Here is a 71,507-nt window from a genome sequence, read left to right on the forward strand (position 1 = left end):
CATAGGTGTCAAACGCATAAAGAAGCTCCATGCAGATGGACTTTTGGAGTCTCTTGATTACAAATCATTTGACACGTGCGAACCATGCCTCATGGGTAAAATGACCAAGACTCCGTTCTCAGGAACAATGGAGCGAGCAACCAACTTATTAGAAATCATACATACTGATGTGTGCGGTCTAATGAATGTTGAGGCTCGCGGTGGCTATCTTTATGTTCTCACCCTCACTGATGACTTGAGTAGATATGGGTATGTCTAATTAATGAAACACAAGTCTGAGACCTTTGAAAAGTTCAAGGAATTTCAGAGTGAGGTTGAGAATCAACGTGACAGGAAAATCAAGTTCTTGCGATCAGATCGTGGGGGAGAATACTTGAGTCACGAATTTGGCACGCACTTAAGGAAATGTGGAATAGTTTCACAACTCACGCCGCCCGGAACACCTCAGCGTAATAGTGTGTCTGAACGTTGTAATCGCACTCTATTGGATATGGTGCGATCTATGGTGTCTCTTACCGATCTACCGCTGTCATTTTGGGGCTATGCTTTAGAGACTGCCGCATTCACTTTAAATAGGGCTTCATCGAAATCCGTTGAGACGACACCGTATGAATTTTGGTTTGGGAAGAAACCTAAGCTGTCGTTTCTAAAAGTTTGGGGATGCGATGCTTATGTGAAGAAACTTCAACCTGAAAAGCTCGAACCCAAATCGGAAAAATGCGTCTTCATAGGATACACTAAAGAAACTATTGGGTATACCTTCTACCTCAGATCCGAAGGCAAGAACTTTGTTGCCAAGAATGGATCCTTTCTAGAGAAAGAGTTTCTCTCGAAAGAAGTAAGTGGGAGGAAAGTAGAACTTGATGAAGTATTGCCTCTTGAACCGGAGAGTGGCACAGCTCAAGAAAATGTTCCTGAGGTGCCTGCACCGACTAGAGAGGAAGTTAATGATGATGATCATGAAACTTCAGATCAAGTTGCTACTGAACTTCGTAGGTCCACAAGGACACGTTCCGCACCAGAGTGGTACGGCAACCCTGTCTTGGAAATCATGTTGTTAGACAACGGTGAACCTTCGAACTATGAGGAAGCGATGGCGGGCCCATATTCCGACAAATGGCTCAAAGCCATGATATCCGAGATAGGATCCATGTATGAAAACGAAGTATGGACTTTGACTGACTTGCCCGATGATCGGCGAGCCATAGAAAATAAATGGATCTTTAAAAAGAAGACAGACGCAGATGGTAATGTGACCATCTACAAGGCTCGACTCGTCGCTAAGGGTTATCGACAAGTTCAAGGGGTTGACTACGATGAGACTTTCTCACCCATAGCGAAGCTGAAGTCCGTCCGAATCATGTTAGCAATTCCCGCATTCTATGATTATGAGATATGGCAAATGGACGTCAAAACGACATTCCTTAACGGCTTTCTTAAGGAAGAATTGTATATGATGCAGCCGGAAGGTTTTGTCGATCCTAAGAATGCTAACAAGGTGTGCAAGCTCCAACGCTCAATCTATGGGCTGGTGCAAGCATCTCGGAGTTGGAACATTCGATTTGATGAGATGATCAAAGCGTTTGGGTTTACACAGACTTATGGAGAAGCCTGTGTTTACAAGAAAGTGAGTGAGAGCTCCGTAGCATTTCTCATATTATATGTGGATGACATACTGTTGATGGGAAATGATATAGAATTCTTGGAAGCATAAAGGCCTACTTGAACAAGTGTTTTTCAATGAAGGACCTTGGAGAAGCTGCTTATATAATAGGCATCAAAATCTATAGAGATAGATCGAGACGCCTCATTGGTCTTTCACAAAGTACGTACCTTGACAAGATATTGAAGAAGTTCAATATGGCTCAGTCCAAGAACGGGTTCTTGCCTGTATTGCAAGGTATGCAATTGAGCACGGCTCAATGCCCGACCACGGTAGAAGATAGAGGAAAGATGAGTGTCGTCCCCTATGCCTCGGCCATAGGGTCTATTATGTATGCCATGCTGTGTACCAGACCTGATGTAAACCTTGCTGTAAGTTTGGTAGGAAGGTACCAGAGTAATCCCGGCATGGAACACTGGACAGCGGTCAAGAATATCCTGAAGTACCTGAAGAGGACTAAGGATATGTTTCTCGTTTATGGAGGTGACGAAGAGCTCATCGTAAAGGGTTACGTCGATGCTAGCTTCGACACAGATCTGGATGACTCTAAGTCACAAACCGGATACGTGTATATTTTGAATGGTGGGGCAATAAGCTGGTGCAGTTGCGAGCAAAGCGTTGTGGCGGGATCTACATGTGAAGCGGAGTACATGGCAGCCTCGGAGGCAGCACAAGAAGCAATCTGGCTGAAGGAGTTCATTACCGACCTAGGAATCATTCCCAATGCGTCGGGCCCGATGACTCTCTTCTGTGACAACACTGGAGCTATTGCCCTTGCCAAGGAGCCCATGTTTCACAGGAAGACCAGGCATATCAAGCGTCGCTTCAACTCCATTCATGAAAGTGTTCAAAATGGAGACATAGATATTTGTAAAGTACATACGGACCTGAATGTGGCAGGTCCGTTGACTAAACCTCTCCCTAGAGCAAAACATGATCAACACCAGAACTCAATGGGTGTTCGATTCATCACAATGTAAATAGATTATTGACTCTAGTGCAAGTGGGAGACTATTGGAAATATGCCCTAGAGGCAATAATAAAATGGTTATTATTATATTTCCTTGTTCATGATAATTGTCTATTGTTCATGCTATAATTGTGTTATCCGGAAATCGTAATACATGTGTGAATACATAGACCACAACACGTCCCTAGTGAGCCTCTAGTTGACTAGCTCGTTGATGAAAAGATGGTCATGGTTTCCTGACTATTGACATTAGATGCCATTGATAACGGGATCACATCATTAGGAGAATGATGTGATGGACAAGACCCAATCCTAAGCATAGCTCAAAGATCGTGTAGTTCGTTTGCTAGAGCTTTTCCGAATGTCAAGTATCATTTCCTTAGACCATGAGGTTGTGCAACTCCCGGATACCGTAGGAGTGCTTTGGGTGTGCCAAACGTCACAACGTAACTGGGTGACTATAAAGGTGCACTACGGGTATCTCCAAAAGTGTCTGTTGGGTTGGCACGAATCGAGACTGGGATTTGTCACTCCGTATGACGGAGAGGTATCTCTGGGCCCACTCGGTAATGCATCATCATAATGAGCTCAATGTGGCCAGGTGGTTGATCACGGGATCATGCATTACGGTACGAGTAAAGTAACTTGCCGGTAACGAGATTGAACGAGGTATTGGGATACCGACGATCGAGTCTCGGGCGAGTAACGTACCGATTGACAAATGGAATTGTATACGGGATTGATTGAATCCTTGACATCGTGGTTCATCTGATGAGATCATCGTGGAACATGTGGGAGCCAACATGGGTATCCAGATCCCGCTGTTGGTTATTGACCGGAGAGTCGTCTCGGTCATGTCTACGTGTCTTCCGAACCCGTAGGGTCTACACACTTAAGGTTCGGTGACGCTAGGGTTGAAGAGATATTAGTATGCGGTAACCCGAAAGTTGTTTGGAGTCCCGAATGAGATCTTGGACGTCACGAGGAGTTCCGGAATGGTCCGCAGGTGAAGAATTATATATAGGAAGTCTAGTTTCGGCCATTGGGAAAGTTTCGGGGGTCACCGGTATTGTACCGGGACCACCGGAAGGTCCCGGGGGTCCACCGGGTGGGTCCACCTATCCCGGATGGCCCCATGGGCTGAAGTGGGGAAGGGAACCAGCCCCTGGTGGGCTGGTGCGCCCCCCTTGGGCCTCCCACTGCGCCTAGGGTTGGAAACCCTAGGGGTGGGGGGCGCCCCACTTGGCTTGGGGGGCAAGCCACCCCCTTGGCCGCCGCCCCCCTTGAGATCCAATCTCTAGGGCCGGCGCCCCCTAGGGGCCCTATATATAGTGGGGGGGAGGGAGGGCAGCCGCACCAAGTCCCTGGCCCCTCCCTCTCCCCTCGTAACACCTCTCTCTCTCTCTCGTTGGAGCTTGGCGAAGCCCTGCCGAGATCACCGCTGCTTCCACCACTACGCCGCCGTGCTGCTGGATCTCCATCAACCTCTCCTTCCCCTTGCTGGATCAATAAGGAGGATACGTCTTCCCAACCGTATGTGTGTTGAACGCGGAGGTGCCGTCCGTTCGGCGCTAAGTCATCAGTGATTTGGATCACGACGAGTACGGCTCCATCAACCCCGTTCTCTTGAACGCTTCCGCTCGCGATCTACAAGGGTATGTAGATGCACTCCTTTCCTCTCATTGCTAGAAGACTCCATAGATTGATCTTGGTGATGCGTAGAAAATTTTAAAATTCTGCTACCTTCACCAACATAAACATCAAGCTGTAGAGAGATGAGAATGGTGGGATCACACTGCTTCAGTCTCACTATGTGGAAAAGGTCTTGAATCGTTTTGGGTATAGCGACTGCACGCCTTATCCAACTCCATATGATGCTAGTGTGTTGCTTGATACGTCTCCAACGTATCTATAATTTTTGATTGTTCCATGCTATATTATATTCTGTTTTGGAAGTTAATGGGATTTATTATAGACTTTTATATTATTTTTTGGGACTAATCTATTGACTGGAGGCCCAGCACAAATTGCTGTTTTTTGCCTATTTTAGTGTTTCACAGAAAAGAATATCAAACGGAGTCCAAACGGAATGAAACCTTCGGGAACGTGATTTTCGGAACAAACGTGATCCATAGGACTTGGAGTCCACGTCAAAAAATCAACTAGGAGAGCACGAGGCAGGGGGCGCGCCCTCCACCCTCGTGGGGCTCATGTTGCTCCACCGACGTACTTCTTCCTCCTATATATACCTACGTACCCCCAAAATATCAGATATAGACCCAAAAACCTAATTCCACCACCGCAACCTTCTGTATCTGTGAGATCCCATCTTGGGGCCTTTTCCGGTGCTCCGCCGGAGGGGGCATTGATCACGGAGGGCTTCTACATCAACACCATAGCCTCTCCGATGATGTGTGAGTATTTTACCTCAGACCTTCGGGTCTATAGTTATTAGCTAGATGGCTTCTTCTCCCTCTTTGGATCTCAATACAAAGTTCTCCATGATTCTCGTGGAGATCTATTCGATGTAGTCTTCTATTGCGGTGTGTTTGTTGAGACCGATGAATTGTGGGTTTATGATCAGGTTTATCTATGAACAATATTTGAATCTCCTCTGATTTATTTTATGTATGATTGGTTATCTTTGCAAGTCTCTTTGAATTATCAGTTTGGTTTGGCCTACTAGATTGATCTTTCTTGCAATGGGAGAAGTGCTTAGCTTTGGGTTCAATCTTGCGGTGTCCTTTCCCAGTGACAGCAGGGGCAGCAAGGCACGTATTGTATTGTTGCCATCGAGGATAACAAGATGGGGTTTATATCATATTGCATGAGTTTATCCCTCTACATCATGTCATCTTGCTTAAAGCGTTACTCTGTTCTTATGAACTTAATACTCTAGATGCATGCTAGATAGCGGTCGATGTGTGGAGTAATAGTAGTAGATGCAGGAAGGAGTCTGTCTACTTGTCACGGCCGTGATGCCTATATACATGATCATACCTAGATATTCTCATAACTATGCTCAATTCTATCAATTGCTCAAAAGTAATTTGTTCACCCACCATAATACTTATGCTCTCGAGAGAAGCCACTAGTGAAACCTATGGCCCCCGGCTCTATTTTCCATCATATCAATCTTCCAACACTTTGTTATTTCTTTTGCCTTTTATTTTACGTTGCGTCTTTATTTCTATTTATCATAAAAATACCAAAAATATTATCTTACCATATCTATCAGATCTCACTCTCGTAAGTGACCGTTGAGGGATTTACAACCCCTTATCATGTTGGTTGCGAGGTTCTTATTTGTCTGTGTAGGTGCAAGGGACTCGTGCGTGATCTCCTACTGGATTGATACCTTGGTTCTCAAAAACTGAGGGAAATACTTACGCTACTTTACTGCATCACCGTTTCCTCTTCTAGGGAAAACCAACGCAGTGCTCAAGAGGTAGCATTGCTTCGAAGGAATCGACGGATTGCTAGAGATCAACTGAGGTATTCTCAGATTATTGGCTCGCTTATGTATTTGGCGAGTGCCACGTGGCCTGACATCTCGTTTGCTATGAGCAAGCTGAGTCGGTTTGTGTCAAAACCGGGAGATGATAATTGGCATGCGCTTGAGAGAGTTATGCGCTATTTGAAAGGCACTGCGAGCTATGGGATTCACTACACCAGGTATCCAAGGGTACTGGAGGGTTATAGTGACTCAAACTGGATATCTGATGCTGATGAGATTAAGGCCACAAGTGGTTATGTTTTTAGACTTGGTGGTGGCGCTGTTTCTTGGAAGTCTTGTAAGCAACCATCTAACGAGGTCAACTATGGAAGCAGAACTCACGACATTAGGCACTGCCACTATTGAAGCAGAGTGGCTTCGTGAGCTCTTGATGGACTTACCTATGGTTGAAAAACCAATACCCCCTATCCTGATGAACTGTGATAATCAAATTGTGATCGTCAAGATAAACAGTTCTAAGGACAATATGAAGTCCTCAAGGCATGTGAAGAGGAGACTAAAATCTGTCAGAAAATTGAGGAACTCAGGAGTTATTACGTTGGATTATATCCAAACGTAGAAAAATTTGTCAGATCCCTTCACAAAGGGTCTATCACGTAACGTGATAGATAATGCATCGACGGAGATGCCGCTTGAGTTGTCCATAGTGGTAACCCACTCTATGTGATCGGAGATCCCGTGAAGTAGAAGTGGGAGACAAGCTATTGGTCAGCTGGGAGGAGAATATCCCTATATTAACTATCCCACTCCGTGAAGATGCAATACTCTCCTGATCTGCATGGCAGGTTGATACTTATCTTAATATGTTCCAAGTGGCTTATTCGGGTAAGTAGAGATGTTGTCATGCAGAACGTCTTCTGAGGAACACACCTATATGAATTTAACTATTAACGTCGCAGTCTGTGAGAATTGGGTGTTCTCTAATAAATTCATGAAAAGGCCCTGGAGTACAACGTATACGCTCCACCCGCGGGGAAGCCTCGCGGCAGCCCAGTATCGGTCAAGAATTTGTGTGAAACTAGTCTTGCAGAAAACTTGTAGTTCAAGGCATAGTCCACTATTCAAGTTGTGATCTAGTGTAGCATAAATCTCTAAGTGGAAGTTCAACTTCACAGTCTCCACTAAGCACCGGTATATAAACAATGTTTTGGAACCAAATGGTGAGATGTGCCAATGAGACTTTGTGGGGGATTGTTGGAATTTGCTAGTGGGCTTTTGGCCCAAAGCCCAACTAAAATTCTGAAATTCTCTTATGCACACATGTGAGTGGAGTGAGTGAGGGTAAAGTTTAGTCCCACCTCATAAGTTGAGAGAGAGAGAGTTGCACCTCTTTATAAGGTGAGCTCTTCTACCACTTGTATGAGCATGAGAAGAGGAGACTGATACATCTCCAACGTATCTATAACTTTTGATTGTTCCATGCTATATTATATCCTGTTTTAAACATTATTGGGCTTTATTATACACTTTTATATCATTTTGGGACTAACCTATTAACCGGAGGCCCAGCCCAGAATTGTTGTTTTTGCCTATTTTAGGGTTTTGCAAGAAAATAATATCAAACGGAGTCCAAACGGAATGAAACCTTCGGGAACATGATTTTCGGAGCGAACATGATCCAGGAGACTTGGACCCTATGTCAAGCAACGAACAGGGAGGCCACGAGGTAGGGGGGGCGCGCCTACACCCCAGGCGCGCCCTCCACCCTTGTGGGCCCCCTGTTGCTCCACCGACGTACTCCTTCCTCCTATATATACCTACGTACCCCCAAACTACCAGATACGGAGCCAAAACCCTAATTCCACCACCGTAACTTTCTGTATCCACGAGATCCCATCTTGGGGCTTGTTCCGGAGCTCCACCGGAGGGGGCATCGATCATGGAGGGCTTCTACATCAACACCATAGCCCCTCCGATGAAGTGTGAGTAGTTTACTTCAGACCTACGGGTCCATAGTTATTATCTAGATGGCTTCTTCTCTCTTTTTAGATCTCAATACAATGTTCTCCCCCTCTCTTGTGGAGATCTATTCGATGTAATCTTCTTTTGCAGTGTGTTTGTTGAGACCGATGAACTGTGGGTTTATGATCAAGTTTATCTATGAACAATATTTGAATCTTCTCTGAATTCTTTTATGTATGACTGGTTATCTTTGCAAGTCTCTTCGAATTATCAGTTTGGTTTGGCCTACTAGATTGATCTTTCTTGCAATGGGAGAAGTGCTTAGCTTTGGGTTCAATCTTGCGGTGTCCTTTCCCAGTGACAGTAGGGGCAGCAAGGCACGTATTGTATTGTTGCCATCGAGGATAACAAGATGGGGTTTATATCATATTGCATGAGTTTATCCCTCTACATCATGTCATCTTGCTTAAAGTGTTACTCTGTTCTTATGAACTTAATACTCTAGATGCATGTTGGATAGTGGTCGATGTGTGGAGTAATAGTAGTAGATGCAGGCAGGAGTCGGTCTACTTGTCTCGGACGTGATGCCTATATACATGATCATACCTAGATATTCTCATAACTATGCTCAATTCTGTCAATTGCTCAAAAGTAATTTGTTCACCCACCGTAAATACTTATGCTCACGAGAGAAGCCACTAGTGAAACCTATGGCCCCCGGGTCTATTCTCCATTATATCAATCTTCCAATACTTAGTTATTTTTATTGATTTCTATTTTACTTTGCATCTTTATCATAAAAATACCAAAAATATTATCTTATCATATCTATCAGATCTCACTCTCGTAAGTGACCGTGTAGGGATTGACAACCCCTTATCGCGTTGGTTGCGAGGATTTATTTGTTTGTGTAGGTGCGAGGGACTCGCACGTGGCCTCCTACTGGATTGATACCTTGGTTCTCAAAAACTGAGGGAAATACTTACGCTGCTTTACTGCATCACCCTTTCCTCTTCAAGGGAAAACCAACGCAGTGCTCAAGAGGTAGCAAGAAGGATTTCTGTCACCCTTGCCGTTTTATTCGCCCTCTTTTCCATTTGCTTTAATGTCTTACTTGGCTCGTTTGCTCGTTTGGTTGGAAAAGTTGTTTATTTATTACTAAACAGAGAACCTAAGATCTATGGATCCTCATCCACTTGCTAATCTTTTTAAGCGATCCAATTATGATGAATCAATTGTTAGTGAGTTTTGTGCACTAGATTATCTTTATGAAGTTTTGCTTGACATTCGTGAATCTGAAAATTGCGATGAAGTACTTTATGAAGTGATTCACAATAGCTCTTTGAATGAAAAGCATGATTGCAATGATTTTACTATAAATTCTCTTGATGTCAATTGTGCTAATAATATGCAAAACCCTAAGCTTGGGGATGCTAGTTTTGCTATGTCTACTACTTGTTGCAATGATCATGATTGAGGTGATTCTTCTTTTGATCTTGAAAATTTATTTAAGCCCCATGATGAATATGATATTGATAATAGTGTTTGCAATATTATTGAAAGTGGGTTTGGAAGAGTGTCAACTTTAGATCCCACATATCTGGAGAAATTTCAATCTTATGAAATTTTTGATAAAAGTGGGTTTGGAGAGGTCATGACTTTAGTTAATGTTAATCCCACTATTTTGGAAGAGTGTCAACTTTGCATGCATGTGGATCGTGTTGAAAATATTCTTTGTGATAGCTATTTTGTTGAATTTTCTTATGATCCCACATGTAATTATTATGAGAGAGGAAAATATGATTGTAGAAATTTTCATGTTACTAAATTACCTCTCGTTATGTTGATATTGCTATTGTTTCTTTTCGATTCCTTGCATATGCTAGTTTTTCCTTGATATGATAATTTGTTTGCCTATAAGATGCCTATTCATAGGAAGTATGTTGGACTTAGATGTGTTTGTCAAGTGTTTCATGATGCTCTAGTTGTGCTTCAATTCTTGTCTTTCATGTGAGCATCATTAAAATTATCAATGCCTAGCTAGAGGCTTTAAAGAAAAGCGCTTGTTGGGAGACAACCCAATATTTTTACTTGCTGTTATTCAATAAATAATTTATCTAGCCTCTGTTTTGGTTGTGTTTTTTTGTGTTTAATTAGTGTTCGTACCAAGTAGAACCGTTGGGAAGACTTGGGGAAAGTCTTTTTAATCTTGCTGTAAAAAACAGAAACTTTAGCGCTCACGAGAACTGCTGTCATTTTTATTTGGAAAGTGCTATTTAGTTAATTATTTTTGAAGATGATTAATAGATAAATTCCTCACGTCCATAAGTTTATTTTAGAATTTTTGGGGTTCCATATCTTGCGCTAGCTACAGATTACTACAGACTGTTCTGTTTTTGACAGATTCTGTTTTTCTTGTGTTGTTTGCTTATTTTGATGAATCTATGGCTAGTAGAATAGTTTATAAACCATAGAGAAGTTGGAATACAGTAGGTTTAACACCAATATAAATAAAGAATGAGTTCATTACAGTACCTAGAAGTGGTGTTTTGTTTTCTTTCGCTAACGGAGCTCACGAGATTTTCTGCTTTAAGTTTTGTGTTGTGAAGTTTTCAAGTTTTGGGTAAAGATTTGATGGATTATGGAATAAGGAGTGGCAAGAGCCTAAGCTTGGGGATGACCATAGCACCCCCAAGATGATCTAAGGACACCTCAAAGCCAAATCTTGGGGATGCCCCGGAAGGCATCCCCTCTTTCGTCTACTTCTATCGGTAACTTTACTTGGAGCTATATTTTTATTTACCACATGATATGTGTTTTGCTTGGAGCGTCTTGTATTATTTGAGTCTTTATTTGTTAGTTTTCCACAATCGTCCTTGCTGCACACACCTTTTTGAGAGAGACACTCATGATTCAGAGATTGTTAGAATACTCTATGCGCTTCACTTATATCTTTTGAGTTATATAGTTTTTTCTCTAGTGCTTCCCTTATATCTTTTAGAGCACGTTGGTAGATTTGTTTTATAGAAACCATTGTTCTATCATGCTTCACTTAGATTATTTTGAGAGTCCTACAAAACTGCATGGTAATTTTCTTTAATTATTTGAGGCATTCAGGATTAATAAATAAATTTTTCTTATGAGTGTGTTGAATACTATGAGAAGTTTGAAACTTGACAATTGTTTTGAGATATGGAGATGGTGATATTAGAGTCGTGCTAGTTGATTAGTTATGAATTTGAGAAATACTTGTGTTAAAATTTGTGATTGCCGTAGCATGCACGTATGGTGAACCGTTATGTTAAGAAGTCGGAGCATGATGTATTTATTGACTGTCTTCCTTATGAGTGGCGGTCGAGGACGAGCGATGGTCTTTTCCTACCAATCTATCCCCCTAGGAGCATGCGCGTAATACTTTGCTTTGATAACTTGTAGATTTTGCAATAAGTATATGAGTTCTTTATGGCTAATGTTGAGTCCATGGATCATACGCACTCTCACCCTTCCACCGTTGCTAGCCTCTCTAATACCGCGCACCTTTCGCCGGTATCATACACCCACCATATACCTTCCTCAAAACAGCCACCATACCTACCTATCATGGCATTTCCATAGCCATTCCGAGATATATTGCCATGCAACTTTCCACCATTCCGTTTACTATGACACGCTCCATCACTGTCATATTGCTTTGCATGATCATCTAGTTGACATTGTATTTGTGGCAAAGCCATCGTTCATAATTCTTTCATACATGTCACTCTTGATTCATTGCATATCCCGGTACACCGCCGGAGGCATTCACATAGAGTCATATGTTGTTCTAAGTATTGAGTTGTAATTGTTGAGTTGTAAGTAAATAAAAGTGTGATGATCATCATTTTTTAGAGCATTGTCCCAAGTGAGGAAAGGATGTGTCACAGCCCTATAATACCTGAGTGGAATAGTTGCATATGCACTCATGCATCATGGCCAAAATTTCTGAAAGTTGAATTGAGGTTTGTTGAAACCCTTAGAAACCAGTTCAAAAATAATCAACATTTAATTCTCATCAAATGGGTCCAAGGAAATGTTCCTGTTACTCTGTGAAAATATTGGTACGAGGTAAAATTCAAACCAATATTTTTGGAGTCACAGAAATATTTATTTTGGGCATTTGAATTAAATCATAATGTATTTGAATTGGCTTTATTTTTGTTATAAAAGAAATACATGCCCAATAATTTTGGAAATTATTGTGGGGCTCTAGAATAATATCTCTAGTCCATACAATAATTTACAGAAGCAAATAAATTTGTTTAGTACCCCTACTAAATCAAAACAAACAGACAGAAAATAGAAAACAGAAATAAAAGGAGAGAGAGAGGTTACGTGTGCATCTTACCTGGCGCCCACCAACCGGCCCAGCTCCCTCATGCTGGTCCAGCACTGTGCGGCCCAACTCACTAGCCTCCCCCCCTGTCGTCTTCCTCGCGACAGAAGGACGCCGAGCGTGTGCCCCGTGCGCGCGGCCACGCGCCCCGGCGACCTCCTGCTTGCCGCTCCCCCTCGGCGCCTGGACGCCTCTGGGAGACGCCACGCACCCCCTGGACCTCCCTCACTCTCCCCCGAGCTTTCCCCCTCATCTGTCTCGCTCTCCTCCCCACAGCCGAGCGCTGGCATCGCCAACGATGCCGTTTGCCACGGCCACCGTGCTCCCCTCGCCTCGCCGACACGCCAAGAAGCCCCGCCTCGTCCCCCTCTTCCTCCTCACCAAGACGGAAGGCGCCAGAAGCCCTGGATGCCACCAGCTATGCCGTTCCCCTCCTCGGCCACCGAGGATCGCCGCCGTCTCCGCCTCCCCGAGCTCGCTGAGACCGTCTCCGACCCCGTTGTGAGCTCCGCCATCTTCTCCCCTACTCCCCGCGCTCGTACGCACCCTCTAGCCGCCTCCTCTACCGGAGTCGAGCCGCTCCACCACACGAGCTCGACGCCGGCGTCACTCCGGTGACCCTTTGGTCACCGCTGGTACCTAACGCACTCCCGCACTCCGCAGTGCCTCGCTAGTGCCTCTGTTCGCCCGCTAGCACGCCGCAGAAGCAAAACGACCGACGCCCGAGCTCCGGCCGCTGCCCAAACGTTCGCCGACGTCGTTCCCGGCCACCGCACGCTCAACCACCTGCACCGTTGGACGCGGCACTCCTCCAGCTGGCCGTAGGACCAAGCCACGCTCCCAGCCGACGCCTGTGGCGCCGTTCCGAGCACCTCCGCCGCTCTGTTTGGTCACCGGTGACTAACCCCGGCAGCCGCTAACGTGGCACCATCATTAGGGCCTAAGCACCCTACTGATTACCCCCTGGAGTCAATGAAAACTAGGCCCCACCGCCCAACTAACCGATTAACTAAAATAGATTAGTTTAGTGTAAATTACCTGTTTAGATTAGTGCTAACCCTGTGGACCCCACGTGTCATCTTTGACTTTGGTCAAGTCAACGTTGACCAGTCCCACTTGTCATCCACCCAAACCAGCCTAAGACACTGACGTATGGGTCCCACAGGTCAGGTTTGACCTGGCCTACCCAGTTGACCTGCTGACGTCATAGTGATGCAATGCTGACATAGTTAATAATTTTCTGTATTTAAAACAATTCAGAAAATCCAGAAAATTGCCTAAACTTCCAAAAATCATAGAAAATCAAACGTAACTCCAAATGAAATAAATTATATATGAAAAATGATCAGAAAAACCCAATCTATCCATCTGTACTGGTTTCATGCATGTTTAAACAAGTTAACATGCTGTTTAGTGCAAAACATGATAAAGCACTATTTAAGTTCACAAATGAGTTGAACTTTGAATCTTTGGTTCAAAATAGCTCAAACCCATCTGGTTGTAGTTGCATTAGCCCAACACACTCATTTTACCATGTCATGATCATGCATCATATTGTGCATTGCATTGATTGTGTTTCTTTCTCTGTTGCCGGTGTTGTTCCCCCTCGGTAGACGTTGTTCCGACGTTGTGATCGTTGACACTGATGAAGACTCAATGCTATCTTCAGAAGTGCCAGGCAAGCATAAACCCCTTGTTCATTATGATACAATCCCACTCTCTCGCTCCTGCTCTCTTTTACTGCATTAGGACAACAACGATTCAACTGTTACATGCTGCGGTAGTTGAACCCCTTTCCTCTGCATGACCTGTCATGGCCACAGTAAATAGATGAAACCCACTAGTATGAGTAGGAGTTGTTTGAGCCCTGATGTGCCTACTCATTCATGCGTGTTTGTCATGCCTGCTACTGCTTAGAGTTGAGTCAGGTCTGATTCATCGGGGATGAATTGGAATGGTGATGAACATGTCCTACTATGTGTGAGCTAAGTGTGTGAATACGATTTGGTAAAGGTAGCGGTGAGAGGCCATGTAGGAGTACATGGTGGGTTGTCTCATTGAAACCGTCCTCAGGAACTGAGTTCTGTGTTTGTGATCCATGAAACAACTACTACCACACGTTGGGCCCTGAAATATGACCCCGCTCGACTTATTAACCACCCTGTCCTCTGTCCAGGAGTTGCAACTAGTTTCTGGTGTTTGTAGGATATGTGTTGGAGGTCGTGCATAGCGCTGACCCTAGGGGTGGGCTATGATGCGGTAGATACACCGTGGCACGGTGTACCGGGCGCCCGTTTGGTGTCTCGGGAACCCTGCACACATCGTTTGGGGGCGAAACTCCGGCCGGATCTCCTCGCAGATGGAACCCGAATAGGCGATAAACCTGGACTAGAGACTTGTGTGGTTAGTCAGGTCGTGGTCTACACCCACGTCGGCTTTCGCTTGAAGTCTGCCGAGCACATGTCGTGTGCAGACGCTAAGTGGTGGAAACATGTGTGAAGAAGTACACCCCTGCAGGGTTATAAATGATCTATTTGAATAGCCGCGTCCACGGTAAAGGACTTCTGGGTTGCCTATAACAGTTCATAGACAAGTGGAAGTGGATACTCTAAAATGCGCAAGATAAGCGTGAGTGCTATGGATGGCGTTCTCGTAGGTAGACGGGAGCGGATCCATAGTGGTGTATTGATTGGTGAATATGTGGGCTCATGTGCGCCACCTCAAAAGAGTTGCTTGCAGTAGTAGTTCAGGTTAGCCACTGAGTCAAAGCTGGCTTGCTGCAGTTAAACCCCACCATCCCTTTGTTGATAATGATGCATATGTAGTTAGTTCTGATGTAACTCTTGCTGGGTACATTTGTACTCACATTTGCTTAGTTTATGTTTTTGCAGAGAGACTTCAGTATCGCTAGTAGTTCCGTGTGGAATTCGACGTTTATCTTGTTACCTTAGCTACAATCTTGTGCCCTCGGCAGGATCTGGTAGATAGTCAGGCTTCTTAGCCTTTTTCATTGGTAGATGTCTATACTCAGACATGTTAAGCTTCCGCATGTGCTTGTTGCTTGTATGCTCTGAATGTTGGGTCCTGAGACCCATGTTTGTAATATCTCGCTCCTCGGAGCCTAATGAATAAATATTTTGAGTCGTAGAGTCTTGTTGTGATGCCATGTTGTATTTACACATATCGAGCATATTGTGTGTACGATTGAAATGCTTGGTATGTGTGGGATCCGACAACCTAGTTGTTTATCCTTGGTAGCCTCTCTTATGGGGAAATGTAGTCTTGTGCTTCCATGAGCCATAGTAGTCCGCTACAGCCCAGTTCACCGGAGTCCTGCTAGCCCAGCACTACTGCTTCGGAACACTTGACTGGCCGGCATGTGATTCACATCGTTCCTGTGTCTGTCCCTTCGGGGAAATGTCACGCGATGACATCTGGAGTCCTGCCTAGCCTGCTACAGCCCGGTTCACCGGAGTCCTGTTAGCCCAGTGCTACAGCCCGGATTCGCACGCTGCTGACCGACATGCTCGATGCTGGTTTACGTATGCCTGTCCCCGTAAGTTAGTGCCACTTTGGGTTCACGACTAGTCATGTCGGCCCGGGTTCTCTGTGAAAGGGTTTTCATAACTTGCACCTCCCGGAACACCACTGCAAGTGAAAAGTCCGTGGAGATGTAATCTAACCATTTATGACATGGTAAGGTCAAAGAAGACAAATAAATTTGCCATTATCCCTTTTAAAGTGATGCTTTAGAGACTGTGGCTTTTACACTGAAAAGAGCTACATCGGGTCTGTTGAAATGAAGCCATGGTATGGTACGCCCAACCATGTTATATCTTTTCTTAACATTTGGAATATGGGGCTTGTGTAAAAGGTTACAAACCTATTCCAAATCAGACAAGTGCTACTTTGTAGATTATACCAAAATGTTGGGTATTCCTCCCTCACTATACCGAGGCAAATAGTTTTGCCGCGAAACGGTGTGCTTTTAAAGAGAATGGTTCTTTCAAAAGGGTGAGTGTGAGAATAGTGCAACTCGACGAGATAAATAGTATCTTCATCATCAGATCAAAGGAAAGAGACCTTGGAAGTAATTCCAGAGTTTCCTACTGCGACTGATACGGAAGCCTCTACAATAAAACGTATGAACTTCGGTCGAACTTGCAGCTGAACCACGTAGGCAAGGCTTGTGCAAACCTCTCAGGTGTGCAAACGAGATATTGTTGTTAGAGAACATTATACCTACGATACACAAGGAAGCGTTGATGGGCCCTGACTCAGGAATTGGCTAAATGCCAATACAACCCGAGTCAGTTTCCATATAAGTGATTCAAGATTAAAACCTTGATACACCTTTCGTAAGACTTAGAGTCTAACGAATATTTATGGAACTTAAAACTGATATGGATAAAAAAAATTTATCCATAAAGCTCGACTTGTTGAAATAACAAGTTCAAGAGTTGACTACGATGAGGTTGTTTTCATCGTAGCGATGCTTAAAGTCGGTTCGGGTTGAACTAGCAATTAATAAATATTTCAATCATGAGATATGAAACATGGATGACAATAGGATTTCCATCTGATGGAAATGAAACCAAGGACTTGCATGTGTTACAGTCCAAGGCATTTTGTCTATCCATAGGATGGTAGTAAGGCTGCAAACTTCAGAGTTCCAGCGATGGACAGAAGAGAGCAAAATGGAGTTTGAATCTTCGTGCTTTGATGAAATGGTCAAAGGGTTCTGACTTCATCAATGAGTAACGAAGATGCTTGTAATTCAAGAAAGTAAGTGGGAGCGTAATAATATTTCTAAAAACCTTGTGTGCTTGACACATTGTTAATTGGAAATAAATTTCTTGACACGAATTAGGACTTCATTTGAAATTGTTTTTTATGAAGTGCTTAGGCTAAATAGCCTCAATATTAGGCATGATGATCTATGGAGATAGATTTACCTAATATGGCTAAGCAATGAATACATATTGACAAAGTGCTAAAACCTATTTAGCATTTAAAACGCCAAGGAGTGATTCTTGACTAAGTCACATGGAAAGAGTTTTTACAAGACTCGGTTTCCCAAAACACTGATGAGTAAAATACATGATGGAGATTTCACACACCTTCGTGTTTTGGATTAATCATGTATTCTATGGTATGTAAAAACAACCAGATATATCCAATACTCCCAAGCTGTTGCGAGTATAGATACCAAAGTGATCAAAAGTACTGATCATGGGACAACAGTGAAAAATGATCATTGAGTACTAAAGTAGCACTAGTGACATGTTTTCTCGCAAGTGGAGATCATGAAGAGTTCATTGTAAAAGGTTACATCGAAACAATCTTCATCATTTCTCCATGCGAATTTCGATTTAAATTGAGGGTTTTGTGTAACACACAATATGGTGGTGCAGTTAGTTGGAAATTGTTCCAAACAAGTTACTGTGGCGAATTCTATAACAGAGGCAAAGTATGTTGCCGCTTTAGAAGCGACAAAGACAAAGACGTTGAATCATATAGTTCATTCATGAACTTAGTATAGTTCCCAGAAGGCTTTGGTCAATGGGACACTATTGCAGATAGTTGCTCCATAACTTAGTTAGAGGAATCAGGTTTCGACCAATGATTCACATATATACAATGCCAAGTCTGCACAAAATAAGAATTTTGTGAAAGCGTGAAAACGCGAGGATATGCAGAGATACACACGGAGCTGAAATTGACAGATTCGATGGACATCAGGCTATACCACATGCGAAGCATTTTTTACACCAGTATGCCATAGGTGTAAAGTGCATTAGCATTAACTAGATTACTGACTCTAGTGCAAGTGGGAGTCTATAGGAGATATGCCCTAGAGGCAATAATAAATGCTATTACTTATCTCCATGTTCATAATTATGTTTATGTTCCATGCTATAACTGCTATGGTTCTCGAGTCTGCAATAACCACGAGGCTCGGAGGAAGACTCATATGCACGTGTGGAATAGTAAACGGTGAATGTATTCCTAGTCTGGCCTCTAAGACTAGCTCAAGTATTGCATGATGGTTTCGTTTTCCTGATCATGGGCATGTCTATGCCAGCAACCTTGAGGGCACAATGTTAAGAGAACATTTGTGTTGAATCGACCCGGATTGATGTTATGCTAAGAGATTCATTCGTCACAAGTTAATGGTACATAACACAGAGATGGTTAACGTTTTCATGATTCCTTAGACCATGAGAGTATCGAGTTTCTTCATGCTTGCTTCATGAACTTTGGGGTTTGTTAAACGTCATCCGTAAATGGGTGGCTATTACGGCGGCTTACGGGTTCATGGAAAAGTGTGTCAAGTAACTTGATAGCTCAAGATTGGGATTTGCTCCTCCGACGACGGAGAGATATTCTCGGGCCCTCTCGGTATTACGGTATCCATCATCGTCTGGCCAGACACAGTGTGATTTGATCACTGGGATGCCGCAACACGGAAACGAGAAACGAGAACAAAACCGGTAACGAGGTAACTTGCATGGTGGACAAATTGTTCGTCCATGGGGATGCAATAAATCTCACCTCGGGTGTTTGTGACATATCGCGAAGCAACATGAATAGCTCACTGCAACTGGAGGTTAACTCAAATATTCATTCGTGTGGGTATAGGGGTCAATATCCACGGCTCCGATGTTGATCATTGATCGGAAGAGGTTCCAGGTCATGTCTATACTTCACCGAACCTATAGGGTCACACGCTTAAGGGTCATCTATCTGCTGAATACTAGACAGGGAGTCTGAGGGAAAATCATCGAAAAAGTTTTGGACACCGAAAAGTTTCGGACAGCGGAAAAGTTCCGCAGAGAGAGGTCACCGGATGAGTTTTGGTGAAACCGAAAAAGTTTTTTCGGGGTATGCCATTAAGTCAAAATGGTTTCGGCACATGCCTGATAATTCTTGGAGGGTGCCAGAATCATTCTGGAAACTTTTTGGAATTTTCAAAAAAAACGGAAATGTTCCGGAGCTGCTGGAACCGGTTTAGATGCTTTTCGCAGATGAAAATCACTAAACTAGAATTGTTCCAGAACGCGTTGAAAATCATTATGGTGGGTACTGGAAATGTTCTAAGCCCACATAAATATTTTTAGTTCGAACAGACGCTGAAAAATGTCGTCGTGAATAGTGAAAGTGCTTTTTGGGATATTTTATGGTGAGTCACCTTTTGGGATATTTCCAAAAGGCTTCTGGAAGGGCTTGGGGGCCAAGCATGCTCCTCATGGGGGCCCCAAGGGGGTTGGCCGGCCACATGTGTGGGGCTCCATGGAGCTCCACTTCCCTCCCATTATGCCCTTCATGTGTGACATTTGCATGGGCATTTTGGGTTTTTGTGAGCCATCCCTACCCCTTGGCTTTCCTATAAATAGAGGAGTGGGCAGCCCAAACCTCATCCCTTGCTCTCATAAACATGCCATGAATTATCTGGCTTCTTCTCTCCCTCCCACGAAAAGAGTTTCGTAGAGCCGTAAGGCTGTCTGGGTTCCGGCAGGAACTAGTTCTGGACGGCGAAGCCCTGCCGGATAGATGACACCGTATGTGTGCAACTCTGTAGAGAGATCGTAGTTTCGGTCTTAGTTCGGGAGTGCCTCCCGAAGGGCTGTCCGTGTGACCGTCCGAGTTTCGAAGATCCTCCCGAAGGGCTGTCCGAGTGACCGTTCGAGTTTCGAAGGTCCTCCCGAAGGGCTGTCCGCGACACCGTCCGAGGGGCTGTTCGACCGCCTCCCGGAGGGCTGTCTGAGGAGCAGATGAGGGTATACATCCTCGCGGTTGGGAGGTTCTAAATCCTAGCTGCGGGGATCTGCACCGCCGATCGTCATCGACTCTAGTTACCGCTGCGCTACGAGTCGGTAACGAAAAAGATCAAACCATGTATGCAGTCTCCATAGTGGTCCTGGGCTGGTGCGTAGGTCGGAAATTTTTTGTTGTCTGTCGCGTTACCCTACATCATTCTCCTGATTGGTTGATTGACACGAGTGCTAATTTGCATGTATGCGGTGATATTTCCATGTTTTCGTCTTATCAGACCGCAGGGACTTCCACCGTGCTGATGGGCAACGGTTCAAGTGCTTCTGTTTGTGGTGTTGACACGGTTGATCTGAAGTTTACTTCAAGGAAAACCGTGCGGCTGAAGAACGTGCATTATGTCCTCTCCGTCAATAAATTTTTTTTTTCGGATATTTTCTGTGTAGAGATGGCTACAAGCTTGTCTTTGAGTCGAATATTTTTTTAATATCCAAGTATGGGACCTTTGTTGGTAAAGGCTATGAGTCGGGAGGCCTGTTCCGTTTATCCTTGTCAGGTGTTTGCAATAAAATTGTTAATTATGTTTGCAACAATAGTGAATCAAATGTGTGGCATTCACGTCTCTGTCATGTTAACTTTGGTTGCATCTCGCGACTAGCCAAATTGAACTTAATCCCTAGTTTCACCATTGTCAAGGGATCTAAGTGTCAAGTTTGTGTGCAATGTAAGCAACCTCGTAAGTCACACACGACTGCATAAATGAGAAATCTTGCACGACTAGAAATCATACATTCAAATTTATGTGAAACGAATGGTGTTTTGACAAAAGGTGGAAAGAAATATTTCATGACGTTAATTGTTAACTCCACTAGATACTTCCATGTGTATCTTTGAAATCTAAGGATGAGGCTTTGAACCTTCTCACGACTAGCTATAAAGATGTTCGTTCTCCCGCCCCTCCGGATTCAGATGCCTAGGGTTTTAGCGCTGCCGCGTCTCGTCTGGTCGAATTGATCCGCTCCGCCCTAGCCCACGCCGCCCCGGAGCAGGCGCGACGCTCGCTGCCCCCATTCGAGCCGCGCTCGGTTGCCTGAGCTCCACGCCGACTGTCACTGATGCGAAATCAAGCGTATTTTGTGGGAAAGTTTGCGTCAAGGGGCCTAGATTTTAGTACGCCTTCGACCCCTGAAAGCGGTGCCTCCCATGGTAATTTTGCGCCATCTCTCGGTGTAATGGTGCTGAAATTGGTGCCGTCCAGGTGGATTCACGCGTTAAGCCTGGTCGACTTTTAGAGGCGCTGCTGCGTGAGTGCAGACTGGGATTCTGCATGCTTGGTTTTGATTCAGGATGAAGTTGGGTCAAAAGTGCAGGTTTTGTTATGAACTTTTGATTGCTTGGTTCTAGTCGTCGTTTATTAGTTGTGATGACTGCAAGCTGTACTGTGAGCCAACACTTTCGTTGATTAGAGTTATCCATGCCAAGCTGATTTCAGTATATCTTCTCGGCCAAAATCACTGTTTTGACCTTGCCAGATAACGTTAGCACAAAACGCCATGGCTTCCGGCGTTCCTGGACCACATATAGAAACGGCAAACCGCCGAGCGTTTTTGGCCTGGTCACGACGTGGTCGACAAACCACAGCGCATTACTGGAAATGCTGTGGCCTGTGGCGTTGCTGCCCCAAGAAGAAACGCCATTGCTTGTGGCGTTTCCAGCAATATGTGCCCGTGGGCAGTTATCTTTTTAGGGAAGAAACGCTGCCCGGTTTGGTGTGTCTAGGTGGGGCAGAAACGCCACAAGGCTTGGCATTACCAAAAGGGTCAGATCGTTCTAAAAAATCTGGAAGGGTTCAGATCATGCTAAAAAATCTGACATGGTCAAAATAGTGATTTTGGCCTATCTTCTCAACCAATATCTGAATCCAGTACATTAAACGGACGGCTTGAGAGAGGCAGTCAGCACTGTCTCTAATTCTATGGTTGCTATAAACCTATAAATGTTCTGGGAAAAGCATCCCGACAAGGTCAAAATAGTGATTTTGGCCTATCTTCTCAACCAATATCCGAATCCAGCACATTAAACGGACTTCTTGAGAGAGGCAGAGAGCACCGTCTCTAATTCTATGGTTGCTATAAAACTATAAATGTTCTGGGAAAAGCTCTGCAAAAGTATGTCTTGTGACCTGTATTTACTGCTAGCTTTCCTCCCCTTTGTAGATGGACCTGGTGCTCCTGAGATGGCGGGCTATTACCCTCGTGATGAGGAAAGGCCAGGATATGCTGCCGTGAGAGATACACAGGCTCTTAATGCTTCCTATGAGCGTTTTCTGCGTACTGGGGTATACGTCATCCTTTTCCCTGATTAATCATTTTCTAAACAACACTCTCAGCTAATTTTTTTTTCTTATCTTCAGCAAATTCAGTCCTATGGCGCTGGACCTGCTGGTGGATCTATCAGGCCTACCGCGGGAGCCAGTGCTGGTGGCTACCAAGGTGATGATCGTCCGGGGATGGCTGCTGGGGGTATGAATGGCAGGAATGTTGGTTTTGGTGGTGGAATGCCAGAGCCTCCCCTTCCCCCAGATGCCTCAAACACCTTGTTCATTGAAGGCATCCCTCCTGACTGTGAACGCCGGGAAGTTTCTCGTATCCTTAAAACCTACACCTTTTCTGTAACTCTCTGCACTTGTTGTCCTTCATAACATGCCTTCATGTTTTTAGCTGTTGGTCCTTCACTTTTCCACCCAGATATCTTTCGACCATTTGTTGGCTTTCAGGAGGTGAGACTTGTAAACAAAGAACCAAGACATGTAAGTGAGCTGTTGGGCGTTTGTCAGGTCTTGCCTCACATTTGATTTTCATTTATTCTTCTAACTCTTCGCTTCTAACAGCCTGGTGGTGACCCAATCGTCCTCTGTTTTGTTGATTTCACCAATGCTGCTCAAGCAGCTATTGCCATGGAAGCTTTGCAAGGTGAAATCGGTGAACTTGGCATGAATAGATACTCTCCAATCTATATTCTGTCTGTTGAAACTAAATCATTTGTTCTCAACTAGTATGGTTTCTTTTCTTTTCCTTGGAGAGTGCCAGTTAATTATCTTATACATCTACAACATGCATAACGTCGAATAATTCATGTCTCAAAGTCTGCATAGGTGTTTGTAACATTGTGAGGAATATTGGTAGTTTGAAGCCTTTAGCCAAATGCCAAAACTGTCAGTTTGTAGCAGAATCAAACTCATTCAACTTAAGTCACTATCCTTTATTTTGGTGTGAAGGAATTGACCAACATATTTTTTAGTTATCGCACGTTGCTTCATATATCAGCCTACTGGCCTACTGGCCTACTGGTCATTGGTGATTATGCTATTTGGTGGTAGATGATGTTCAGGTGATAAGGCTCCCCTAGATTTTATAACATGGACTCGATCTTTAGGAGTTCGAGGAGGAGGATGTCGGGGACGCTGGCGATGTGGATCTACAGGCGGAGCAGCAGGCCATCCTCGATTCCCTTCGCTCGGAGTTGACTGCGGAGGCTAGATGCCTTCGCCGACAGGAGGTGGAGGCCGCGGACGAGGCGCTGATGCTCGCCTACATGGATGAGGTCGAGCAGGAGGAGGATGAGATAGAGCCCTCCTACCCGCCCGTCCAGCCGACGCTCGGCATTGTCGTCGTGCAAATCTCCGACGATGAAGATTAGATAGGGTACTACGTAGTATGTAGTACGTAGGTTTTTTTTTGCATGCTTTATATGGATCTAGGAGTGAAATATGAGAGATTTGGATGCAGAGTGTCTAATTTGAGACGTGATTGGTCACTGTCTGCGGATACGTCCGGTCGCGTCCGCGGGTGTTTGAAGTACCGGATTTGCATAATCTTTAATTAGAGACCACGCACCTACACGCATCGTGCTTCCTTTTTTCCGTTAGAAAATTATTGAAAAATCTGGCCATAAAACAGCCAAACGTCGGTGGGTCATGTGGCTGCCACGCTTCCTTCGCCAGTCACCCGGTATGAGCCGCCGGCCCGACGATTGGCGAAGCAGGAGCCCAGCGATGCAGGGTCGACTGGGTTGTGCCGCTGCTGCGACCCGACGTTTTTGTGTGCGCTCGGATTTTGTTCAGGGGAAGAGACCCATATGAGTCGGGTCGGTTCCATATGACTATGAAGCGGAGTTAATTCCCTTCTTGATTCGTTTCCTTCCTGATTTTATGTGCCGCTTGTTGATTCTTCAGGTAGTACGTATATGAACTGGTGGGATCAAATGCAAAGAAGTGAGGTGGGATTATTTAATTGGAGAAAGAATTTGAACGGAGCTACATGGTCCTTGTATCAATAATAAACTTGCGAAGCGATGGGCTGGAACACGTGCGGTGGCAACGAACACATGGGCCGGCTTTGTCTGCTTGAAAAAACATATGACACGATGTGTACAACCAAAATTAGTACCACCTCAGATACATAGAAGATAATACGGACCACGGACGGACAAAAAACAGACAAAATATAGTACCACCTCGTTTATATTACGATTTTGTCTATACAAATTATAAAAATGTATTATGACATGAGAAGAAAGCGTGTTGTGACGGTAAACCCGACAAAGTCAATCCGTACTTTATTATTATAGGGAGAGACTAGTAAAAAAACAGGGCATTTGTCCCGGTTCTAGAGGGCCTTTAGTCCGGGTTCTACAACCAGGACAAAACGATCAGGACTAATGCCCATTACTTTTAGTTCCGGTTGGCTTACGAACCGGGACAAAAGGGGTTCCACATGGCCACTGTGGGGCACCCAGGCAGGAGGACCTTTAGTCCTGGTTGGTAACACCAACCGGCACTAGAAGGCATCCACGCGTCAGTACCTCCCAGACGCTGTTTTTTTAAAGGGGAGTGGGAGTTTGTTGACACCCGATTTTGGCACGGTCAAGAACTTATTTAAGATGGCCTCAAATGAAGAAGTGATCTACATTAAGGAGTTCCGTATTGTTGATATGAACATCTTTGAAATTTGGGCCATCGCCGTCCGATTTCATCTCAAAGGCCGAAACTATGCTCAACGTACCAAGATCTTATATTCAGAGTATAGTTTGGCCGATTAAGCCCCCAAGACGATCGCATATGAAAAAAATGATCTACACGAATTGTCTTCGTCTCGTCGAACCGATCGATTTTGATATAAAAATTGTCCCAATCCGAGTTTGTATGAAAAAGTTAGAGGCAACACTTCGCGGACCGGTTTTGAGTGAAAAAGTGACGCGAGGGACCAGACACCCACCTAGGTGGTGTCTAATGGGTCTCGTGGGTTATTCGTCCTTTGCCGGCTGAATGAAGCTTGCCGGGATGGATACCTTGCCAGCATGGAAAGCTTGCCGGGGTGGAGACCTTGCCAGCGTGAAAAGCTTGCCGGCGTGGAAGCTTGCCGGTGTGAAAGCTTGCCGGGGTAGAAACCTTGCCAGAGTGGAAAGCTTGCCGGGGTGGAGACTGTCAAAGTCAATCCGATCAGAAGTTGAAGATGGACTCGAAAGGTTATTCATATGGCCTCGTATAGAAAGGTGTTCTACATGAAAGTTGTGTGTATCGTCGAAATGGTCAACTTTGCTTTTGGAGTCATCATCATAGGAGATAAGATACGGCCTGCCTGCAGAATTGTTACAAGACTCGGACAGTTCAGAAAACTGCATAATTAAATCCGACCCACATTTAAAGATAGGCCCTGAAAGTCACAAAGATGGCCAGAAAAAGAGAAGTGGCCCGTGTTGTCTTATGCAGATCGTCGAGGCGGACAAGTTTGGTGTTGACCTCGACTCCATCCGAGTAAGTATGTGATTTCTACGGCCCGTGCAAGAAGCAGGACAGATGTATGGAACAGATTCAGGATGAATCCGAGTTGGGCTGAAACTGGAACTGTAGGACGTGAATTGATATAATTTTCTTGTAAGGAATGTCTAGATGAATCCTTTGCTTGTACGGGAAGTACAGCCGCCTCTTATATATGTTAGGAGTGACGGCCGATTGAACAACACCAATCGAACAAATCAATCTACTACTTTTTCGTGTTCATCTCCTTTTTATCTCTCCCTTGTATCTTTCTTCTCGTTCTTTGCTAGTTTCTTCATGCTGGAGGGCTGCGGATCCACGAGGCTCTAGGGGCAAGCGAATCGACCTGGAGCAGTCCATAGCCGCCGCGAGCCCTGACGGGGTCCCTCGCGGGCAAGCGGGGCTTCGGGTCTACAAAAGTATCTACCGGTTGTCCTGCGTATCGCGCTGCCGGTAAGATCTCCTTCGACGTGAGCTGCGGTGCATCACCCCCGGCGTCGAGAGTACACGGTGACGTGTTGTGCGAACACACTTTTTGGCGACTCCGCTGGGGACGAAGCTTTGACAGTCTACAGCCTGTTCTTGCTACGACATCGTCATCAAGCAACTGCAATCTAGAATGGTAACATGTATGATCAATCTCCTTACGTAGATGCAAATAACCATTATGTTGATGTTGCTAGATCTTTCAAGGGACATGTCATGTCGGCTAGCCCTAACGAGCAAAGACGGACTAGTTATTCCATTGAAGAAACTTGGAATTTACAGAATCGCGACATGCAACTTATGAATCTGACCTTTCGTGCATCGGCAACATCTTTCAATATGCCCGTGAACAACACGATTTGTTCGAGTGGTCAATATATGACACCTCATGTGCAGGGGGGCGTCTCATAGTTTTATCCATCAGCAGCCGACTCACAGTATGCGGGTTCATCCCCAAACATGCCGATGGACGGGGGAATCCGCCATGCTTCCTATAGTTATTTGGCTAGGTATCCTCAAACATCATATACTACACCTCGTGAGATTAATTGTTCAGTGGCATATGAAACTAAAAATATTCATGACTCAGCTCGCCTTCGCGGTTATGGCCGAATGAATGGAGATTCTGCAGGAGCATATGTGTCTAATAATGTAGGAGATGAGGTGGCTCTCGCTGCATTAAAAAGTTTAGCCCAAAATAAGAAGATTAGTGCTATTTACCTTGAGCAGCACGAAAAGGGATTGGTTCCTGATTATGAGACAATAAGAGCTAGGGTTTTGAAAGAAGACGAAGTGTTGCTGGTTGATCTAATTGGCGAGAGAAAATATTCAACAACTATGCACATGCCTTCACCTATCATTGCAGCATGTTATACACCCCCTATACAATCGCAAAATTTTGGCAACATCAATTCATTGCCGAAAGATCCTAAAAGTGTTGGGGGGCAAGACGATCCAAGCAAGGCTGAGTTTAAAGAAAAATATGTGGCCCATCTGGACAAGGTCAAGCCAAAGCTCACAAGCAATAGTGTCGACAGCTTTACTACGCCAACTCTTTAGGAATTACCAGCAAAATATCGATAGGCTTATGAAGCAGTCAAGAAGAAGCGTAGAGAGGAAGATTTGCAAGAGTACATCAAGTGCCTTCCTCCATGTAGCAACCATGTTGGCCGTTCTGCACTTTTGAGGCAAAATAAAAAAGAAGCTTGGCAAGAAAATCAGCAAAAAAGGATTCACTCAGCTAATACAGTGGATTCGATTGAAACCAGATTGAGCACTGAGGCAGCTAATGCCGAGTGCATCAAGCAAGTTATTACCGAATGTACCAAAATAGAAGATGCAAACTTCACTGAGCAAAGGAACGACAAACGCAGCAAATTGGTTGTGCTTGATTTTTCTGGATGTAAGGGAGCTTACATGCTACCCTATGAGTTTCGTGCTAAAGATATTGATGAGCATCAAGAACAAAGTAATATGGCCGAACACAGTTCGGTTAATGATGAACATCAAGAACAAGAAAATGCAGCCGAGCAAAGTTCAACTAACAAAGAGCGTCCGAGTGAAATCCACTAAGGCAATCCGGCTGAAATATACTCAGGCAATCCGAGTGAAATCTACTCAGGCAATCCGAGTGATGAGACACGAGATCCAGAAGAGGGGGAAGAGGTGTTGGAGAATTATTCAAAAGTGGAGCAAGGTATTGTTCCAGTGGTGCAACCATCTCCCTTCTTCCAATGTCTTCACAAAGGTACACCTAGCAGACAGTTTATTCAATTTACGATTCGGTCAAAATCATATTGATGCACCCGTTAGTAGGATTCTAATTATTTTTGAAAGACCAATCGAAATGAGTAATCTGTTTGTTAGAAATGATCTTGTCACTAATCATGCTAGTAAACACATGGTATCATTCATAGAGGCTAATAGTGACAACTTATCGCAACCAAAATTGTTCCCGTCATGCCAACTGAACTTTATATTCATATGGACAACTTTGTTTGTTGCATGCCTGGCTAACATTTGGTCTCAGATGAGACGTATATTCTGTAATTATTTTGGTTGCAGAAATATAAAGCTAGGTTCAAAGTTCTCTAGGATAGTCGATTCAAGAGCATCGGAAAATGAGAAAGAAAATCGATGCATAGCCGAGTCAGATGACGTTAAGGCGACACCACTCGGTTATTTAGTTCCAAAGCCGGTATCACATTATCGGTTAATGAACAAACAATTTACCTTCAATCCGGGCATACGTGATCATATCATCAGTACATCGCTGACTAATCCTATTATTATAATTGATCATGATGTCGAGCCATCAAGACAAGAGCGAATGCAATGTTCGTTCGAGCAAAATGTCAAAGACTGCAACATGATCCATCGAGGCGCATAATCAGTCAACAGAAGACGATTGGAGTTTGTTGAAGCACGAGCATATGGCCAGTCGTATCAGATTGGTCTTGATGGCAATCAAATGTTGACTCAGCTATCTCAAGTCGATTCATCTAAAGTCAACAGGTACACACCAATGATGACGGGGTCAAGTCTTCGAGCAAGGATATGGTTAAAAAGTGCATCAATAAAAATTGAAGACGAGAACTCTATCAAAACTACAATAGCGACATCTAGCGCTCGGGGCAACGAGAAAATTCAAAGGCTAATGCACACACATCTAAACAAAGCAAAGGCAATGGTAAGCACAAAGGTAAAAAGCCGAAAGTCACTTTCGCGCAGTTATTAGAAAAATATCAGAATATAAGTGAGGCAAAGAGTGCTTGTCGGCCGAGTGGAACAAAAGCATCGAAGTCACCCCCAAGGCATAAATCTGAAGACCGGAATTGGTGACGGAAGAAGTTGAGAAAGCAGACTCCATATCATCCTTTTGGGCCACCAATGCCGATGTCATTGATATCTCCCCCTACCGACTATTATTCATATCAATCATGGGACAAGTATAAATCAAGGGCACACTATCCATCATATTCTAAACCACCTCAACAAAATTATGCAGCTCCAAGAGGATCATCGTTTGTTCAACAACCACATGTTAAAGACCGACTCGACCAAAAAGAATTGGTCCGGAGCTCAGTGAAGAAGATGGACGTGGTCAAGCAAGTGTACCGAGTGAAAAAGGATGGCCGCAAGTGTGCTATTTCAGATCCAACTCCAGATGACAAAAAGACAGTCGAGTCTATGTTGGCTACTAAGGACAAGAAAATGAAGCAGGTAACTTTCAAGGATCCAATCGCCGAGTTTGGAAGGGCCAAGCTGGAGGTGCCCAAAGCCAGGAAGAACTTGCCAGTGCATAAACCAAAGACACAGCCGGGATGCCCACTCGGCTTACCATATTCGCAAGAGAAAAAGCTGAATTGGCTTAGGGCCAAAGAGCTGGAGAAGAGGAACATGGCTTGGGTTCCCAAGGGAAATCCTCGAGTCAGAAGTGGCACCACATCTCCTATTGCGAAGCCGGCAAGAGTAAAAGAGGACAAGTGTGAAGCCGGCAGGCGGAGTCGACAGTTTTCATCTCAAGATAGGAGACTCCAAATGGCACATCGTCCATGTTCTTCAATCGTACCATCAAAGCCGATGCTCTGTAATTTATCCCCAGCCGAAACATCTGATTTATTTCGGTTATTCACACTTTGGTGGACGGGTTCTCGAGGTCCTTTAAGATGAGGACGCACGGCCGATATTTTCATATCGCCCTGAGAGTGCATCGTGTTGGCAAAGCTGGCATCTGGCTGATGGCGTTCTTCACGGTTTATCTCATACCTAAAAGCCGATGCTCGGTTTTACCAATACTTGTGAGGACGTCTTGACTATTGAGTCGGCCACTAACAATGATCTAGTGCACCGGGTGGCCAGCTAGAAGAAACCTATTCTCCTTATTTGCAGTATCCGAGTTGAGAGATCAGGCAGGTTGCACCACGGGACATATCCATGGAGGCGCTTGTGTTATCAAGACAACAAATATTTGGAAAGGCCCTACCCAGGTGATAGGTAGTCTGAGCATCTGGCCGATATGAGATTATCGGCCTAAGCATATAAATAGCCGATGGAGTGGTGAGATCTTCCTTAGAGCAAGCTATGTGCAATTATTTTTCGGCACACAAACTTTGCTGAAAAACAGGAGGGCATGTGTTGACACCCGATTTTGGCATGGTCAAGAAACTATTTAATATGGCCTCAAATGAAGAAGTGATCCACATTAAGGAGTTCCGTATTTTTGATATGAACATCTTTGAAGTTTGGGCTATCGCCGTCCAATTTCATCTCAAAGGCCAAAACTATGCTCAAAGTACCAAGATCTTATATTTAGAGTACACTTTGGCCGATTAAGCCCCAAGACGATCTCATATGAAACAATGATCTACACGAATTGTCTTCGTCTCGTCGAACCGATCAATTTTCATATAAAAATTGTCCCAATCCGAGTTTGTATGCAAACGTTAGAGGCAACACTTCACGGACCGGTCCTGAGTGAAAAAGTGACGCGAGGGACCAGACACCCACCTAGGTGGTGTCTGATGGGTCGCGTGGGTTATTCGGCCTTTGTCGGCTGAATGAAGCTTGCCGGCGTGGAAAGCTTGCCGTGGTGGAGACCTTGCCGGCGTGGAAGCTTGCCCGTGTGAAAGTTTGCCGGCGTAAAAGCTTGCCGGAGTGGAAAGCTTGCCAGGGTGGAGACTATCAAAGTCAATCCGATCAGAAGTTGGAGATGGACTCGAAAGGTTATTCAGATGGCCTCGTATAGAAAGGAGTTCTACACGGAAGTTGTGCATATTGTCGAAACGGTCAACTTTACTTTTGGAGTCATCATCATCGGAGATAGTATACGGCCTGCAAAATTGTTACAAGACTCGGACAGTTCAGAAAACTGCATAATTAAATCCGACCCACATTCAAAGATAGGCCCTGAAAGTCATCAAGATGGCCATAAAAGGAGAAGTGGCCCTCATTGTCTTATGCAGATCGCCGAGGCGGACAAGTTTGATGTTGAAATCGACTCCATCCGAGTTAGTATGTGATTTCTACGGCCCGCGCGCAAGAAGCAGGACAGAAGTATGAGACAGATTCAGAATGAATCTGAGTTGGGCTGAAACTGAAACTGTAGGACATGAATTGATATAATTTTCTTGTAAGGAAAGTCTAAATGAATCCTTTTCTTGTACGGGAAGTCCAGCCACCTCTTATATACGTTAAGAGTGACGGCCGATTGAACAACACCAATCGAACAAATCAATCTACTACTTTTTCGTGTTCATCTTCTTTTTATCTCTCCCTTGTATCTTTCTTCTCGTTCTTCGCTAGTTTCTTCATGCTGGAGGGCTGCGGATCCACGAGGCTCTGGGGGCGAGCGAATCGACCTAGAGCAGTCCATAGCCGCCGCGAGCCCTGACGGGGTCCCTCCCGGGCAAGCGGGGCTTCGGGTCTACAAAAGTATCTGCCGGTTGTCCTGCGTATCGCGCTGCCGGTCAGATCTCCTTCGATGTGAGTTGCGGTACATCACCCCCGGCGTCGAGGGTACATGGTGACGTGTTCATGTGCGAACAGGGTTTATGGGTTTTGGAGGGTTTATGTGTTTCACATTGTGTTAGCTAGCTACTACATATAGAGAGAGGTGACATCTCTTTCTCCGTGCTTGGTCGACGCTAGCTACTACATATAGAGAGAACTCAACGCAAGCTAGTAAGAAAATGAAGGAACCATTAATTACACAAGATCATCATCAACATATATAGAGAGAAGTGACCTCTCTTTCTCCGTGCTTGGCCGAACAACAAGTTTTCGTATATCTATCTGATGCTACTACATATATACAATATGACATCTCTTACAATTCCTAACATCATCTACGTAAGATCCATTTGCAATTTGATATGGTATTTTTCGTTTGCAGGTATGATGTGGTCAACAAAAAATCCCTCCAATTCTCTTGAATTACTCGTATGCGATCATGTGGTAGGAGTTCATCCCGCATCTTCCCAGATCTAATTTAAAGAAGGGGGGTCAATATATATAAGTGAAACACAACCGATCATATATATAAGGGGGGTCAATATATATAAGTGAAACTCAACACAATTGATGGTAATAAAATAAAATTGTGAATATTGTTTACGTACTTCTAATTGTTCTTTAGTTATGCCCCGCTCAACGGTCGAGTTGCGAATGAACTCGCAAACGTAGTATCCACATAAATTATTCTCGGGTGCTTACCACAAGCACTTTGTGAGAATAGAGTTCAATCAAACTGATAAGCAAACATGATAATGGTATTGATGAAACTAGAATGAATGAGAGATGCGCGCAACTAGCTAGTACTACTTACTTTGGGGAGTGTAAATCGCAGCTCCTTCTTCAGACCAGGGACCATTCCGGTGAACTTTTTCCAAACCCTGCCCGGCAAAGAAAACGATTACTTGATATCAAGAAACAAATATAAGTTGCCGATATGGTACGATAATGATTGAACTTACCTCTGGAGCATTTCACTCATGTCCGACCACTCCATTTGCTCTTTACGTCTTAAGTCTAAGACAGTTACTACTGCCTCGTAAAGCTTAATGGATAGCAAAATAAAGTGGAACATGCGCACGCACAACTCATCAATTACACTTAACCTTTAGTAAGCAAAACTGAATATGCACAAGGCAGTAGCACTCACTTGAAGTTGAAGGAAAGAGTATTTCCCTTTTGTTTTGATGTCGAAGGAACGCTTTTAGCAAGTTATCCTCGGTATCTTTGGCTCTGGTTTGTACCGCCCATTGATTTACGGTATTTGGGCTAATGAACCCAATGTCATAGACTTGTCCTATTTTGCATTCGATGATCTTCAATCTGCATAATATAGTGAGGAGAATTATATATACATGCAATGCACGAGCTGAGCTAGAGACTTAATTACAGAAATAATACTTACAGACAGTAACAAGTCATGAGTTGTTTGTCGAGGTCCTCTTGATTGAATAACTGAAATAATTCCACAAATTCAATAGGTAGCAGGTCGACTCCAATGAAGTCGTGCTAAGTTTTAATTCATAGCATCATACTGTCGGTCCATCCTTCCTGCAGGTTTCCAAGTACCACTCATGCAATCTTCACATCATTGTTGGTAGGAGCCGGACCTGATCAGGTTTGACCAGAGGCTTCCCGTGCTCGTATCTTAATATCTCTACTACCTCAGCCGTTTCAAACTGTACATCATCGCCCACGTAATCACCAAGAGTGGTACCGGGCACTAGCCCCGGATGATTAGCGATATCGGTAGACACCATGAGCGGGGGGCATGATTGCTCTCCTGTTCTCCGAGCTGGGGAATTGTTTTCCCACTTCGTCTTGCAGCACTCTTAATACGTCCCGACCGCTGCGCTTCATCATATGTATTTTCAATACATCGGTCATAGTGTGATTGCAGCGGAGGTGGTGGTGGTCGCCTAAGGGCATCAAGACAGCGCTTCGCTTTCACTGGATCCATTTTCTCCTTTGGAGGTGGAGGTTTCCTTTCAAAATGATCTCTCACTTTGGCATCCACGATTTCCTTGTTTTCCTCGTCAGTCCTCTCATATTGTAACTTTGGAGGAGCCCTGAGGCTTGGACCAGTTTTGAATTTCTTCCCGCCTTTTTTACTGCTAGCCGCCGAAGCAGCGCGGCTCTCTTCGACCGTTGCGGAGGCGGCGGAGTCTGCTGACGTGCCGGAGGAGGCGGAGGAGGAGGTGGAGTCCGCTGACGCGCTGGAGACAGCTGAGGCGGAAGAGGACTCTACTGACGGGCCTCCGCCGCCGGAGACGGTAGGCTGAGCGGCGGAGACAGCTCACGCGCCAGAGACGTCTCAGGCAGCTGAGACGGCTGAGCTGGACTATGAGGAGTCTGCTGAGGGGCCTCCTCCGGCTGAGTCTGCTGAGGCGGCATCTAGTTTGGAAGCTTCATGTTCTCCTTTATCCATAGACAGGTACTCCTTAATGCACTTTCCAGAAGAACATCCCCTTCACCTATAGGGTAGTCAAGCTCCAGCCCCTCAAATCCCTCCATTATTTCATCCACCGTGACAATAGCATAGCCATGTGGAATCGGACGGCAATGGAAAGTTCCCTCAGCTTGAGGAGGTAAAACAGAGCCAACTGCAGCCTTCAAGGTCAGTTTCTGGCATTTCGCCATTAGCACACAATGTTCAGTCTCCGTGATACTATCCACGGGGTAGCGAGGAGCCGTGAAATCAGGCTGAATGAGCTCCGTGGAAGCCAAACTGCTTCTCCGCTGAGATGGTGGGGTAGCTTCGGGGCAGTGTCAAAGGAAGGATCTTCGTGCCGCTGAGATGGTTGGCCGGTAGCTCACTGGCTCTCAAGTTCCTCTAGTTTCGCTAATCTTGCATTGATCTTATGCATTTCGCTTCCTTCGACTTTCTTCTTTTTCTATTGGCTTCTATAACCACCGCTGTCGGGAAACCCATGCACCCACAGAACGGAGCCTGATGTGCCTCATGTCCGTCCAGGGTGTACATGATTCCCGAGGGCCTCTGTCAGCTCGTCCTTCTCTCTGTCGGGAATGAACGTCCCTTCTTGCGCTGCCTTGATTGCATCCTCAAGCTTCGTCATGGGTATTGCAAGTTGATCATTCGTCCAAACACACTTCCCTGATTCTGGGTCCAAAGTTCCTCCAACCCCGAAGAACCAAGTCCTTGCTCGATCTGGGTCGTCCCCCGATCGGTCGACGGTCCCCACGCCGTGCCCCCCGACCTGGCGGCGTCCCCTACCCCGCGACCCTCGCACCTCGTGGCTGCCCCCCCCCCCGACTGGCCGGTGCCCCCACCCCGCGCCCCCACACCGAGCTCCTCCCTTCGGTCTACTTGGTGAGCTCCCCCCTCTCCATGTGTGGATGTATGTATGTATGGATGGATGAATATTTGGATGCATACATAGATGCATAAATAGATGGATGCATAGATAGATGGATGACTAGATGTATGGATTGATAGATGGATGGATGCTATGTAGATAATTTTTGGTGATGTTGTATGCATGGATGCTATGTGTGGATGTATGCATGGATTTTGTTGTTGTTTGCATCTACTTGTTTTTGTTTTTTGTATGGATGCTATGTAGTAATTTTTTGCATTAGTTTTTATGTATTAGTTTTATCTTGTAGTGGGACTAGTAGTTTTCATAGTAGTTTTTTGTAGTAGTTTTTATGTACTAGTTCTTATCTTGAGCGAGTGACGACCATATTTGACAGATGCGGGATGTTTTCAGAGGAATGGTACCGATTGTTGTCGTAGGGGGTCGTGCTTCCTCTATTCCTCCTCTGTGATCTTTTCAAAGTAGGAGGAATAGAGGAAGAGCGACCATCACCGACAGTTGATGAGAGTTGTTCTTGGAGGAAGAAAATTGACTTTTGACGATGACGGTTGATCTGGGTGAGCTCTTCCTGTTATATCTTGATAACGCATGATGGGCTCACCCAGCTCAACCATCACCGAAAGTCAAAATATCCGTGAGAGAGTGTCCACCATATATACAACCACCAGACAGAGTGTCCACCATATATACGTGAAGGAGTGTCGATGAGAGTTGTTCTTGGAGGAATAAAATAGAATTTGTCGATGGCAATCAATCTGGGCGAGTTATTCCTGTGATATACATTTGTCACGCACGATGGACTCGCCTAGCTTGAACATCATCAAAAGTCGAAATACCTGTGAGAGAGTGTCCACCATATATACCACCACCAGAGAGTGTCCATCATATATACGTGAGAGAGATGAGAGTTGTTCTTGGAGAAAGAAAATTGAATTTTGCCGATTGCGGTCGATCTGTGCGAGTTCGTCCTGTGATATACATTTGTCATGCATGATGTACTCACCCAGCTCGACCATCACCGGAAGTCGAAATATCCGTGAGAGAGTGTCCATCATAATTAATTTTCTTAGATGTAATCTTTGATATTTGATCCTTATGCTATTTTTCATTGTAGGATGAAAGGTGTTAGCACCGATCGATTTCACGGCTATGGCTTCCTTCGGCGACACAACTTTCATTAGGGTCGACTCCGTGGTCAAGGAGAAGCGCATCGAGGACCACTTGATGGCGCTCATTGAAAAGAACCCGCATCTGATCCTAATAAAGTATTTTGAGGATCTGGTCAAGAAGAATCCGCCATCTATGGAGAGGAAAGCCCCACCACTTAAGGAGTGTGACGACCCGATGCCATTGAGTCCACCGACCTTCACTCTCGACGACGTTTGTTCCTCCATTGTGGGGGATGCCCCCACGTGCTCTGACTCCACGATCACTGGTTTCACTGACTACATCTCGGAGTAGCCCACCTAGATAGTTTGGCATTGATTTAGTGATATACTCATGTAGCTGCTGATATGGACTTGGATTGCCACTTGCGATGCTTTTGATTATATGAGTGACGAATGCTTACATAGATTAAGTATTATGTGATATTTTAACCTTGCATTTCGTCTCTGCCTCCTTTTCTCTTTCTTTGTAGATAAAGTGGTATGCGGTGTATAGAGGTAGGTGTCCAGGAGTCTACGATTCATTGTCTGAATGCAATGAACAAGTGCTTTGCTATGAAGGCAGCTCCCACGACTCGAGAAGACAGAGTATCATTACAATCAGTATGTACTTAACCATAAGAAAAATCTGAATTAGGCTTAGGCAATGGTGCAAGCCAGAAACGGCTTATCGGGTTCAATGGATGGAAGAACTTGATAATTCTCTCTCAGTTTGTCATAATTGTGCTGTTGCTTTTATCACGTGGTCACATGCAGACGTCATTGACTGCTTTGTTGTTTAGTGAGTAGGCACGTGTACCAAAGAGCTACTTTGTGATTTCAAATAAAGCTTGTGTGAACTATTTATATATTGGTTATGTGAGTTTGTTGTTAGACTTTATGACTTCAAATGCAAGTTTGTGTATTGTGTATCTGTTTTTGCTGCAGTGATCCGAGGGAAAAGCAGAAGAAACAGAACTAGGAATGAATCTTTGCCGAGTGCGGATCTCGGCAAAGTGGCATGCGCTGGGAGCAACTGTCAGTTGGCTGTGGCAGTTTTGCCGAGCGTGCCTCTCGGCAAAGAGCTGACGGAACCAGAGGCTGTTAAGTCACTTTATTTTGGAAAATGCTTTTGGAAATTTCTGTTTGCCTGAGAGATCTGGCTCTCGGCACAGTTTGGCTGTTAAGTCACTTTGTTTTGCCAAGAGGCACAGTTTGGCTTTTAGTTGATCAGGAATTAACTAAAAGTCCTGAGACAACCACAGTTGGCGTATTTGTATCTCATATCTGAAATACTCCCTGGGTATCGAAATATAAGATGTTTTTTGACATTGCCATAGTGTCAAAATACATCTTATATTTTGATAGAGGTAGTCTCCGAAGATGATTACACAGTGGAATTTGAAGAAGATGGAGATAGCTAAAGGTTAAACGATCACAATTATACCTTCAGTTCAATCAACAAAACTGCAAACAGTGTGCTATTATTCAATTGCTTAGCTTATGAAGCAAGCCCTGTTATCTGATATCCGAAGGAGATAAATCTCTTAGTTGAGTATTATAAATTCATATTTTTTTTATGATTGGAGTAACGCACTAGCTAGCTGGTAAATTCATAATACATTGGTACTAAGAGCATCTCTAACAGAAGCGCTATATGAGTGCCGCGCGGTATAAAAATTGCATTTTGCGCGCGCGGACTCGGTTTGGAATCTCCAGCAGCCGCACAAAAAGCGCGCACGCGCTATAACTAATGCAGCGCGCGCATCAAAAAGGCCGCGCGCAGCATATTTAGTGCGTCCGGTCGCGCGCGCTGCAAACTCTGGGCTGCTGTAGATGGGACCGCTTGATTGGGACCGTTGGACTCGCGCGCACAGCATATTTTGCAGCGTTTGTTGGAGCAAACGTCTTCTAGCGTCCTAAAAAAATCTACTTACGCGCTGTAAACCCGTTTTTTGGGCGCCGCGCATTGGGCGGCTGTTGGAGATGCTCTAATTGGTTGCGCATTTGTCAGCACGTTTTTCCAGAGGAACTGCTTGCACGCCGCCATGGAGCTGGCGTCAATTTTCCTGCACAGCGCCTCCTCGCAGAGGAGCTTCAGCTTCTCCAGCTCAAACCTGTCCGCTGCTGTGAGACGCTCCACATTCTATGGCAGTGCCATCTCGAGCTGCGCTCGGTGTAGATGAACTGGAGCAGTGCTTTGAACACATCGGCGTCCTTGTCATTCTCTAGCAGGAGTAGATGGTCAGCGGTGGCATTGTTCGAGGCGAGGGCTAGATCCAGTTTGAGGATGGGTGACCGGAGCCTTGAGCACCCACCGGTGTGCCACCATCATCTGCCCGTCGCCGAGGTGGATCGTCACTTCCGCGAGATTAGGCTTATGTCGCGACACCTTCTTCACGAGGAGCTCCAACAGGCCGAGGGGCATACCGTCTTCAATTGCTTGAAACCATCACATAGGCCCGGTCCTAACATTTCGGGTGGCTGGGGCTAGATAACAAAAAGGGGCCTGAAGCCACATAAATATATGTTTTCCATTTCAATTGCAAATAAATATTCATTACAATATAATTTTTGTTGCCTTGCCATCTGACTATTCAAAGAAAAGAAACGGGCGTGGCGTTGTCTTGGGGCCTTTCAGTGGTTCTCGGTAGCGTAGTCGTTTTATGATTTTTATTATTGTGCGGGTAGGATCTGCTTTGAGGGGACTCTTTGGTACCTTGTATGTATTGTTTGGCGTGTATTTTGTCTCGTGTTATATATATAAAGCAGGGCAACACAGCACGGCCAAAACACAAACGACAACCACCCAAATCGCAGCAAACAGACCAATACAAGGAACTGGAGTAACTACTACGCTGACAACCCTAAATAATGGGAAAAGAGTAGAGCGACAGACCATGAAATCATTAGAAGGGAGACCAGACGCTAGACGCTACGCACATGTGCCTTCTGTAGCATATTTCCCTTTTCTTACAGAGATGATATATGATGAAAGAAAATGGAATGGGGGCCTTCTAAACCCTTCACCACCCTTTATCAGACTGATCCGACACGAGTCTGATAGTCCGGAGCATCCGTTGCTGCTCACGCAACGGCATGTTCTTGTCGAATAGATCCAGCAGGACAGAGAGGCTGAGTGTCTTGAGCTTCTCCAAACCATCAGATGACGCCGCCACAGCTTCTAGGTTATCGGGAGAAGAGAGGACGCGCATGCACGCCTTCCTCAGTGCCGGGCAGCCGTACCGCTCGTCCAGCGCCAGGGCGGTGGCCACGGAGCTCACGTCGATCTTCTTGCACAGCGCCTCCTCGCAGGCGGCCCTCAACTTCTTCAGTTCGTACCTGTCCGCCGCCATGAGCAGCTGCTCCACGGTCGTTGCCGGTGCCTCCTCGAGCTGCGCCGGCGGTGAGTCGGTGTAGATGAACCTGAGCAGCGCCTTGCACACGTCGGCGTCCATGCCGTCGACGCGTAGTTCAGCAATGTTCTCGCCGGTTGTCGGGGCGAGCGCGATTTCAGACTCAAATACGGGGGATCGGGCCTCCAGCACCCACCGGTGCGCTCCGATCCTCTGCCCGTCGCCGAGGTGGATCATCACGTCCGCTGCTTCCGCGAGATGTAATCCATGAGGAGGCTCCATAGGCGCTGGTTCCGGATTGAGTTGCTCGGGCGCCGCAACCTCATCGTCGACTGTGACATCGCAGAGGACGGAGAGGCAGTCATCCTTGAGGTACTTCTCTCTGTCAAGGTCAAGATCTTTGTGTTTCATGAACTTTCTCCAGCCCCAGTAACCATCGTCTGTCTCGAAGCGGTGATTCTCCATTATTTGGGTGCACGACGGCTCCCAGGACTTGTCGAGTATGCTCATCTTGTACGTCGCCGTGACGTCGCCAGTCTTGGCGTGGCTGTCGTGCTGGAGGTGGAGGGAGACATGGCCCACCGAATCTTTGATTCTGCCGTTCGGGAAGCACCTGATACGCCACTCGTGGCCGCCGACGGCAAACGGGCTTGACAAGACGGCGACGCCATTGGCCGTCTTCTCCCTGAGTCGCGTGAACTCCTCGATCCGGAAGACGTGAGAGCCGGCTGCCGGTGCCGTGCGGAGGGTGGAAACGGTGATGTGCTGGCGGCCGGCGCCGCGCATGGCAGACAAGAGGCCCGACGTGGACATGATGCGGCCGCCCGGGGTTGACCAAGGACAGGAGAGGATCGCCTAGGGCAACTTTGCAGATCGTACTTTCGGTTTGTATACGGCGAATCAACACGGCATGCGCCCGTGTCTTATATGGCTACTCCAACCGATGTACTAAAAAAAAGATCCAGATCCAATGCAACAAACCAAAGAGAGTCCTTACTTGGGCTGCAATCCGTTAGCAGATTTTGTTTAGTAGGAGTCTCACCCAAATTATTTCCACGAAACAACCTTTCTCTTCAAAAGAACTCTATTTGGATGGTTATATTGTCAATGAAAAAAAAAATAAGTCCCATATCCGGTTTTGCTATTCCTCAATGGTGAGGATGGGGCGTTGACCCGTTGGCTGGGCAGCCGAGGTTGCTGCCAGCCCACCCGAGTTCAAGTCCCGGCTTGAACCCATGGTGCTTGAGGAGTTTCTCCTATAAAAAATTACCAACGAGGGTTAGCCTTTGGATTAGTCTCATTTTTTTCTATTCCTAAATGGCGGCTGCTACAAATTAGCCTGATGATTTCTCGCCTAGCCAGCCGTCCAATCAGCATGCTAGGAGCCGTTGGATCGCAGCAACGACACAGCAGGAGTAACCGCGTGACAGCTTCAACGCAACGCTGTTGTACCCCGGCAAAGCTCCACTGTAGCTCCCGGCTCTCATGGCGCCTCGACGATCTCCGGCGAAGCTCTAACACAGCGCCGACGGTGTCCGGTGCAGCTCCATTGCAGCCTGACGTAGCTCCAATACATCACTGACGTATCCGACGAAACACCATTGCAGCCCCAGCAGAGCTCCAACGCAGCAACCGACGCGTCCGACAAGCTCCATTGCAACTCCGGCGAGGCTTCATTTCCGCGCCGGCTATACTTCCAGCGGCCGGGCCTTGCTCCATTGCAGCTTCAAGGCAACATCGACGGAGTTGCAGAGCCCCCGTTGGCCACTCACCGCGGACACCATCGCAGCGCCGGTGGCGCTCCATTACAACCTCGACAGTGCGAACTCCGACAGTGCTCCCGACAGGCTGTAGCAACGGTGTCTACAACGATGGGGTGTGGGTTCAACCAAAGGCGTTGCTGGGCCCCAAGCTACCAGGGCCATGGCTCGGAGCGTGCGGAAAACAAATAAGCCTATATTTTAGAAAATTTCAGGATTGGCCCGGGGCGTAGGCGCGGCCCAGCCCAACACTTGCCCCCCTGGAGACCAGATCGAACCAGGAGGGAACCCTACGCGGCTACGCATCCAGCTGTTCGAGCAGGAGAGAAGCCGAGCAAAGGCCAGCCGCCATCCGTCGCCCAGCCACCCCGTCCATCTGCTCGTCCGGCGAGGAGGCGACCCCGTCCATCTGCTTGTCCGGCGACCTCGTCTGCCCTGCCGCATCCCACCGCTCGTCCGGTCGTCCCGCGACATAGCCCGGCCTCTCGTCCAGCCATCCAGGTCCAGCGACGCTGCACTGATCGCTCGTCCGGTGACCTCGCCCTGCCTCCGGCCAACCGCCAGGCCGCCACCGTCGGGCCAGCCGGCTAGGTATTTCCCCTCTGCCCAGTGCTTCCTAATATTTGTTCTCTGAACTTAAATCTTCAAATTAACAAGATGTATTTGGGGATATCTAAAATTAAAGCTTCAAATTAGATGTTTTTGCTCTCTGAACTTGATGCTTCAAATTACCATAAAGCAATGATTCCTAATATTTGTTCCAATTAACAGGAAGACCGAAGACAAGATGAACAAAAGAACCAGGACAATGACATCTTTTTTTCAAAAGAAAAGTATATTTTTCGTCCCTCAATTCCTCGCGAAGTCTAGATTTAGTCCCTCAACTCTAAAACCGGACAACTTGCACCCCAAACTTTTGAAACCGGACAAGTTCAGTCCATTGTCTACGCAAACCCGGTATCAGCATAGTTTGACCGGTCTTCGTCCTTGTGGCAGTATTTCTCTTTCCTATCTTCTTCCTTCTCATATTGGCTTATTGAGGTATTTCATCGAACACATGCACTGTGTCCCACGAGGCCACGGAGGATGCAGGCAAGCTACGCGCGCGGTGGCGCTACCTCGTGCTCGTCCTCGACTTCCTCTTCTCCACTGCCTGGGAGCACGTGGAACCCAGTGCAGGGGCGGCGACGAGGAGAAGCTGAGCGTGTCCGCCATCTCCATCTGGCGCATAGTAGCAGCGCGATGAGGCAGCACCACGGGCATGCTGGGCGGGATCGCGGAGCTCCAGTACAGCCTCTCCAAGGCGACGGCGGTGGGCGTGGTGCGGCTGGTGGCGGACAAGCTGGCGCGCCGGCGTGCGTGTGAACTCCCGTGATCTCGGACGGTCAATTCGCTCGCTCGTGAAGTCAGGGTGTGTAGACGACAGCGATCATTCTGTTGCACACGGCGTCACGAACGCGCATCGGCCAGAGCGTACTCCTGCTGCACATGGCGTGCCACCATGCAGGAAGCCAGGAGAACCTGCTGTAGATATGCTGCTTGGCTGGTGCGTCGCGTACGCGTCTCTGACTCGTGGACGGTGTTGGTGTACGCGGATTGGTGAGCCAGCAGGCCAACGCAGGACGTGCAAGCAGCCATCCACATTTGTGCATTGGTGTATACCTGTGCACATAGCATGGTGCCACAATGCCATGCATGAAGCTGTGTGGTGCAACGGAGCTAGATGGGGACGTGGTTGATGAAGGAGTCCCGATCAAATCAGGCGACAATGACTGGTGGACAACGGGCATTTTCCTCGGACGCCGCGTGCCGAGCCAAACAACCATATCGCCCAGTTGCTGCGGCGAGGGCTCCATCGGCGAGGACCGCAGCAGCTGAGACGATGCCGAGCTGCACTGCTCCCTGGCGAGTTGCGAGTTTGCGAGCAACATGGAGCAGAGCATGACGGAGATGTTGATACTGAGCTGCACTGGCCCCAACCGTGGCTTTCTTTTGGCCTAAGCGAAGCAGCACACCGGCGCACAGGGCGTCGACCAGCAGCCGTCCACTGCGTAGTGCACCTGCACGAGCAACGTGAGCACCAGCGGGAGTAGCTAGCCACCGCTGTTTGGTCGTGGTTGGCACAGGCAATGCGTGCAAGGTGTTTGATGAAATGTTTCAGTAAGCCAATGTGAGAAGGAAGAAGGAAGGAGAGAGATAGACCGGTCAAAACCACCCTGAGTCAGCAACGATACCGGGTCAGCCGAGACTAGGGACTAAATTTGTCCGGTGTCAATAGTTGAGGATGCAAGTTGTCCGGTTTTGCAGTTGAGGGACTAAATCTAGACTTCGTCAAAAGTTAAGGGACGAAAAGTATACTTTTCTCTTTTTTCAACCACAAAGCACTGATTCCATAGTAATAGAAACTGGCCCTTCAACTCGAGCAAGTGATGATGTTCCTCGTGTTACAACTCAACTTAAGCCCGGTGATATTGAGCCAGATCCTGGTAAGAGAATACCTATTGATAATTTGGATCCCGACATTAGAGATCTTGCTAGAAGGGAGTACATTACCAAGGGCCCTTGCCAACCAACTGATCATAAATATGAATGGAAATGGGTAGGAAAAGGGTTTAGAAGCTTTCATGATTCTTGGTACAAAAATCATCGCGGCTGGTTGGAATATAGCATTGATAAAAATGCAACCTTTTGCTTTTATTGCTTTCTATTTAAGGAACCAAGAGTTGACAACTATGGTGTTCAAGCATTCACTAGGAATGGGTTTAAGAATTGGAAGGATGGACCTAAAATTCTTTATGAACATGTTCGTAAACATGATAGTGCTCATAATAAGGCTAGACAACACTGTGAGGCTTTGAAAAATCAGAGGCAAAATCTGCCACATGTGTTTGATCGAGGTACTCAGAAGGACGAAGAAGAATACAAAGCTCGTATCTTGATTATATTGGGTGTTATCAAATTTTTGCTGCTCCAAGGTCTTGCTTTTCGTGGACATGATGACTCCACTAGAACGAGGACTGACTGGGGATGCAAGAGCGAACCATAAGCTAACTTCACCTGAGATACGATTGGACTTGTGCAGAAGAGACCACCAAAACCATTGTTGATGAAATTGGAGATAGTAAATTTTCCTTACTTGTTGATGAGTCTAGAGATGCATCTATCAAGGAGCAAATGGCTATGTGTTTGAGGTCAGGCCGTCGTATGTATTGTATATGTGTCTTGTTGTGCACATATTTTCTCAAAGTTGTTATAAATTAATCATGCAATTGTGTCTTATGTAGGCATCTCAGCAGCCAAGGGGAGGTGATTGAGAGGTTTATTGCAATCAAGCATGTTCCTGACACGCAAGCAACTTCACTCAAGGTAGTTTTGGATGGTATATTTGCTACTCAGGGCTTGTCTATGTCTAATTTGAGAGGGCAAGGTTATGATGGGGCATCAAATATGAGGGGGGAATTTCATGGGTTGCACAGATTGATCTTGGAGGAAAATCCGTATGCTCATTATATACACTGCTTTGCCCATCAATTGCAATTAGTTTTTGTTGATATGCAAAGTGTTGTTCATCAGTAAGAGATTTTTTTGTATACACTAGCATGGTTGCCAAAATTGTTAATGCTTCATGTAAAAGACATGATCAGTTAGCCCAAGAGCAACATGATGAATTTGTGCGCCAAGTGGAGGCCGGGGAACTTCCTTGGGGGAAAGAAAAAAAACCAATTTACTAACCTTGCAAGACCCGGTGATACACGGTGGGGGTCACATCATAGGACCTTGTGTCGACTTATTTCTACACAAAGTTTCTTTGTAGCTCAGGCTACATGGAACCTCTTATCCTCAACCCTCCAGCCTTGCTTTGAGATCCATACTCTCCAACTAACTAACAACAACAAGATTTCTTTTTTTTTGTTTCTCGAAAATGAAACAACATATGAACTTCAAACTTTGCAGACCGAACAAACATTAGAACATCAATGTGTGAAAAAACTTTCAGATTTTTTGGTCTGATATAAATATACAAAATGAGATTTTCTTTGAATAAAAATATTATTTCAAGTATTTAAAATACATGAAAAAATCTGAAAGTTTTTTTCCTATATTGTAGTTAGAATGTATTGTTGTTCTGCAAATTTTGAAGTTCATATGTTGTGTCGTTTGAGAGAAACAAAAAAGACAAATGTGTTTGCACGGATCTTGATGCATAAATGGATGGCAAAGATAAGGGGTACCGTGTAGCCTGAGCTACAGAAAACCACACTCCTTATTTCTATGTGGAAACCAGTTCTGACGGTATTTGAAAATTTGTACAATGATGCTGATAATGTTGCACAAAGAACCTCAGCTGGTGGGTTGATAAACCACATGAAAACATTTGAATTTGTTCTCACGTTGCATCTTATGATTAGATTATTGGGCAAGGCTAATGATCTATCACAGTGCTTGCAACAGAAAAAACAGCATATTGTTCATGCCATGGGATTTATAAAAACCACAATGGACAAAATGCAAGAGATAAGGCAGAATGGTTGGGATGAGCTCTTCCAAGAGGTAACTGACTTTTGTCTCAAATACAATATTGTAGTGCCAAATATGGAAGATACAAGAACTGCTAATGGTCGTTCAAGAACTTGGGGTGGCCAATTGGTAACTTACCACCATCATTTCAGAAATGAAATATTCAGCGTGGTGCATGATCAAATTATTGTGTAATTAAACAACCGCTTTACTGAAAGATCTACTCAATTGTTAAGATGAATTGCTGGTCTTGATAGAAAGAATTGTTTTGCCAATTATGATGAAGACAAGCTTGTTGACCTTACTAGTATGTATGCTGCTGACTTCTCTGCATATGAAGTTAGTTTTGTCCTTAGAAATTAATTGGAATCATTCATTCATGAAGCAAGAGTTGATCCACATTTGATGAATTGTAATGACCTTGGTCATCTTGCCATGAAGATGGTTTTGAGTAATATGCACACAACTTTTCCATTGGTTTACAACCTTGTTGAGTTAGCATTAATTTTACCTGTTGCAACCACAACAGTGGAAAGGGCCTTCTCAGCAATGAGCATTATCAAGATCGTCATGAGGAACAGGATGGGTGATGATTGGTTGAATCACAGAATGGTATGTTACATTGAGCGAGATGTATTTGTTAGTATTGAAGAGTCAAAGATCATTGAGCGATTTTAGGGTTATCGCACACGCAAAGGCATTTTACCTCATCCTAGAGGTAATGTTTCATATTTTGCATCCATTAGCAATTTTTTTACTTGCTTTCTATGCACTGACTTGCATACCAACAAATTTTATACTTGAAGGTGAATCATCTGTTATTATTGAAGATGTAATCGTGGGAAGCTAAAATCAAACAACCCTTTGATTGGGTACCCTCTTTTCTATTATTTATCCTTTATATTGTTTTTTGTTATGTGTTACATTATCAGATGAAGCACTATTAGATATTATCTTCAGATTCTTATCATTTACAAATGAGCGCTACTATTGGTATGCCTTAAAACCGTGGTAGTTTTTCAGAAAAAGTTTGGCCCTTCATTTTTGGCCCGGGGCATCGGCCAATCCTGGCTACGCCATTGGGTTCAACATGACCGGCTACTAAAACCCCGCCGGCCAGCCTATAGCAGCTCCTCGCCTCTGTCCCCGGGATGAGTTGGTCAATGTTGTGCAACTCCTCCCCTTTGGCCCTGATTGCAGCATGTGCGGACGCCTTGCGACACAGCCGTCATCTGCAGCACCGGCGCCGCTACCACGGATCCCAGCAGGGCCTTGTGTCGCCAACCACACCATGAGAACCATTGGCCCCCCGTTTCGCAGCATCATGTCAGCGTTGCCGTCCAGCAGCCGTCGCAACGCAAAGGTGCCAGTCGCAGTAGCAACAGCTCCGCCAGTCAGAGTGGGAGAGGGCATGGGGTAGTCGCCGCTCACAGCACATGGTGGCTGCTGTCCGCTTGCAGCAACCAAGGGACCTTGCATCGCCAGTGTTCCATGGCCACTGCTTGCAGCACCATGTGGGATTTGCAGCGCCGCCGCCTCCTCCTGGCAGCAGTTATGTCCTCCGCCTGCATCTTCAAGGCATCGACCGCCAGAGAGAGCGCAAGAGAGCTTCCATGGTTGTATTGGATTTGGGCGAACAACAATGAGTGGTGGGAAAGCAACACCCTAGACGGCTAGAGGATAAGGATGGGCTGGGTCGTCTCGGGTCGTGTTGACTAAGCTATATGGGGGCACCGACGCGTGGCTCGCTATGGATGCGGCTGATGTTTCAAAATAATCATCAGGCTGAACTAAAGTATTTTCTTTCCTCACAATTGGTAGAAAAACGAGTTAGTGTCAGACGATTTTCCACAAAGCACACCAAGGCCGAAGCCGGCCGCACCACGGCGCTGAGCAGAACGAAACATGGGGGCGCCGGTGTTGAATCGAATGGCAACTACCCAGAGCCCGAGACGATGCGCCAGCGGTATCTCAGTTTTTTTTTTGAGGCAGGATGTTTACAGGTATGGTAACTGGATCATACAGTAGATCGAGCCATATGTGACGACCCACACCTAACGACTTAGCGTGCTTTGAAGGCTTGTGCCTCAAAGTTACAACTCCTACTTTCGTACAAGAAAAAAACAGCTTTTAAAAGAAGATTTCCTTGTTTGAATATCATGTATAATTGCCCCATAAGGTGCACTCGAGCCTGACTGAATATCGTTGATTGAACACTGGCAGTCCATAGCCAACTGAACACTTCCCATGTTCAAATCTGCAGCTAAGGAAAGGCCCTCCCTGCATGCCAACGCCTCCATGCATGTTGGGTCTGAAACATTGTGCACCACAATAGCTGAGGCTCCCAAGTATTATCCCTGTTCATCTCGACAGAAAAGCAGTCGCCACGCCAACAGTCCCATCCCGGGAGAAGGCACCGTCAACATTAATTTTGGTTTGTACCATACCTAGCTCAGCGAGATAAGAATCAACAAAACAACGAATTTGCTCGGGACGTTGGAAGATACTGTCATTTATAGCCTTACGCCGTGCTAAGATGGTCCAAAGGGTGACAATCATCCTTGTAAAATCCTCCTGTGACACTGTATCATGCTTGAAGAACATCCATTGTTTTGCATTCAGCTCGGTGCATGAAATCATATGTTCTGTTAGGCTAGGATCTGAAAAGTCACAATGAGGGGCTCAATTATTCGACAGCGAACAAGAAGGCAAAGAAGCTCACTCAGAAACGAAAGCATCGATGCCGAGAAACCATCTTTTATATCTGTATTTACTTTGTGCACGCACTTGATCGTTATCGGTAAAAAGAAGTGTAATATAGACGGTCGCCTGAGTCATATACATCGTATTAGATCCCCTTCTTCCCGGCTCGGTCGCCTTTCGGAAAAGAAAAGAAAATGGAAAGGAGTAGAAAAATGAGAAAGGAAAGAAGAAAATTAAAGGATTAGAAAAGAAAATGAAAATAAAAAGAAAAAGGAGAAAGGAAATAAGGAAAAGAAAATGAAAAGAAAAGGCAGAAGGAGAAATGAAAAGAAAAATCACAGGAATAGCAGTAGCGCTGGTTTGGACCCGTGCTATAGCTAACTTAGCTGTAGCGTGGGTTGTCGCCCCCGTGGAACAAGGAATGGATGATGAGATAGAGGAGGAGGAGGACCCTCTGCGGTTCCTCAATACCGGTGCCTATGACGACAGACAGATGATGAGTCAGCAATACTCGGGCTATGAGCATGTGGATGAGGAGTTGGATGATGTGCCGGAGCAGGAACGTCCTAGGGTTGGTCGCAAGAAGTCTCTCATCATGCAATCCTCACAGGAGACGCCTCCAAATGCCGCGTCAAACCATGGTCAAGTAGCCGAGAGTCGTGCAATGCATAGCACGAACACATTGGTCGGGGGTCAGGTAGGGCCTGGAAGGCTCACTAGCTCAACCCAAGAAGAAGCGGAGGAAGAGACCGCCGAAGAAAAGCTTAGCTGCCGCCAAAGCTTCTAGCAGCCAGTCGGCTCCACCGACTGATTTTGCGGATCGGTGTACCAGTCAAAGGTGCGGCGAGGTTCCATGTCGTGGGCGAGCTGATCCTACCGCCAAAACCCCTAGAGGGCATATCAGGGGATCTTAGGACACTGCACGACCATGTGTTGTCGACAGAGACAAGCCTTCTCGCCTAGAAGGCTCCAGGATACTCGATTTATGCGGTTCGTGTGCCTGCCCAAGTTCCGCCTCGAGATGGCGGCGCTTCGTCCCGAAAATCCTCTCTTGATTTTTTTCTAGGGCAAATGGGATGACATACCAAAAGATGGGCACCGGGGGCTGGCCAGGGGCCCCACCACCCACCAGGGCACCCCGGGGGGGAGGGGGTAGGCGTGCCCTGGTGCCTTGTGGGCACCGGGGTGGCTCCCTCTAGTACTTCTTTGCTCCAGTTTATTCCAAAATAAATCTTCGTAAAATTTTAGCTCATTTCGAGATATGCAAAATAGGTATCTCTGACATACCTTTTTCAGGTCCAGAATTCCAGCTGCCGTCATTCTCCCTCTTTGTGTAAACTTTGCATATTATGAGAGTAATGCATTAGAATTACTCCACAAAGTGTTATATTGATTGAAAATACTATAAATAACAGTAGGAAAACATGATGCTAAATGGACTTATCAGATATAAGCAAAAGTTAGCATTCCATTGGAGAGACATGGTCATCAAGGCACCATCTTTCTGCTACTCCCGGACGACGCCACAATCCATCGTTGCTCCCGGGGGAGAATCTACTAGGGGGCTTTAACAGGCTTGAGCCCCCCTCCAACACTGTAAAATTAGCTTTCACTACTACTTTCAAGGCCCACGCGTGCCAGTTGTCAGCCCGGCCATACACATGTTTGCATGATCCAGGCAGCCCAGCCCCCCCCTCCATTTTTGTGTAGTCGCCACTGGTTGCTCCTATAATGATAAATGGGATGCAAGACCGAGGTGTAAATAATAAACAACAATTGCGGCAACTAAAATACGGTTACGCCTCTCAAACTATCGAATCTGCTCTAATGTTCTAAATTACGTATTCGAGTTGTCAGATAAGGCACTACTTCCGAACGGGTATTTTAGTTATACAAACCCAAGGTGTTGCTTATTTCATTTATTGATTCAATACATATTCCTAAACTAGGGTTCATAAGCTTCCCTAGCAAAATAATTATTCTTGAGCTCAAAAATTACAGTGGACACATAATAATACTATCATACTGATGTGAAATTTTTAGAGTTAACACTATCACTGATTAATCACAAAAATTCCTAAAGATCATATTTAACTGAAATGTAAAATTGTGAAACTGATTATTCGGAAATGTGTAACCGTTTACTTTTAAATGAGTGAAATATGTTATCTCAAAAATATGCAGCTGAAATTGATGTGATTTTTGTGAAACAATCCAGCGAAAAGTGAAATGTAGCTTCTGAATTGTGAACTAGCAACCAAAGAAAGTTAAATTATAATGTATCATTGTGAAACTGATTGTTCAAAATTGTGAAACAATTTTTTTATAAAAGAGTGAAATAGTTTATTTGATAAATGTACAATTGAAATATATTTTTTATGAAACAAGGCTGTGAAAAATGAAATGTAGGCTCTGAATTGTGAAATAGTAACCATGGAATGTGAAATTCTAATGTATCATTGTGAAATTGATTATTTGAAATATGAAAGAATTTATTTCAAAAGAGTGAAATAGGTTATTTGAGAAATGTACAATTGAAATAGGTGTTATTTTTGTGAAACAAGCCAGTGGAAAGTGAAATGTTGGTTCTTAATTGTGAAACAGTAAGCACATATACAGTGAATTATAATGTATCATTATGGATATTTGAAACTTTGAAACAATTTATTTGAACACAACGAAAAAGTTTTTGAGTTATGTGCAATTGAAATATTTGTTTTTTGTGAAACAAGCCAGTGAAAAGTGAAAAGTAGGTTTCGAATTGTGAAATGTGCAATTGATATATTATTTTTGCGAAAGAAGACAGTGAAAAGTGAAATTTTACTTATGAATTGTGAAATAATAAGCACAGAAGCTGAAATACATTGTTCACATTTTCAAATAACCAGTTTCACAATCGTATATTATAATTTCATTTTCTGTACTTATTATTTCACAATTCTGAAATATGTTATTGACTTGTTTCAGTTTTTTCAAGTGAAATATGTTAGTTTCACATATGAAATGTGAAATGTTGAAATTTAAATGTGTTTGAAATGTATCCAAGATCGGTCTAGTTTTAAAGGTCTTGTCGTCAAGAGTTCAAATATATAAATTATTTCAAATACGAAATTATGGTTTAAAAGATAAGAATGTTTTTAATTCACTAAGATGAAATAAAGTCTATGGATTTGTTTGCAAGGGAGAGAGAAAAGACTGATGTATGCACGTCTTTGTCTGACAAAAAAGTAGTACTCCGGACCCATTAGACTGGCAAAAGTAGTACTATGTTGGTAGACCAGCTATTGAAATACTAATATTTCATAAATATTAAAAGTAATATTCTCTGTGCGTATTCTGCTTGTGTATTGGCTGTGTGCGGGCACAGGAACGCACTGCAGATTCGGATTCCAACGTGCGTAGAAAAAATATCTTTCTCTCCCTTTGATCACCATCTTTGATTAAAGGAGACTAGGAGACAAACATACAAAGAGCTTACAGTGCCCGTGTGTGCTGAGTGTGTCAACAGCGCGGTGGTTGGTGCGATGCACGGCTGAGGGAACGTTATCTTCACAACTGGGACCATTCAGCTGGTATTGTGCGTCCATTAGGCGGTTGATTACGAGAGGTTATATTGCTACAGAAATTGTACTGCTACAGGCAGTTTCTAATAAGAATGGCATTTTGTACGGGTTGTTGTGTAATATCGATCCAAGGTTAACATACATCTAAGGAGCTTTGTGCTTGTAATAAAGAATAGCTATATACAATAGTCGATGTAGAAGGTGTGATATAATATATTTCCTTTTCTAAAAAAGAAAGAGCTTTAACGTGGTAGCTGTTAACAAAAATATAACATTACCGATAAATCATTGGTCGCAACAAATTCAAATAGATTATAGGTCGGCATATCTGATAGTATAACTCAGAAATAGTCTTCGACATCGGTCTGTACTTAATTACCAAAGTGAGTCAACTAAAGTCTGGTTATTATTTTATGCATGAAATAAATTTAAGATGCGATGAGCTTATTTAAAATGCGTGTTGCTATCTAGTTCGTAACACCAGGGGTGTTACAATGAATATTCCTCAATGGACACAAACGGGAGGACCAAACCTGTCAACTCCGATCAACAATATACTACGTACACATCTTCCTACCCGGTCTTAACTTCATAGCTAACATGTTTCATCAATATAGTATCAAGTAAAGTAATAACTGAGTTACTCTATCATTCGCCGGTGACAACCAAATCACCAATTTTCTTTTACTTGAACACGCACGAGTGTGCGTATTCGATTTAAAAAAAAGGGAGTGGGGTGAAGAGCCCCTCCACGATATTGTTACATGATTTTACATGCACATCATCACCACCTGAACACCCTACCCTCTACTGCTAAGCTAACTTGCCGCACTAGCCCATCGTTCCACGTCGTTGAAGAAGCCGGTAAGGTATCCTTTAAGTAATTCCGCTTGTTTCCAATTGCGCCCCTCCTCCGTGATCCTATGGAGTACATAGTTCGTCGATGGCATAGCCCCCTCGAGCACAATTGCGTTGTGATGCTTCCATATCTCCCACATGACTAGAATACGTAGAGCATTGAGCATTCTCTTGTGTATCCCATTGGTGCTTTTGCTAACGCATCATCCCGAGAGAGTGTCGTTCGTTGTCGGCACCCAGTCTGGCTTGCCCAGGGCCTGGAATATCGCTGCCCAAATCTGTCTCGCAAAAACGCAGCGTATAAGTAGGTGGTCTATGCTTTCCTCCTCCTGGTTACACAACGGACGTTGGTCCTGATGATCAAGTCCTCTCCGCGCAACACGGTTGGAGGTCACCACCTATTCTGCAGGGCCAGCCATGCGAAAAAACGGCAATGTAGCGGGATCTAGCTTTCCAAGTGAACTCGGCCATTGGGTCTACATCACGACCCCAATACTTGGCTGCATAGGCTGATCTCGTGGTGAAGGTGCCACTTGTCTCCCAGGACCACAATACCTCATCTTGTCGTGTCTGATCAAGTTCTATTCCAGTAGTCCAAGTCCACAATGTAAGATATTCATGCAGAGTAGCTGTGTTGACTTCTGGGTCCACATCCCGCGCCTAAGCATTCTCATGTAGCGCCCGGGCGAAATCACCCATTTTCTATTTCTCATGATTTTGCTGAGGGTTTGAACGTGCAGTAGATGGCAGTGACAAGCTAAGTAACTCTATCATTCACCCCTGACAAGAAAATCATTCGCCGGTAGACGGCGGCTTGGGCGGTTGTGGTGTTGCATGTCGGCGTGGCATGGGATCTCCTGTCCGATGATGAGGCGGAATCTCGGGTAGTGTAATAGTTGTTACCTCTTGTCCCAATTGAATGATTGTGTTGATGTTGGGATCTCCTTGGGATATGCATCTTTCTGTTGAGATGAACGTTGTGTGGTTGCGGCGCCTTCTTGATGATTTATGTGGCGCCCGATGAAGGGGATTCCTTCATCGTGGTGTTGACGGAGGATTTGTTAGCTGCGATCATTGCTTGCTATATCTCGGTAGCAAGATTATCGTCGTCGTTGACTGCGTCCACATCCAATCTGGCTTGGACCATGGTGATGTCGGTGCTATAGGGGTGGGCTTGCTGATGCCCGCGGTGTCGGTGATGATGTTGTCGTAGACTTATGCTAGCTTCTGCTCGAGGGTGAGTCGTTCCATGCGAGGATTGGCGATTTCCTGGTTGATGTTCTCCCTTTTGATGGTGGAGAGATCTGGATATGTTGCGTTCCGATGGTAAGGGAAAAAATTCATGAATTTCTTTTCCCAACTGGCGAGGGCGGCGTGGAGGTCCTCCATGTGGTTGATCCTAACGTGGCTCCGAGTACCAAATGTAATAGGGTTTGCGGGGCAGGGGCGGTGGCGCAAGGGAGGAGAGAGAGAGAGAGGAGGCGGCGCGCGAGAGAGCTTGAGAGCGAGGGGCAAGAGTGTTTCGACTTCTTTTTTTCTTAAAGATTGAACAATTACATGGCCCATTGTATTTATAGTCCTAGGAGACTTAGCCCCTAAGCAACCACGTATATCCTTATAGGATTTGTATTCTCCTTCCTAACAAAGCAAACTCAATCTCTTAACTCTTTCGTAATCTAATAAGACTCGATAAGACAGCTTGACGTCGGCGGCAGCGGCACTGACGGCGCCCTGCCGGCCCTCCTGGGCCCTTGCTTGATCGTGCGTATGACAAAGGGCTTTGCCAAATTTATTAATAAAAGAGAGAGAAAAGCTATCTCATGATCAAGAGGTGTCATGTACATATTCTAAAATCATGTGAGGTTGTCACGTACTCACTCGAGGCTATATATCCACACTATGAGTTGTGTGCTAAAATGTAATGCTATTAAAAATAATTCATATTATATATATATATATATATATATATATATATATATATATATATATATATATATATATGAGCTATTTGAGTGTGCCAGACACGTCAATGCGCTACTATATCTCTTGTGGTACACAGCGTGCATAGATGTAGCCATGTAGAAGAAGAGAAAGATGAAGCTGCCTGGAGTTGTAGAGAGAAGCCCCGACCTTAGTGCAGGAGACGCACAGTGAGACACTTGGCGTGTCTGCATATTTTGGGCTAGTTCTATTACGGTGGGACACACACAATGCTGAATGTTGGAGCAGAAACCGTAAGATGAGACTGGCGGGCATCACTCACGGAAACACACCTACGGACGGAGGTGGCGGCGACTAATTCATCCCACTCCCCTGAAATCCCGGGGTGGGGCTCCATTCCATGCAATCTTTTAATGACACCCCTCTCCGTAAGCCTAAGTCTGTTAAAAACTGCATGTAAGTGTAGCATAACTGGACTGGCGGGTATTGGCAACAGGGCGGCTGTGGACTAGCACGAGACCATGGGTCAATCGCCATAAATAGCAGTGATACAGTGATAGAGGTGCACACGGCGTAGCACCGTTAGGGCGACCATACCTAATAAACAGCAACAAGGACGCTTGGGAAGACGCGGATTGGCTGATGCTATATGGATATGGAAATACATGAACGTGATTACTCATTCTACTTTACTATCATATCAATACGATCTGTTTTATTCCGAAGTAAACAATCTCTGGAAACATCATTGAACATTGCGAAAGAGAAAAAGAAAGATGTTACACGACCGATTTGATTATGAAAGATCACAATGCAATAGGCATAGACAAGGGGGACACACCCTTGTTAGCTAGCCATCTTATTGCTGGAACAGCGGAAACGGGAAGAAATCAAACACCCTGATGATTAAAAGGAACATGCAGGTAGCTGCAGGCTGCAGCAGGGTCGGATACTGAATGATTTAGATGGTGTAAACACCAATTGAAGTGACGAAAACGTTATCAGTGTTTGCGAAGAAGCCCACCACGGTCTCGTCCTCCGGCACGGTATAGCTGAAATGTGGAGTGCCGATGTCACTTCCAAAAGGACCATACGTTTTGTGGGTGGTGACGATCTCAAATTTTGATAGCCAGCCCCCGCCTCTCTGAACCCCATTGATCTTTTTCACAAACTCTGATGGGCCAAACTTTATCTGTAAAACAGCACATAATTAGTTAAGATGAAAAACGATGTATCATCAAGTATTTATTAATTAGGTGGCAGAACCAATGTTTTAAATAACGGGCTATGCCAAATAGCAGCGGACCTCAAAATCAGCTATAGCGGAGCTATAGCGGGCTATAGTAGGCTATAGCGGGATGTTTGTACATGAAACCATTTAGCGGCACCGTGCTGAAAAGGCTATAGCAAGGCTGTGGCGGGGCTATAGCCGGCTATTTAAAACTATGGGCAGAACAAAAGATATATATAGCTGCAAACTCCATACCTCCCAAAAAGATATAATTCTAAAATAATGTTAGGTCAAACTATCTTAATTTATATAAAAACATATTATATTATATCATACTACTAAATAAGCAAGTATATGTACTCTCTCTGTTCTTTTATTTCATAGGTCGCAGTGCTTTAAGTCAAACATTAATAACCATCTAATGATTTTCGAAACATCCTTATAGTTTCGCAACATATATATGAATTATATACTATAAAAGTATTTTCAAAGTAAATCTAAAAGAAAAATCTTATATATGTTATGAATCTATATAGTCAAATATACAAATGTTTGACTTATAACAAAACTAATACGACATGTAAAAAACGTAGCGAGTACGATTTTGCAGGTAATATATATTTTCATTACACTATATATATATACCTATATTTGGAGTCTTACTGCTTGATAATATTTTCGGTAAATCAATGCCAAGTTTAGGTTAGTTTGAAGCCAGGCATAAACTAACATGATTTGCAAAACAACCACACCCCACATGCATGGTAAAATATGAAATCTACTCACTTCCGTCTTGCGCAAAGGATCAAGATGTACTCGACCCCAAGTACCAGTGGTGCGGATTTTCCCGTCTTCATCAACGTAGGAAAATTGGAACCCTTCAACGGCACCTACATGGTAGATTGTTACATTTTCTAGACGTTGGGATTTGCCTTCCATTTCCCAAAGCAGGGAGCCTTTATTTCCACCAACTGTTCCTCTCTTTGTAGGTGCAGGGACGACCTGAATATGAAGGACCATGCATCATGATTCATGATTGTTGGTTTAGCCCAACAAAATGAGAGAGTGAAGGAATAAAGAAGAGAGCCAAACAGAGTCATAGGGCAAAAACGAAGAGTCCTCAACCTCTCCTCCCTCAACCCCTTTTACAGGGGGAGTTGGGAGACCAGGTCTCTTTATGTCTCACGGTAGGGTTTGTATTTACAGAAAATACCATGGTTTGTATTTACAAAAAAATACTACTAGGAGCAACAAATGGACCCTTGGTGGGGTTTGTATTTACAGGCTAAAAATGGCCGTCCAAATATGATTTTACAAGACCTACTACTAGGCTATGTAATTGAGACTGACATGATAGTAGGGGTCCCCAGTGTATAACATATTCCAACAATGAGCTCGATTCGAAATAACAGAAAAGAAATGATAAGTATTTTACTGCATATGTAATGCAAAGTGATCAGATAACGAGAAGAAATTCAACAATGAGCTAGAATATATGATGCAAAGAGGGCGACCTGAAATTAATTACAGGTTTACCTCCTTCATGCGGCAGAAGAATTCAATAGTAAGCGCATGTGTTAATGTACTGTCTGTTACACTATATACTCTTCTCTGGATGATACCGCGAGCCATCGCGAATTCACCGGTCCCACCTACAATGGCCCACTCATTATCTGCCTCATCCTCATCATTAGCTCCCATAACCTGAAGAGTGGACGCTTCGAACCTGCATGCACAATATATATAATCGTTTTTGCTCCTAGATAATAATTAGGTCATTCTCAGCAGTGGTTTCATGCCCGGTAGACTCTCATGTATTATTGGCCTTACATGTAAAACAAAAACCGTGGAACAAAACAATAATAGTTACTCTACGTACCTCTCGACCACAAAGACCAGGGTGAACCAATTGCTCCATTTGCCGGCAAATGTGTGCATGCCGTGCGTTTTGGCAACCAGTTTCGCCTTGGGGCCAGGGCCGTCATAGATCCCCCAGTTGTTCACAGCAGTTTTACCTAGCCCAGTTACGGCATTGGGCTTTATCACATCCGACTGATTCGCGTCCCAGCCCGTCATGATCTGGCGCAGATACAGCCTATCGACGTTCACCTTGGCGTTCTCCGCGATTCCACCGAAGCCACGAGTGACCTTGAAATTGGCGGAGACGGCGCCTATAGGGAGGCTTTTGCTCACAATGGGAACATCGGAGAGGACACCGATGGTCTCCATGGTGGGGTCGTCGGAGACGTCGCCGCAGGTCTCCATGGTGATGGTGGGTTCATCGGTGGGTGTGGCCATTGCTTGCTAGCTAGTGGTGGCGGCGTGGTACTTGACTCAACTTGTGTAAGTTGTCTTTCTATGGAAGCTGATAAAACCAGGTGCGTACGTAGTCCTATTTATAGCCCCGGGTGGAACTGCAAGCTAGCTCAAACACGAGGGAGGCGTGCTGCGGGCTGGGCCCCTTGTGGGCGACGGAGGGGTGCGTCAGCAAGGAGATGGCATGCGACACGCCGGAGCGCCATGTGTGGTGGGACGTCTACAGCCCCAGGGAGGCCGCCGACGCCCTCATCGCAAACTGGTCCAGGACGTCGTTGTCGGACTCCGGCGCCGGCGCAGGCGCGCCACGAGCATCTGTGGCTGCGTATGGCAGACCAGAGAGCCGGCGTATGGACGTGTGAGTGATGGACAGTCGGTCATAGTTACCCCCTTTTGGATATGCTGCAACAGTCTATTCGTGTACAAGTTGCTCTTTAAAAACCAGCTGACTTAGACACTTCACTTCAACGCTTTTGCATGAGGCCAGAGAGGTTATGATAAAATATGTTGCCCAGACCCTCCCAAGCAATGTAATATGAGAGTTTTCAAACTACACTTCTTAGGACATCTTTAATGGAAACTTTCAAACCGCCCACAAACGATTACGATAAAATATGAGAGTTCTCAAACTACCCTTCTTAGGGTATCTTACTGATTCCTACGCAGTGCACCAGGTAGCTCTCTTGTGCACTGGGACGTTCATGCGCTGCCTCGGCACAAAGGTCTCTTGTGTACTAATTCCTACGCAGACGACACTGATTAAAGCACTGCGTGATTCCTGCTTCAGTCTATTACAGCAGACACGGCAGCACTAGGCATGCTGATTTCTACATGTGATTTCTGGAATCCAAGGCCGCGGTAGGTGAGTTCTAACTCGTTCTGCCAACAATACGGTGTTCCTCTTCTTTTTATACGCACAATGGCGGCTCTACGCTCTTTCTCAAATCTCTTTGGTTGCCTTCTCTACCTCTCTGCTCTCTCTAAGTCTACTAGAACACACAGAAAGAAAAACTCGGTAGGTCAAGAGACTGTACCATGCAAATAGTCAATTTATAGTAACATACATGTGGCCATTAATTTTAGAGTGCGTGTATGATAGTTATCAATTGGACAGGGATACTGCAACGTTTCGAAATACGAATTCATATAAAAAATTCACATGAAAGATTCAATAATACACATGCATTTGGCGTGCTTAGCTCTGCTGGAGGTTGGTCACTGGTGCTCTAAGTAAAAGGTGCTCATGCAACACGGCAGGAGAGGACAAGCGCGACAGCTCGCATGCTCGGTGCAGCGTGCGCGTGCATGCATGTGCCTCTGTGCGTGTCTGGCTGCTTGTGTATTGGCTGTGTGCGAGCACAGGAACGCACTGCTCAGCATATGCTCTTGACGATTCGGACTCCAACGTGCGTAGAAGAAATATCTTTCTCTCCCTTTGATCTCCATCTTTGATTAAAGGAGACTAGGAGACAAACATACTCAGAGCTTACAGTGCCCGTGTGTGCTGAGTGTGTCAACAGCGAGGTGGCTGAGGGAACTTTATCTTCACAACTGGGACCATTCACCTGGTATTGTGCGTCTATCAAGCGGTTGATTACGAGAGATTATATTACTATGGAAATTGTACTGCTACAGGTAGTTCCTAATAAGAATGGCATTTAGTACGGCTTGTTGTGTAACATCGATCCAAGGTTAAGATACATCTAAGGAGCTTTGTGCTTTTAATAAAGAATAGCTATATGCATTAGTCGATGTAGAAGATGTGATATTAATATATTTCCTTTTCTAAAAAAGATGCTTTAACGTGCTAGCTGTTAACAAAAATACAACATTACCGATACGGCGCTGCTAAAAATCAGTCGACTGAGATTTCACAAAGTCTCAGTCGACTGGTTAGCCGTCCGATCTGTTTCTTGCTTGTAGATTCGCGTTGGTCGTTTTTGTGTCCTTTTTCGGCCTGTCTAAGACGCGGACCGGCCCGTTTCCTTTTTTACGTCGAAGCTTGGCCGCGGGCGAGCGTTTGTGGTTTTGTGGGCTGGGCAGTTTGTCTCGGGATGGGCTTCTTCCGTTGTTTTTTTTTTCTTCTCGGGCCGCTGGAAGGGAAGGGGAGCGGGCACCGGGGTAATTATGAGGAGGGGAGCGAGCAGTCATTTCATCTCTATCCTTTCCACTCTCTCCATTTTCTCCCTCTCCCAAATCTGTACAAGTGCTTGGTGTTCCCGGAGGGGTTCTTTGACCTTCAGATCCGACCGCTCCTGCACTACCAGACAGAGAGAAGGATGGCCGGTGCATCTGGTCAAGTGAGTCCCAGAAGCTTTGCTTGTGTTTTTTTCTTTTTGTTTGCACGCACCCCCAATAGATCTGAGTGGGGCTGTAGGTTTTTTTGTATCAAGTAATACGGCATAGTAGTTTCAAGTTGAGAATCGCCCCCCAGTGTGTAGCACTTGTATTTTTATTAGATTTTTTTTTCATTTTTCTTTTGTGTTCGTGTGTATCAAGATGCATGCTGAATTTTAGTGGTATATGTAGGGTTTGCATGTATGCATATAATGTAGATCCCTTTTTCTTTTTTCATGGATACTTGTTTGATTAAAGTAATCTACATGATTTTTTGTTTTTGTTTATAGCGTTTCTATCATTAAGATTTTTGTATTTTTGTTTTTGTGTGTCAATAGAATGCAAAATCATTCCCAGTGAAAGTAGAGGATGATGTATCTTTTTTCACCGGAGGAAGTTGACCAGTAGTTTCAGACTCCAGTGATACGTTCATAAAGGATTTTCAGTGACTAGTAGTTTCAGTGGACTAGTAGTTTCAGACTTTCAGTGACTAGTAGTTTCAGTGGACTAGTAGTTTCAGACTTTCAGTGACTAGTAGTTTCAGTTGACTAGTAGTTTCAGACTTTCAGACTTTCATAGCTTTTTTGTACATTTTCATGATAGATGATTGCCATGTCCATAGTTAAGATTTAGAATTTCAGTGGTACATAACATAGTTTCAGACTTTCAGTGGTATGTTCGTTTTGCTGAACATAGTTTCAAACTTGCAGTGGTACGTTCATACGACTGAATATAGTTTCAGACTTGTTGGTATGTTCATCTTACTAACCATAGTTTCATTTTACCATTTTCTATGTTCATAGTGTCACTTCCAGTGGTAGTTAGTATAGGCATATTGCTAGTGCTGTTTTATATCTTCATAGCCTCTTGTATTTTTTTATTGCATTTTTTGCTGATTTTTTGTAGCACTTGAGCCTAACATTGTATGTCTTTGTACACTTTTCACTTTTGTGCAGTGTTAGAGCACCTAATCCAAATATGCACGTGCAAAGTTAGCACCAAGTTTGCTTGATCAAATCCACTAGGATCTATCATAGATAGTCAACTAACGATCAGTTGATTGATTCAAATCCGCTAGCAGCGTATGTGGTGCCGTCTTTCTCTTTTTTTTTTTAGATTTTTCAAGGGCAACCTAGTTACTTATGTGGCACTGATTAGAACTAGCAGTAAAGCCAAGTCGCTATAACAGAGTGATTAGTACCTTTTTGTATTTTTTTTACTGGAGGTAGTACTAGTAGCACCACCAATTTCTATGTAGGTACTTTTAGTTCAGAGTTTATACTCATGACTTCACAGGAGTACTTTCTGATCTGTCGAGTGGCAAAAAATGAAACATCTTAGCCTGGATTAGCATCATTCTGTGAATTAATTTTAGTCATAAAAACGTATTAAAAAGCAAGATTTTGTCATTTGGGTGGGCAGGGATTTAACTTTAGGAACCTGATGGGCCCTGTGTGAAGCTATTTGAAAACTTCTTTTTGTTTGTATTTCCTATTTCAGAAGAGTGTAATAGTAACCACATGTACATCAATACTTTTCGTTCTCTCTTTTCCCAAAACTGAACCACTAGTCTTTTACAGCAGAAGTAATTTTTTATATGTAATTTTTTTGGTTGTACCATCTGGTAAGCATAGTTTTTGGGCTTTTTCACAATCATAAAGCTGCATGAATACATGGTGGAGTTTGTTTAGTGAGTTATTTTTAGTGAGTTATACATTCTAATTTATTTTATTTTTTGCTTCCTTTTTGGATGTGCACAGGAGGTTTGTGGAGTTTGTTTCAACCATTGCAACTATGAGAGCAAGGGAAGTGGTTTCAGCATGTTTGCATGGGAGGAGTCCAACAATGCAGGGGTAACTCACTCCTAACTTTTTGTACTAATGTCATCATAATACTCATAACTTTTGTCGTGACGTCACTCCTAACTTTTTGTATTTTTTAGTTTTTTGTGTGTGTTCAAATCAGGTTGTGCCTTGCAATGAAAGGGCCCGTTTCAACAATGTGACAGGAGAGAGGGTGATGTTTGTGGCAAACCAACGGACATACACTGTAAAGTGTTACAAGGGTCGTACAAAGAGCGCTATGTATGGGAGAGGTTGGAGGAAGTTCTATGATGACAACAAGCTGGGGAAGGGTCAGATGGTGGTGTTCTTCCTGGATGAACCTTCGCCTAGGGCAGCTATTTGTGTGATCCAGGTGGGCAACGGCTCCGAAGATGAACAGCCTATGGAAGAGGGTGATCCCATTGAAGATTCATATTCAGATGATGAGGATGGAGAAGCTTCAAGCGATGGTGGTGAAGGCATTGTTCGCACTATGGTGCTTCTGCTTAATGAGACAGAGGGTTTTCAGCTACAAGGGCCGCTGCCTCTCAGTGATGATTTCATCGGGTTTCCTTTCTTTCACCGCCTCACAAGGAAAGACATTCGTTTGGGCATGATGGTATGTATCTCTTTTTTCCTTTTTTCTCTTTTAGTTCTTTTGTATGGGTATGCTACAAGTATATATATCTGAACACATAATGCAAATCTGATTCCTAGGAAAGAGAAGGGGCGGGGTAATATGATTTCTGAGCTGGAAATTGCATAATTAAAAATATAAGACTTTTTTGCAGGAGTTTTTAGTATCTGCAAGTATGTTTGAACATGTATTCATGCTCAGTTTTTTTTCAGTATGCTTTTCAAGTAAAAAATCTAAATTGTTTTTTACCCTTTTCTTTGAAATGATTCAAAGACCAAAGAAAGTTTCATGGTTTTGATAAAACACTCACATAATTGTCTCTTTTTTGTGTGTTTTTTTCCATGATGCATAGAAAATACCCAAGAAAGTTGCTACTGCCACGCCGTCTGAAGAACAGGGGGTTGGTCGGTATTTGTGTGGGTGGTGGGAGATTCAAAAAAAATCTCATACAAAACTGCTGATGATGGCCGCATTGTGTTTGGCAGCAACTGCATGTCTTCTAGTTTGGTCGCAACTAGGGGGGTCTTTGTTTCGTCGAAGGGGCCGGCGTCGAGAGGCATGGGGCCCATTTGCATGTCCCACACTAGGCATGCAACTTCATGTCTTTTAGTTTGGTCGCAACTGCATGCCTTATAAATTGGTTGCAACCCGACTTCCATTTCTTGTTTGTATGGGGAGAGGCACCAGTTTGCATGTCCAACAATGGGCATGCAACTTCATGTCTTCTAGTTTGGTCGCAACTGGGGGGAGTCTTTGTTTTGTCGGAAGGGGGCGGCGTCGAGAGGCATGGGGCCTAGTTGCATGTCCCACACCAGGCACGCCACTGCATGTCTTCTAGTTTAGCCGCAACTAGGGGGGACCTTTGTTTTGTCGGAGGGAGTGGCGTCGAGAGAGATCGGGCAAGTTGCATGTCCCACACTAGGAACGTAGTTGCATGTCTTCTAACTTGGTCGCAACTGGGGGGGGGGGGCTTTTTTTTGGTCGGATGGGCCGGCATCGAAAGACATGGGGCCCAGCTGCATGTCCCACAGGAGGCACGGAACTACATGTCTTCTAACTTGGTTGCAACTGCATGCCTTATAACTTGGTTGCAACTCGACTTCCATTTCTTGTTTGTACGGGGAGAGTCACCAGCTGCATGTCCCATAATGGGCACGCAGTTGCATGCCTTCTAGTTTGGTCGCAACTGGGGGGGTCTTTGTTTTGTCGGAGGGGGCTGCGTCGAGAGACATGGGGCCCAGTTGCATGTCCCACACTAGGAACGCAACTGCATGTCTTCTAACTTGGTCGCAACTCGGGGGGGGGGGGGTGCTTTTGTTTTGTTGGATGGACTGACATCGAGAGACATGGGGCCCAGTTGCATGTCCCACAGGAGGCATGAAACTACATGTCTGCTAACTTGGTCGCAACTGCATACCTTATAACTTGGTTTTAACTCGACTTTCATTTCTTGTTTGTACGGGGAGAGGCACCAGCTGCATGTCCCACAATGGGCACGCAACTACATGTCTTCTTGTTTGGTCGCAGCTGGGGGAGGGGCCTTTGTTTTGTTGGAGGGAGCGGCGTCGAGAGGCATGGGGCCCAGTTGCATGTCCCACACTAGGCATGCAGCTGCATGTCTTTTAGTTTGGTCGTAACTGCATGCCTTATAAATTGGTTGCAACTCGACTTCCATTTCTTGTTTGTATGGGGAGAGGCACCAGTTTGCATGTCCGACAATGGGCACGTAACTGCATGTCTTCTAGTTTGGTCGCAACTGGGGGGGGGTGTCTTTGTTTTGTCGAAGGGGTGCGGGGTCGAGAGGCATGGGGCCCAGTTGCATGTCCCACACTAGGAACACAACTGCATGTCTTTTAACTTGGTTGCAACTCGGGGGGGGGGGGGGGGACCTTTTGTTTTGTCGGATGGGTAGGCATCGAGAGACATGGGGCCCAGTTGCATGTCCCACAGGAGGCACAAAACTGCATGTCTTCTAACTTGGTCGCAATTGCATGCCTTATAACTTGGTTGCAACTCGACTTCAATTTCTTGTTTGTATGGGGAGAGGTGCCAACTGCATGTCCCACACTAGGCACGCAACTGCATGTCTTCTAGTTTGGTTGCAACTGGGGGGGAGGGGTCTTTGTTTTGTCGAAAGGGGGCGGCGTCGAGAGGCATGGGGACCAGTTGCATGTACCACACTAGGCGTGCAATGACATGTCTTCTAGTTTTGCTCGCAACTAGCGGGTGGGATTTGTTTTGTCGGAGGGTGCGGCGTCGAGAGACATGGGACCTAGTTGCATGTCCCATAGTAGGCACGCAACTGCATGTCTTCTAGATTGGTAGCAACTAGGGGGGCTTTTGTTTTGTCGAAGGGGGCGGCGTCGAGAGACATGGGGCCTAGTTGCATGTCCTTTTACAAACATTTTTTTCACAAGTACACTGTTTTTGCTTGGTCGGAACGGCGACGAGATGCTCGGTGACGCCCGTGAGGAGATGCTCGGCGATCCGGGCGCCCCTCCAGAGTCCTCGTGCCCTGCTGATGAGGTGAGCTGAGCTACGACCCCTTTTCCCCTATCGAGGTGAAACCGAGCTGCGGGTGTCAATTTTTCTGTAGTCTAGGGTTCATAATTGTTGAGAATCACGATTCCGAGATGAAATTGCAAGTCCGGAAGAGGGATTTTTGGTGTGTTTTCGGGCAGCGGGATGGGTAACTGGCGTGGTGGTCCGTCAGATGGTGGGTGCCGGTGGTGCTGCCCGACGAGAAGGGGGAAGGGGCAGCGCGTCCGTCTTCTCCATCATTCTCCGGCGCCACCCCAGCCAGCGCCGCGCCCGGTCAGCGGGATGGGGAACTTGGTAGGACTACGTCTGAATTTTTCTGTGCTCCATGAGAGCGTCAGTCTAATTCTGTTCACTGTCAATAGACATTCTGTGGTTGTGAATTTTAGAAGTATGCAAGTTCATTGTTAGTAGATATGTCTTAATTTCTTAAGCAACATGCTTGTAAGTGGTCAGCCTTGCTATAATACTCCCGTGCAAGTGATCTGCAACTGTTAGTTATTTAAACACTGTAGTTGATGGATTTTAGCTACCTTGTGTGTCTTCTCGAGGTAGGAAGATTTTGCTGCTGATCGTCACAACTAAATACAGCATCTCTTAATCATATCAACATCAATTTTTCCACATATATTTTCCCAAAGCTGTCCCGCTTTTTGGCTTCCTGTCTCCAACTCATGAAATGTTGCATTTGTAGTGCCTGTTTTTGGTTTTGTTTGTCTGAACTACCAAAAATAGACAATTGATGTTTTACATTTTCCATAAGGAAATCTGGGAGTGTTTCCTTTTACTAGTTACAAGTAGAAATATGTGAACGGATTAACCATCCTCACTAGTTACAAGTATTTTTCTCTGCTTTTTTATTGGGGCGAATCACGAATCTGAGGGGAGCGAATTAGTGCTTTTGTTTTAGCTCGACCTCGTATTTTTTCGAAGGTAACTATTTTTGAATTCTGCTGTGATGTACTCGTACTTAGTTGTTACTGATGTCTGCTCAGTTGCCTGCTTGCACCGAGCATTGCCAATGCTTGTTTGGATTTTTCTGAGGCATTCGGCATACTGAGATAATTGATTTTTTGGGGCCAGTGTGGTGTTATACATCAGGCTGCGCCAGTGTGGGGTTATATATACATAGTACTATTTTACTCTAAAAATGTCTTTGTACTGAAGAGATAGTATGTCATAGTTGATTTGCTGGCCGTTTCTAGCCAGACTGCGTTCTATCACTCAAGTCGAGGGTGAGACATGCTTTTTCATTTTCTCTCGCTGGTTTCTGAAGATACGTTACATGTCTTCTAATCAAATTTTTGTATTATCCCTGGAGGCTTTTGGTGATTTTGTTATCTTCAGAGACTAGTGCAGGAAGGGAAACAACATCATTCACAAGTGTTTTTTAATCCCACTGTAGTTGATAGTTTTTACCCTTTTTTCTAGTCAACTACCTTCTGTCTCTCTGGAGATAGGAGATTGCCGCTATTCATCACGGCTAATTAGGGCATCTCGTAATATTGCCAACATCGAAACTATCATCATCCCAAAGCTGCCGGCTAAGATGAAGCAAGCCCAAAGCAAAGCACGTTTGGGATTTGTTAATGTACTCGTACAGAAACACTCCCAGATTCTTTTTATATGGATTTTTTTGTCTTGGGCCTCCTGCATCTCACTAAGCAGCATCTTTTCTCAAGCCCGCCCTACTAACTGAAATGATCTCAATCTTTGTGTTTGATTTCCCCTAATCTGAATTTAGATTCAAGATCGACACAACACTCTCTGATGCATAACTTTATTGAATGATTTTTGTGCAGTTTTTCTTTTTTTCTTAGCTCACTGCCACAGTAAAATTTGAGAGGGTATCCAGTGGTATTTTTGTCTTCCTTTTTTGTTTCTGTGTTAATCCACTTTTGCGATATATATTTAGATAGATTAGTGCCTCTTTTTTTATCAGTAGTGTGATGGATGCGTGCATGTAGATTGAACGCGGGATCGAAACTAAAACTGAGTCCTCCTTGAAAGAAGGGTTAGGTCAACAGCTTAAAACTGTATGTACTCGGTCTTTTTTCTGTGTTTTTGATTTAACCCCTTCTTGTTTGCACAGTTTTTTTTGAATCTCATCATCATTTTTTTTCAGACAGGATCATATGAAGGAGTCGAAAGACTTAACAAGAGATTGCTTAAACAATGTGGTATGTTAAATGCAACCACCCTTTGTATGCTTACAATGTCTACTGCTTTTGTTTTTCTGTAAGCATGAGCAAAGAAGGAAGTTACCTGGAACATATGTGTGTTGTATTTGCTGTTTATATTTTTTGGCCTAGAGTATGTTCCAAGAGATAGAAGTTACTTGCAACACTAATGTATCATATGCATTTTTTTAATACAGCCGCACACAGGTACAGTTTTTGAAGTTGAAGGAGGGAAACCTGGGAGTGATAGAAATGAAGAAGGCAGAGATAAGTGTGTTGAAGATACTGATTTAGAAGAGAGAGGCTATGATGTCGAGATCACTGACACTGAAGCATCAAAGGGTTTGCTGTATGAAGAAGTTCTGACTTCGGTGTGTATCACTTTATCTATAAATATTCACTTTTCTTTTTTCTTGTTTTTATTGTTTAAAAAATAGATAATGCATGAATTGTTGCCTTTTTTTCTTGCCCCCAACCTAATGGATTTTTTTTTGTTTTTCCTTCCGCCAGCTGAGTAAGAGTGCTCAAAGGAAAGAACGACGGGAAGCTCTTTTGAAACGAAAAAAGAAGGTACATCACTACTTTTTCTTTTTTTTTTCATCAGTTGGGGTTCCATTTTTTATAGTTTTCCAGCTCAAATAAATTCATACACCTTTTTACCTTCTATATATTTTTGCAGCAGAGAGCAAGGATTGACCCAACCACAACAAAGGCCACCATTGATGAGATTGCAACTAAAGCTTACAGCCGGTGCAGCATGCCATACTTCTCTGAGATTGTCAATCTCATGTGCAAGAGCCACCACAGGGTCCAGCTTGTTAGGAACCGTTGTTTTGGCTATCTGCTGGAGCTGGTCGGCTGTCTTGTACCCAGGGGGTTTGTGTAACATCCCGGATATAACTTTTCCAATTTGTACTCCAACTCTTGCCGTTTCCGGCGTTAAGTTATATTTATTTTCTCGGGTTCGGGTCTTTGTCTTTGTGTGTTGTTTTCGTTGTCATGCATCTCATATCATGCCATCATGTACATTGCATTTGCATATGTGTTCGTCTCATGCATTCGAGCATTTTCCCCGTTGTCCGTTTTGCATTCCGGCGCTTCGTTCTCTTCCGGTGGTCATTTCTAGCTTTCTTTCGTGTGTGGAGATTAAACATTTCCGGATTGTACCGAGACTTGCCAAGAGGCCTTGGTTTACTATCGGTAGACCGCCTGTCAAGTTTCGTATCATTTGGACTTCGTTTGATACTCCAACGGTCAACCGAGGGACCGAAAAGGCCTCGTGTGTGTTGCAGCCCAACACCCCTCCAATTTGGCCCAAAACCCACCTAACTCTCTTCCATGATCTAGAGCGTTCGATCATGATCGCGTGGCCGAAAACCGCACCTCATTTGGACTCTCCTAGCTCTTCCTGTGCCTATTTAAAGTTCCCCCGATTTTCGGATCTCCTCCTACCTCCGAAACCCTAAAAATCCCCTCCGACGCGCCGGACATTGTTCGCCCGCGCTGGACACTCCGTCCGCCGCCCGCCCACACCAGTGGCAAGCTGCCACGTGGCGCGCCGCCGCCACCGCCGCCGAGGCCCGCGAGGCCCATCCGGGGCCCCCGCGGCCCAGATCTGCCGCGCCGCCGCCCGCCTCCTCTTCCCCGCAGCCAGCGCCACGCCCCGCCGCCTCCGCCGCTCCACCTCGTCTACCCCGCCGCTCCGGTGGCCAGAGTCCGCCGCGCCGCCCGGGTCCGGCCTCGCCCGCGCCGCCCGAGGTCTCCAAGCCGCCGGTGCCGTCAAGTCCGGGACCCCGCAGCCCTCCGCCGTCCTCCCCGCGATCTCCGGTGAAGACCCTGCCAAGTCCGGCGACCTCATCCTCGACTAGCTACAGTGCGTGCCGCCGTGAATAGTGATGTGAGCCAGATCTGGGATCCGTGAACAGTAACCCTAGGTGGTGTTTTTTTACTAACTCCCGAAATTGCAGATTCAAGTGCCTCTGTTCGAGGCCCCGTAACTTTGCATCCGTAGCTTCGATTCATGCATATAGCATATCAAAATGTTCATCTCGGAGAGTGCATCATTTCATTCCATTGCATCATTTTTATTTGAGCTCATCTTGATGCCCGAAATGCTGATAGAAGAGGGCTACTTGAGTTAATTGTCAGATCTGCTACTCCATCTTAGACATTTGTCATTTTTGCCATGATTGTTGTGTGCATGAGATGCCCTGATGCTCTACATATGTTTTGTTAAGGGTTTTGTCATCTTTCCAGAGGTGCAACCCATGTATTTTTGTGATGTGTTTGGTGACTAGTGCAAGATTGCAAAGTGGTGCACTCGGTAACTCTGTTTTCAGGGACTTAGTAATTTCACCAAGTCCTGGGATCGTTTATCTCATGATGCCACATGTTCATGTTGTTTCCTATTGATCCGTGCCTCTTTTAAGGATGATCAGTAAAGGAGTTTTGTTAATCTTGTAGTGCTCTATCCATCCATGTCTTTGTTTACAATTATGGAGCACTCTAGCTTGAGTCAATCGAGCTCTACTTTTGCTTCGTTGTGAATCTGGGCAGATTGTGAACTTGTTTGCAATTTTGCCGGTGATGTTGTAGTTGATCCGTGCATGCTATGCCATTGTTCTTGCCATGTCTAGCTTGAATTTTGTGCCTTCTTGATGGCTGTATGCTTGTCTTGCCATGACTTGCACCGTGATGAGTGCATCGGTCTCGTAAACATGCCTACTTGAGTTATGTTTCAGCTATGTTCATGTGCTTGTTAGTATATTTTCTGATCCCTTTTGGCTCAAGGTCACTAAGGGACTTTTGTTAATCTATTTGAGTAGCTCCATGCCATGTTTTAATTTGTAATGTTCAGGTCCTGTAGCATGTTATTTTGTTGCTCCGAAGAGTGCTACTTGGTCTGAAATTTCAGAGAAGTGTTAATTTCACTAAGTCTGAGATCTGTTTACCATTTGCGTTTTTGCCATGCTTGTTTGAACCGGTTAATGGATGAATTGGCCGTGGCTCAGTGCTAGACTTTTGTTAAGCATCTTGAATGAATCCCTGCCATGTATTTTGTTGCCATGTTTGAGTGCTGTAGCATGGTCATCTCATTGCATTTAGATGCCTACTTGCTGTAAATCGCAGACCGGTGCCAATTTTGAATCGCTTGCCATTTCCAAACCGTAACTCCGATTCCGGCGTTCTTTATATCGTTTTCAAGCGATTTCATCTCATCTTTCCAGTGGAACACTTGGATTTCCATGTTG

At 45.0% G+C, this 71,507-nt stretch overlaps 4 protein-coding genes and 1 pseudogene across 4 annotated transcripts; 3 read left to right on the plus strand and 2 right to left on the minus strand.

Annotated features, from left to right (window-relative positions):
• Window positions 1–12,844: 12,844 nt before the first annotated feature.
• On the plus strand, window positions 12,845–23,896 carry LOC147957430 (uncharacterized). Its single transcript, XM_087531696.1, has 6 exons — window positions 12,845–12,962; window positions 22,414–22,535; window positions 22,611–22,842; window positions 22,945–23,006; window positions 23,088–23,222; window positions 23,633–23,896. The coding sequence occupies exons 1-6, from the start codon at window positions 12,845–12,847 to the stop codon at window positions 23,894–23,896; spliced, it is 933 nt and encodes a 310-aa protein (XP_087387822.1).
• Window positions 23,897–39,521: 15,625 nt separating this feature from the next.
• Window positions 39,522–40,664, minus strand: LOC125520628 (BTB/POZ and MATH domain-containing protein 2-like). The gene has a single exon (XM_087537575.1). The coding sequence runs from the start codon at window positions 40,662–40,664 to the stop codon at window positions 39,522–39,524; it is 1,143 nt and encodes a 380-aa protein (XP_087393701.1).
• Window positions 40,665–42,410: 1,746 nt separating this feature from the next.
• On the plus strand, window positions 42,411–47,076 carry LOC147957431 (uncharacterized; annotated as a pseudogene).
• An 8,818-nt stretch (window positions 47,077–55,894) lies between these two features.
• On the minus strand, window positions 55,895–58,779 carry LOC125522999 (uncharacterized). The gene is made up of 4 exons (XM_087535098.1): window positions 58,305–58,779; window positions 57,962–58,151; window positions 57,212–57,427; window positions 55,895–56,386 (listed from the first exon to the last, which is right to left on the minus strand). Exons 1-4 carry the CDS (start codon window positions 58,721–58,723, stop codon window positions 56,156–56,158), a joined length of 1,056 nt encoding a protein of 351 aa, XP_087391224.1. The 5' UTR covers window positions 58,724–58,779; the 3' UTR covers window positions 55,895–56,155.
• Window positions 58,780–66,850: 8,071 nt separating this feature from the next.
• Window positions 66,851–69,218, plus strand: LOC147957432 (uncharacterized). The gene is made up of 4 exons (XM_087535812.1): window positions 66,851–68,256; window positions 68,454–68,627; window positions 68,767–68,826; window positions 68,936–69,218. The coding sequence occupies exons 1-4, from the start codon at window positions 68,212–68,214 to the stop codon at window positions 69,140–69,142; spliced, it is 486 nt and encodes a 161-aa protein (XP_087391938.1). The 5' UTR covers window positions 66,851–68,211; the 3' UTR covers window positions 69,143–69,218.
• The last annotated feature ends 2,289 nt before the right edge of the window (window positions 69,219–71,507 follow it).

This window comes from Triticum urartu, chromosome 7A (genome assembly GCF_056163025.1).
Source record: "Triticum urartu cultivar PI428250 chromosome 7A, HENAU_Tu73, whole genome shotgun sequence".
Classification (NCBI taxonomy): Eukaryota; Viridiplantae; Streptophyta; class Magnoliopsida; order Poales; family Poaceae; genus Triticum; species Triticum urartu.

Bases quoted from the DNA above. Each gene is read 5' to 3' on its own strand.
- LOC147957430 (XM_087531696.1), top strand. From the start codon at position 12,845: ATGCCGTTCCCCTCCTCGGCCACCGAGGATCGCCGCCGTCTCCGCCTC. The intron at 22,536-22,610 runs GTATACGTCATC...TCTTATCTTCAG, and splicing joins AGCGTTTTCTGCGTACTGGG to CAAATTCAGTCCTATGGCGC. The intron at 23,007-23,087 runs GTAAGTGAGCTG...CGCTTCTAACAG, and splicing joins TAAACAAAGAACCAAGACAT to CCTGGTGGTGACCCAATCGT.
- LOC125520628 (XM_087537575.1), bottom strand. From the start codon at position 40,664: ATGTCCACGTCGGGCCTCTTGTCTGCCATGCGCGGCGCCGGCCGCCAG.
- LOC125522999 (XM_087535098.1), bottom strand. From the start codon at position 58,723: ATGGCCACACCCACCGATGAACCCACCATCACCATGGAGACCTGCGGC. The intron at 58,152-58,304 runs GTACGTAGAGTA...TTGTGCATGCAG, and splicing joins CTGGTCTTTGTGGTCGAGAG to GTTCGAAGCGTCCACTCTTC. The intron at 57,428-57,961 runs GTAAACCTGTAA...CTTCATATTCAG, and splicing joins TCTTCTGCCGCATGAAGGAG to GTCGTCCCTGCACCTACAAA.
- LOC147957432 (XM_087535812.1), top strand. From the start codon at position 68,212: ATGAAGGAGTCGAAAGACTTAACAAGAGATTGCTTAAACAATGTG. The intron at 68,257-68,453 runs GTATGTTAAATG...TTTTTAATACAG, and splicing joins GAGATTGCTTAAACAATGTG to CCGCACACAGGTACAGTTTT. The intron at 68,827-68,935 runs GTACATCACTAC...ATATTTTTGCAG, and splicing joins TTTTGAAACGAAAAAAGAAG to CAGAGAGCAAGGATTGACCC.